We start from the raw sequence: 72,089 nt of genomic DNA, 5'->3' as shown, positions 1-72,089 counted from the left end.
TTCTAAATCTCAAGTTCATCTCTACATGTAATTTGGGGTTGAGTTCTAAGCTTGTTTTTCTTCATGTTGTAAGTCATTTTTACCCGCGCCATTTCGATGTCTTTTCCTCGGAACGCTGGGTTGGGGGTGCCACCCATCTGGTTGCCCCGTGTTGCTGTGACTGAAAGCCCCATCAGCGGGTGGCAGGTCAGAGCTCTCAGTCTGAGAGGTGAGAAGTCTGAACTCGGGTCATCTTGAGAAGGCTCCCTGGGGAGGAAGCCCTTGTCTCTTTCCAACTTCCGTTCCTCTGCTTCCTGAGATCTTCCTGTGGCCGGGCGGCTTCTGTCTTTGCCATCCCTGCTTCCTTGCTGCCCACTTAATTGGTTCTTCCATGTCTCAGAGACAGCCCAAACCTAACTCACCATCAGTGAGCCCCTGCTGAATCCTGGAGACGCTATCAGACAGGGGTTCCAGGGTTCCGGAGACCGTACTCTTTCTGTGAGGAGAAAGATCCAGCTTTCTCCTCGAATGGGGCTGACTTAAGACACACTCTAAGCCAGCAGTTCTCAACCTGTGTGTCGTGACCCCTTGGGGGGGGGGGGATGGTGGTCAAACAACCGTTTCACAGGGGTCACCCTGTTCATAACAGTAGCAAAATGGCAGTGATGAAGTAGCAACGGAAATGTTATAGTTGGGGGTGGGTGGGTCACCTTTCACTGTATGAAAGGGTTGCGGCATAAGGAAGGTTGAGGACCACTGCTCTGGACCAATAGTGACTCAGTAGCAATATCAAGAAAGCCTGTGCTTGGCTTGCTGTGGGATTGACCACACATTTTTTGAGGGAGCTCCACCTTTTTCATGTCAGGGGTCAGTGTATCATGGATTCATTTTTTAGCTTTCTACTGCTCCCAGGGGTTTATAATTTTGTTCTTGCCTCTCTATCTTGCTTTTTTATTTACATAGTGTGGGTGGAGCCAGCCTTCACAGCCGAATGGATCCTAGATTGTGGAATTGAAGGGTAAATTAAAGAAATGCCAGAGAAGGCATGCAAAGGCTCACCTCTTCCCTGGAGACCAGAACCAGCCAGAGAGCTAATGTATTCTCCAACAGGTCCGGGGCATGCAAGCCCATCACACACATACGCAACAGGAAGGGGAGGTACTAGGGGTATTCACATGACAGGAAGGCACATAGGTAACAAGGTGGGCGGGTTCTAGAGTTAAGAAGTGGCTTAACCTTAGTCTTCCCTGGGCTGGCTTGACCTTGGGTGTCCCTGAGCTCTTCTCCAGGGGAACAATCTACGATCCCTATCAGAAGGGATGGACCGGAGGACTTAGGGTGGGGTGGACCATAGGGTCTTATTGCTCTTGATGGCAGGTAGCCTCTGGGCGGACTAGAGAGCAACCAAGTGCCTAAAAGAAACATCTTCAGCCTACTGTGGGGAGATTTTTAGTCAGGAGAATGTGACTGGGCTTCATCTCCAACTCAGGAATGTGAAGGCCTTCCTCCACCAGAGTCTGCCTCCCGGACTCTCAATAATGAAGACAGAGAATCTGACTGCATCCACTCTTCTGTTTGGAGCTGGCTGCCAGCCACAAGGTCAACAGCACAAAACGACCAACTGCTTTGAAAGACTAGGGTCTCTACTGCCTTAGAGAATTAGTCTCAGAAACCCGCAGGAGCAGTTCCAGCGTCCCCGATGAGTTGGCACACAATGACAATGAGTTTATTCGAGATACATTTTAGATAGACCTTGTCCCACTAACACCCCCCACCTTTCTCCCTTCTAAAAAAAAGTGCCAGTGAGCCTTTTTAATTCTTAAGGTGGTCAGTGGCTAATTCCTCCAAAGTGGACCACCTTTTTTGCTTGCTACGATTGCATAAGCAGGAATCATTTCAGGATTTATGCAGATATTTTAAAGCATGAGGTAGGTTTAGGCTCATATTTGTCTTTGAGTGTCTAGAGGCACAATAAAGTGAACCAGGAATTTAGACTCTGGAAATGGCCTTAATCGGTGAGGCGGTGAGGAAGGCTATTCTTCCACTTTGGGGGAGTGTTCTGTACTGTGTCCAGCTGCACTTTGCGATGGCTGCATATGCAATGTTAAGTGCCTGTAATTCACCTGAGAAGAGAACATATTTATGATGCACAGTTGGAAAAACATCCTTTGTAAAATTGGTTATCAAAAATTGAAGGCAAAACCAGATTGAAATTGGATTATGAACTGTAAGTTATTTTTTTTCTATCAATCAAGGTTAATTTAAAATGATTTTTTTCTTCCAAAATGTGATTTTTATAAAATATAAAATGGAAATGTTTTGGTATACTTTGAAAGCAATCTCTTTTCCCTTGAGCAAACTGACCGAAGCACATTTCTTTTATGTCCATAGGTCAATGAGAGATTGCGATCTTGATTTGGGGATTCTGTTTGAATTCTGTATAGACATGAGATCATTTACTATGTGAAGAAAGAGTTACCTATAGTCCTTATGAAGTTCTTTTTATTTTAAATAAGAAAGTGATTTCAAAGAATTCTTCCTTAATGCTGAGGTTTCAAAGAATCCAATTTTTACCATATTTCATTTGTAGTTTGCATGTTTATTGCCATCTCCTTGAGGCGAATGCTTACAATTAAGTAATCATTTATATGTAGTGACACTTTTCTTGAATCTTAAACCTCATTTTAAAATGCAAACAATACATGTAAACTTTTCATCAATAAATCAACTATTTCATCGTAAAAAAAAAAAGTGAACCACCTTTTCTTCTCTATGTCTGTCTGTCCTCTGCTGACACCCGCTCACCCTGGGTGACCCTGCTGGTATTTGACATACTGGTGACATAGCTTCCAGCATCACAGCAACACACAAGCCGCCACAGTAGGACAGACTCACAGACAAATGGTGGAAGAAGGGTAATTGGCTAACCAACGGGAAGAGATCCGTATTTCTACCCACTCCAAAGAAAGGTGACCTGACAGAATGGGCAAATTATAGAACTAGATCATCACTATCACACGTAAGTAAAATTCTGCTGAAGATTGTTCAACAATGGTCGCAGAAGCACATCGACAGGGAGCTGCTAGAAATGCAGGCTGGATTGAGAAGAGGACATGCAACCAAAGATATTTTGCTGATGTCAGATGAATCTTGGCTGAAAGCAGAGAACCAGAAAGCTGTTTACTTGTATTTTATTGACGATGCTTAGGCATTTAGCATTGTGGTTCATAACAAATTATGAATTGCATTGAGAAGAATGGGAATTCCAGAACACTTAATTGTGCTCATATGGAACCTGTTTATGGGTCAAGAGGCAGTCACTGAAACAGCATGAGGGAATATCATATGTTTAAAATCAAGAAAGCTGTGTGACAGGGTTCTATCCTTTCACAATACTTATTTAATCTGTATGCTGAGCAAAATTATCAGACAAGCTGGACAACATGAAGAAGGTGGCATCAAGGTTGGAGGAAGGCTTATTAACAATCATGGTATGCGGATGAGACAACCCTGCATGCTGAAATTAAAGAGGACTTGAAGCACTTACTGATGAAGATCAAGGATTGCAGCCTTCAGTATGGACTACAACTTAATGTAAAAAAAGGAAAATTCTCACAACCCAACAAATAGATAACATCATGATCAAATGGGAAAAGACTGAAGTTTTCAATGATTTAATCTTGCTTGGCTCCACGATCAGTACTCACGAAAACAGCAGGCAAGAACTAACGTGATGTGTTGCATTGAGAAAATCTGCTGCACAAGACCTTTTTTTTTTTTTAATCGTTGTATTGGGAGCTCTTACAGATACCACAACATTCCATAGTTGAATTGCATCAAGCAGTACTGTACAATTGCTACCACAATTAGCTTCAAAACATTTTCTTCTTGAACTCCTTGATATCAGCTTCCCATCCTCCCTCCTCCACTCTACATCCCCCCCCCCCCGGAATTTTTTTCCTATCATAGTTTTATTTTTTCCATATTTTACGCAATCCAATAGATCCATCCACATACAATTTCTGTTGATTGATCCCATCCAGTGGGGTTAAAAGTCCTCAGTGCAATCTGCTCCCCTCTTGTCATACCCTCGGAACCATTACTCCTGTTACTGTTTCTGAAGGGTTATCTCTCTTGGCTTTCATGTACCGAGCAATCTTAAATCTCAAATGAACATATGAAAAATGTAACATGATTAATGAGGTAAAACAAATAAAAACCATAATAGTAAGGGGAGGAAATATTAAAGAACTAGAAGATAGTTATGTGGTTCATCAGTGCCCTATCACACCCTGGATTGATTATCCCTTCTGAGTGGCCTGAGAGGATCTGTTCGATTGTCTTACAGGTGGGTCTTGGGTCTCCACTACATCCATGCCCCTTCACATTGATTTGGTTGCTTGTTTTTGAACTTCTGATACCTCTTCTCGACACCTTACAATTGCACAGGCTGGTGTGCTTCTTCCTCGTGGACTTTGTTGCTTTCCTGCTAGGTGGCTGCTTGTTTAACTACAAGCCTTTAAAACCTCGGACACTATAGCTTCTAATAGCCGGCACCATCAGCTTTCTTCACCATACTAACTTATGCACCCGTTTTGTCTTCAGCGATTGTGTCAGAGAGGTGAGTATCATGCAATGGTACATTATTAGAACAAACTGTTCTTGTACTGAGGTAAGATTTAAGTAGAGGCCCAAAGTCCATCTGCTTCCTTGTTGCATATATATACACACATATATTTGCATATATACATATATTTCCCCTTCGTTCCTCTTTTTCTTTTATTCCTCGTGCTCCACTATGTTTACCTATCATTCACTTCTCATTTATTTCTGTCCAATACAATTTGCTTGACCAAACACAACCAGAAAAGCTCCATCCTCCTCGTCATCAATTTTAGAACACTTATTAGTCCCTGTACCTGTCCTTATTGGCTCACTGCTCACCCCCCTTCTTCTCTCCCAATGCCCCCCAGGAACCATTGGTCCAATCACTGTCTCCATAAGATTGCCTATCTTGCCTATCCTGTATAGATAAACGCCACAAAAAGAAAGAGGAACATATAGTCACAAGTCTACCAGGGATCCTGACATAGAGCAGATGAGTATCTCTGTTAAATAGAGAGGACACGTTACGAACCATCAGTCCAGCCCCCTTTCTTCCAGAGCTGCACATCCCAGTCCCACTTACCTAACAACTCACACACCCTTTTAGTCTTCAGCATTCGTGACCTCTGAAAGGCGCGCATCCTAAAAGTCCCCATTGCTATCCCTGCAGTCAGTGGTGGAGTGGTCTAGTACACACGTTATACCTTTAGACTTTCAGTGTGGCGCCCTTTTGGAAAACACCAAGTTTCAGAAGAGATGCCCAGCCAGAAGTCGGCAATCAGGATTCCTTGTGGACTTTGTCCTGTCACTGGTCTGTTGCACTCCCCTCTTGGATTGTCCCCAAGTGGGTGGGTTAGATGGGCCGCTCTCCCAGAACTGTATCTTCAGGGCCAGTCCTCTGCAGAGCTGCCAACTAGGGAAATGACTACACATCTCGAGCTGAGGCCGTCCCTGCAGTCCTTCTCTGGGAACGAGCTGTTCTGAGCAGAAAAATTGACCTCAAGGATTGGCACACCGTAATGAGATCTACTCTTGCTTTCTCTTTCCTGGGAGATATAAACAATATCCTCCCCTTGAGTGGGTCAGTGCCCTGACTACCCCCCTCCATTGCTGTCCCTTTTCTTCCCCCGCCCCTCTGTGGTCCTTAAAGGCATATGAGGGTGGCAGTGGGGGGATGCCTTTCCACACAGGTGGTATCTGCATGTTTTTGATGATGTATGAATCACTGACTTTGGCTCATGCCAGAATATCTGGTCCTCCGCCGGGGAATTGTGTGTTGTGTGCATTTTCCCTTGTGCCCATTCTGATCTCTTTTAAGTGTTGAAGAACAAGGCTATTAGCTTGAAGAGCAAGGTCCCCTGACCCGAATCATGGTATTTCCAGTCACCTTATAGGTATGTGAAAGTTGAATATTGAATAAGGGAGACCGGGGATTTGCTGCATTGAATTATGGCATTGGTGGAGAACAAGGAAAGTACCACAATCTATCAAAAGAACAAAGTGTCTCGGAAGTACTGCCAGATGCCCCCTAGGAGGGAGCATGCTGAGATTGTGTCTAAGTACTTTGGACATGTTGTCAGAAGAGACCAGTTCCTGGAAAAGGCCATGAGGCTGGTGACGTAGAGGGACAGCCCCAGAGAGGAAGCTCCTCGATGCGAGGGTTTGATACAATGGCTGAGGCACTGCGCTCAAACGCAGCAATATGAGGGTGGCCCAGGACTGGGCAGTGTTCTGTTCTGTTGTACTCACGTTCACTCTGAGTCAGAACCAATTTCACGGCACCTAACAAAATTCTTCGCAAGATCGAGTTGAGCTTGTTAAGATGAATTCAACATCCTTACCAAAATAGTCTTATTCAAGCATGTAGTTTTCTTTTTCAGATTCTGTCGTGTGTCCCTTAGTAGACTTGGAAAGTTTAAGATAAAGATACTACGCCATTCTGTTGGACTCATTGCTAGCTATTTTATAGTTTTTGGGTGCTATTGAGAATGGTAGCTTGCCATTTTTGGTTCATTATTGCTAGTATAGAGAAATAGTGTTTCTGTTACTCTGAAGTACTTTTAACATAAGTACTTGTTTATCAGATGTTTTATTCTGCAACTCTTGAAATAATCACATTGTTTTCCTCTTTAATCCCTAGTTATAGTCAGTTATATTATTAAACCAGTCTTGTATGCCTGCAATAAAACTTCCATGATTGTTCAATTCAGTTAGACAATTTTTTCACCGGTGTTTTAAAAGGTTATTTTTCATCAGCCATATAGATTTATTTTCTCATCCAAACTTCTAACAGGATGATCTGTTCCTTGGAGAACTGTGTCTTGGAAGAAGTACAAGCAGAATGCTCCTTAGAGGAATTCTTGCGGGGAGCTTTGTCTCTCAGACCTTGGACATCATTTGTGATAAAGCAGAGGGGCAATGGAAAGAGGAAGACCCTCCAGCAGACAAACTGACACAGTGGCTGCAGCAGTGGGCATCTAGCAACCGTTGTGAAGATGGCGTGGGCAAGGGCAGTGCTTCCTTTGTAGCGCGCAGGGTCGCCATGACTGGAAATGGACGCTCCAGCACTCACATGTGCGCACGTACACACACACACTCTCTCTCACACACACTCACTCACTCACACATCTGTTTCTTGAAGGGTTCGTGAAACTCCCTGCAAAACCATAGAAGCTGAAGGCTTCTCACCCCTCTGGGATGACATTTTTAATTTCTATTCCATTTATTAATAAACATTTAGTTCATTTTTTTCATTTGATCTACTTTGGCATTTTATAATTTTTCAAAATGGATCTATTATTAATTAGTTTAAAATTGACCATAATTGTAGTTTCTCTATTGTATCTGTAGCTAATTCCTCTGACTTAATGCTGTGATTGGATCCCAGGCAGTCCCCAAGTCCAACAGCCAACCAACCCTTGGGTTAGGAACCATCCCCTCCAAGCCTCCCCCTTGCTCCTGGCTCTCCGGGGTGGGGCCTGGTCAGTCTCAGCCTCTCTTACTCATTGGCCCGGTGCTCTGCAGCCAAGTCCCGCCTTCCAGCTTCTGGAACTGCTCTGATGAGACCTCCTCCCTAAGGAGCCCTGGGGGGTGCAGTTGTGTAAGCATTGGGCTCTTGGTGCAAGGTCAGAAACCCTGTATCAATTGCTCAGGTCAGAATCGACTGGATGCCAGTGGATTCCGGTGGGTGACATTTCTGCCAGTGAGGCCCCCGCCACCCGTCTGCCCCATCCAGGCTGGTCCTCCTCTCCACCGAGGGCTTTGGGCCTGGGGAAATCTAGGCCTAACGATTGTTGGCATCTTTTCTGAGGGTCACATTGAGCTGCCGGCGTTTTCAGGGGGCTCCTTTCAGAGTCACTCCCACAGCAGAGGCCATCAGAACCCGAACCACGAGCTACCGAACTGCCCTTCTGGGCAGTCGCTTCCCCATCTAGAACCAAACCAGGAACTGCTGGCAGAACTACCTGGACTTTCACCTCCATGAGAAGACAGTGACCCCCAAATGGGGTGAGGTCGCTGCGTGTCAGAGGGATCAGCGTGTGTACAAGTCCCTGTGCCCCACCTCCTGGGAAGATCTGCTGGCCCTCCCCACTTCTCTCCTGGGATCCTGACTCATGACTTAATGCATAATAGCACTTCACTGGAGAGGTGAAAAATAAAGCAAAAAGAACAGATATTTTCCCCACTGTCTTTATCACTTCATCCTCTTGCTCATCCTCCTCTTCAAACCGCCACCCCCCTTTTCCCCTAAGGGGATGCTGCTCCTTGGCCAGCCTTGGGAAAGGTTTGCTGCACCATCTGGGTATAGCCAGACCACCAAAGAGTCCCCACCTCCTTCCTGCTCTGCCCAGTGACTAGCTGTTGGCTCTGGGCTCCCCCTCCCCACAGCCCACCAGCAATGTGCATCAAAACATTATTAATGTACTAATATGCTTTGGTGTATGTTTAAATTTACTGTATTAAAGACGCTTAGTGTGCCTGGAACTGGTTTTATGCATAGAAAAGTTCCCTGTAGAAGACAAATACTTGACTCATACCTGTTTGGCTTTCATAGATATAAAGACAACTTAAAAGACAGATTTAGGAGTGAAGCTTGTTCGGAACTGCCTACATTTGCATCTTCTGTTTTTCTTATTCTATCTTATTAGAGATGTGTCCGTGTTAATTCATGTTTATAAGCTAACAAAGATAAGTCATCCTCGGTATAACTAAAATTGCACTAAGTGCAAATTAGATAAACACACCAGTGATAAGGTGTCTAGATACTCAGCTTGGCTCTCAGGGTGAACTTAAAAAATAAGTTCCAGAAGTATATTATCTATGAGACACAATAAAAATGAAAGAGCATGGACAAGATTAAAGTAAAAGAATATAAATCAATATTTCAGGCTGATAGTCTTCTCAACAAAAACACCAACCTTTCCTCCAGAAGAAAACAAAACACAAAAGTAAACCTGGTATCAATTTCATATCAGACAAATTCAAAGCTGAAATTCAAGACAAATGTATCACTGGGGACAAAATATACAAGTAAGGTTGGCATGAACCATCAGGAGGTCAGCCAGGTGGAGATAAAGGAGTAGTTAATTAGGGATATGAGACTAGACTTCAGGGCAAAGTTCAGAGGCAAAGCCAAAGCTAGAGATATAAAATGGTAACCATCAGCATATATGTGGTATATAAAGCCAGGACACTGAGAAGATTAAGGGAGGGGTAGACCACAGAGAGAAGTTCAAAGAATAAACGCAGGTCATGCCAACATCCTGAGGTCAGGCGAATTAGGAGGAATCCGTAAAGATGTACAAGAAGTGACCAGAAAGATTGGAGGCAAGTCATCAGGAGAGCATGAGGTCTTAAAAGCCCTGTGGAGAAACGGTTTCATAGGGTAATTAGCAATTTCAAATAAGTAAAACTGAAAGCAGAAAACTGGCCGTTGGATGTTGAGCTTTAGGGATCTTGTTAGGAACCAATTCAATGGTGGATGAGGGGCAAAGACCTCATCAGGGAAGATCAGGAGAGAAGCACATTTTCAAGGCATCGTTCAGCGATGCAGAGAAGGAAAGAAAAGGGGCAGTGGTTCTAAGAGGAAGCAGGGTCCAAGAGAGAGCTGTAATTTCATTTTTAGTGGAGAAAAATACTATCATGCTAGAGAGGAAACGTTTGACAAAACAGAGAGAGGAGAGGGAATTGCGGCAACCATGGCCTTGAATAGATGAGAGGAGAGGAGAGGAGATTCAGAGTCCAAGAAAAGAGCCAGTCCGTCCGCCCGTCCGTCCCTGGGGGTTGAGAGAGAAGGTCGACTCTGTGGGACTAGATCGTGCTGGGAGCGTGTGGCGTTCGAGAACGGCTGCTCCCGCCTCCCAGCGCAGACAGGAGCTCCGCCATCAGTCCAGGAGGAAGGAAGAGTACTTCTCAGAGATTTGAGGAGTCGGGGGAAAGTGCAAAATTGTCAGCCAGGAAAATTAAAGTGAATGGATTGGGGAACTTGAAGTTAATAATTATTTACAGTAAGACGAGTCAGCAAGTTCAAATGTTTCTCTGAAACCATATTCCGCTACCAGTGTGTGGGCATGGCGTTGGCAGAGATGAGTGTGCTTTACTGACTTCTGGTTAGCCAGCGAGTCCACAGCACGAGAGGAGCAGGTGGGGTGGAGTGGAGAGGCTATGCGGGGGCTTGATTTTAATTATCCACCATGACATTTGAGCTACATGAGAAAGGGTGCAAGGACATGGAGGGCGGGGGACAGTAAGAAGGCCCTAGAATCAAGGCTATAAACTCCTCAAGGCAATCAAATATGGTTGACATTGGGATACAAGAGGGAGAGGGCTGAGGCGCCATGCTTGGAGAAGGAGATATTTGAAACTGAGACTAGGAAGGAGCTGTATACGCATATTTATTAAAGCTGAAATCGACTCCATTGTTGTCCAGTCCCTTCAGATCGCTGGCAGCCTCCTGTGACAGAGCAGGATTGCTCCCGAGGATTCCTACGGTTTTATTGGAAGCAAATCACCAGGCCGTTTTTCCATGGCACCCCTGTACTTATTTTTTGGGAAGGACAAGGTTTAGGTTTTTGATAGTTAAGGTTTATTGTCCCAACCTGGCCCATAAACAAATGTGGGGTTAATTGAAAGGCCTCACCCTTCTGGTTCTCTGGTCTCTTGCTTTCTGATTGTAGGACCAGGGTGCAGCTGCCTTAACCAGTTCCCTGCTTCAGCTTGCAGGGCTCACTTCCTGCGAGACATCCCTGAGGAGAAGCCACATGGACCTACCCTGATGCAGCCCTGGGTGCTGGAGCAGCTGTGTGGAGACCCCTGAGATGCTTACACACTCAGTGATTCAGCTTTCCTCCTGCCTTTGGCGTTATTGGGTGTATTTTGTGAGTTTGAGGAGGGCTCTATAAATCAATGTCAGACATCTGGGCTAATGTGGGACTTGTGGACTTGGACTGGACTGGGTTGGATGCTTTTTTAATGTACACTTACCCTTTATATAAAACACTCTCTTATATACATGAGTTTCTGTGGACTTGTTTCTCTACGCTACTCAGACTAACACAGGTTATGACCAGGTTTCCAGAGGACTAAGTCACTGCAAGAGAGAGATTTTTTTAAAATGGGAAAGCCAGGTATTAACAAAGACCATTTACATGAATATTAAAATTGCAGGGATTATGACAAAAGTAGTAGATAGGGTGGCGGCGTGCAAGGAAGAGGTGGAATATGAAGTGGGTCGTACATCTTCTAGGAGCCCTAGCAGAAGGTATAGTGGTTAAAGCCCTCCACTGCAAATGGAAAGCTAACATTTGGAACTCACTGGCAGCTGTGGGAGAAAGTTACGATGAATCTGAGTGATGGAGTGATCGACAGCCTTGGAAAGCCTCTGTGAGGTTCTTCTCTTTCCTGGGGTATCAGTGAGGGTAGGACTACATTCAGCAATGGGCTTTCGTGTTAACATACATTTGAACGACAGGAGATTTAAACTTGGGAAGCAGGAACAAATAATCTAACAATAGCATAAAGGAGTGAAGAGGCTGTCCCCAATGTCTAGGCTAAAGGGGGAGGTGGAAGTTCAAAGAGGCGTCCTTTGAGAGGACAGAGCAGCTGGGGGCCACAGTGGCTTAAGTATTGGGTTATTAACTGCAACCCAATGGTGCAAACCCACCAGCAGCTCCGCGAGAGAAAGGTTATTTGCTCCCTCCCGTAAAGATAGTCTTGGAAACCCAGGGGAGCGGTTCTGTCCTGTTCTACAGTCATTGCATGGACTCACGGGCAGTGAGTGAGGGGCTGCAGGTAAGACCAGATTATCAGGGTCAGGAGTCAGTTATTGCTTTATGTACTTGAGATTATATTGTCACAAGCATCTATACAGGTGATTGCTGCAGGGCTCCAGGGGGTGCTTCTATTCCTAGTCTGGAAACGGAGGTGTTCAACCTGAAGCACTACAGGCAGAAGAGAAAAGCAATGGACAGACCGACTCATCAATAGATGCACATGGAAATGAGAAAAATAGACAATTTTCTGAGACATCTTGAAATGTACTTTCAACATGCATGTGTTTAATCTTACAGTCACTTGGGGATCTTCTTAAACCTGAAAACAAGACAAGAAAATTATTCCTTTAGTGCAAATGACTTTTAAACACATTTGTGAGACTAGAGGTGATTCATGTGGAAAACAAGGGGTCCCCTAGAACTCAAAATATGAACTAGGAAAGTCCGTATGTAACCAACAAAAGTCTCCTGAAAGAGGTGCAATGTTTCCCAGGAATTCGCAGTGTTCATGGACTTAAAGTCAGAACAAATGTGGCTTCGATCCGGACTCATTTCTGGGGATGAATTTACCTGAATTTTTCGAGTTCTCTGCAGCAAATACACATTACCTTTGCCATGGAAGAAAGCTACACATCACTTGAATGGAACTTTTCACAGGAAAATAATTGCATAAACCTCTGCAGAGTGCAGGGAGACTTCAAAGAGTTAAAAAAAATCTGTTGTCTTTGATCCCATTTTTCTTCTTCTTTTTTAGGGGGTTGTTCTTTTTTTTCTTTTTAATCATTTTGGTGGGGGCTTGTACAGCTCATAACAATCCATCCTTTCATTGTGTTTAGCAAATTTGTGCATATGTTGCCATCATCATTTTTTTTTACTGATCTCCATGATCATTTTCAAAACATTTTCTTTCTACGTGAGCTCTTGGTATCAGTTCCTCATTTCGCCCCCTCGTAATGTATAAATTATTGTTTTTCATGTTTACACTGACTGATGTCTCCTTTCACCCACTTTTCTGTTGCCCGTTGGTCCCATTTTTCTGTGAGCCTTTGAATCCCCTCACATGTGATGCAGTATTATTTGCAATGTTGAAGACTATCCCTGCTTCTTTTTTAAAAAACATTTTAATCGTTTTATTAGGGGCTCATACAACTCTTATCACAATCCATACATACATCAATTGTGTAAAACACATCTGTACATCCATTGCCCTCATCATTCTCAAAACATTTGCTCTCCACTTAAGCCCTTGGCATCAGGTCCTCTTATTTTTCCCCTCCCTCTCCACTCTCCCCTTCCTCATGGACCCTTGATAATTTATAAATCATTATTTTGTCATATCTTGCCCTTGTCTGACTTCTCCCTTCACCCCTTTTTCTGTTGTCCATTTCCCAGGGAGGAGGTCACATGTAGATCCTTGTAATCAGTTCCCTCTTTCCATCCCACTCACCCTCTACCCTCCCAGTATCGCCACTCACACCACTGGTCCTGAAGGGATCATCTGTCCTGGATTCCCTGTGTTTCCAGTTCCTATCTGTACCAGTGTACATCCTCTGGTCTAGCCAGACTTGCAAGGTAGAATTCGGATCATGATAGTGCAGGGGGAGGAAGCATTTAGGAACTGGAGGAAAGTTGTATTTTTCATCGTTGCTATATGTATAAATTGCTGCATGGAAAACAGATGGTCTGCTCTGTAAATGTTCATCAAAATCACAAAAAAAGTAGATGCCAAAAAGTTAGTAGTGTTCTTCTCCCAGAAAGTTATGGGTCAGAAATGCTTGCTTCAGTTGTCTGACCACCCTTTGCCTGTCGTTTGTAGTCCTGTGGTGCTGTGATGCTGGAGGCTCTGTCCCTGGTATTTCAAAAGAGCAGCAGGGTCACCCACGGTCAACAGGCTTCAGCAGAGCTTACAGGCGAAGGACAGACTACAGACTGACAGGCTATTCACTTCAGAGGAATCAGCCACTGAAAACCCTATGAATAGCATTAAGACATTGATCTGAATAGCAGCAAACCTAATGGGAGGAAGCAGAACATTGCCTGAGGTAGTGCCGGAAGACAGAAGGCTCTCAAGATAGGGCGGGAAAAGAGCTACTCTCACCAAGTCGAGCTGACCATAATGGCTCAGATGGAGTGAGGCCGGCTGGACCTTCATTTGCTGATGAGTCACAACTCAACAGGCGAAGAAACAGCTGCAAGCATCTTTGATAACTGGAAGTTGAAATGCACAAAGTATGAATCTAGGAAAATTGGAAGACATTTTTAGAAATGGAAAAATATCAATATTCTAGGCATCAGTGATGTGAAATGGACTGATATTGGCCATTTTGAATTAAAAAAATCATATAGTTTACTATGCCGGGAATGACAGTCAAGAGGAATGGCTTTGCATCCACTGTCAAAAGGAACATTTTAGGATCTAACTCGAAGTACAATGCTGTTTGTGATAGGAGAATGTCTATCCTTGTACAAGGAAACCCAGTTTATACAACTATTATTTAAATTTTTACACCAACCACCAGAGGTAGTGATAAAGAAGTTCTTCGGTTCGAAGTTGATCAAGCATGCAACCAAGATGCATTGATAATTATTGGCAATGGAATGCAAAAGTCAGAGACAGAGGAAGGGACAGTGACTGTGGTCTTGGTGACGGAAACAAAGGTGATTTCAGTTAGAATTTCAAAACCAACACCTTCTCCATCCCAAACACCTTTAATCAACAATATGAAATAGAAACAGTAGTCAAGAGATCAAATGATGAATTGCATGAGGTCAATCTGCCGCACAAAACCTCCCTGGATTATTGAAAGGCAAGGATGTTACTTTGAGGACTAAGGTGCATGTGATCCGAACCGTGGTATTTTCTGCCGTCTCATGCATGTGAAAGTTGAACATTGAATAAGGAAGCTCAAAGAAAACTTGATGCATTTGAGCTATTGTGTTGGTGAGGAATGTTGAAAGTGCATGGACAAACAAAAAGAACAAACAGATCTGTCTTGGAAAAAGTAAGGCCATAGTGCTCTGTAGAGGTAATGATGGTGAGTACTTCGGACATCTTATCAGGAGAGACCAGTCCCTGCAGAGGGACATCATGCTTGGTAAAGTGGAGGGGCAACGAAAAAGAGGAAGGCCCTCGTGTTAGTCTGGGTAGACTAGAGAAACAAAATTCATAGAGACACTCATGTGTATAAGAAAGAGATTTAGGACACTTCCCAAGTGCGGCGGCTGGGCCGGGTCTGGCCACTCGGGCAACAGCCATGGCGTACAGCGGTCTCACGGTGCCTCTCATTGTGATGAGCGTGTTCTGGGGCTTCGTGGGCTTCGTGGTGCCCTGGTTTATCCCCAAGGGCCCTAACCGAGGAGTCATCATTACCATGTTGGTGACCTGTTCGGTTTGCTGCTACCTCTTTTGGCTGATTGCCATTCTGGCCCAACTCAACCCTCTCTTTGGACCACAGCTGAAAAACGAGACCATCTGGTATCTCAACTACCATTGGTCCTGAGGACGACAACGACAATCTGGTCTACAGTGCCTGTCTGTCTTTGAGGTCACAAAGAGAATTCCTCTTGATGCAAAATCACCTCTGAACCCAGACCACCTTCCTTGGTCTGCCTATTTGAGCATCAGCTGCCTTACAAAAGACATTCACCTCACCTTGAAGGTCTTATGTGGAAGCGCAGTATTTTCTTCCTGCCACCTTTTTAACACTTGGATGAATTTTGTGCCTACTTCACCTACATTGTGCCGATTTCGCAAATTATGTATGCGCTTTTCTGAAATAGGTGCTCTTCTTGGGGCAAAGACCTTGCCCTCTCTTTGGAACCTGTGGATTTGAAGATGGCCCTCTGCCCATTCACAACAATAAGGGCAGCAAAGAGTTCAAGACCCACCCAGAAATGGCTTTGAGGCAGAAGCAACTCCACCGGGGCAACAGGAAACCATGCTCAGAGGGAAGACCTGCCCACACTGTGATAGAACCACCCCAAATTCTGTTTTTGGAATGAATTTCTTATTTCTGCCATCTTCTGGAATAAATGATTTTTCTGTCCTCTTAAAAAAAAGAGATTTACACACAAGAGCAATTGAACATTCAGAAAACATCCCAGCCCGGTGCAGATCAAGTCCATAAGTCCAATATTAGCCCATATCTGATATCAAGTTATAAAGTCCACTTCAGACTCATAAACACAAGCAATGTATGCCTAATGTAGATCACAGGCCATTGGCAGAAAGTCTTTGGATCCGGTGTCATTGGAAACATCTCAGCGCTGGCAGGGGTCTCTGCATCAGGATGGATCCAAGCGTCTTGTCAGCTGCAATGTCTCCCAGGTGTGAGCTGAGAATCTCCCACCTCCAAGGAGGAAAATCCAGGATCTCCCAGAATTCTCAGGAGAAGGCTATGCCCACACAGAGGCCTCATTGGCTATGATCTGATTGACAAGCTAGACTCCACCCCTACACTCTTAATCCTCAAATTGACAAACTATTCTATATCTACCACAGCCCTGGAAGAGATAGATAGACTCGGTGGCTGTGCCGATGGGCTCAAACATCAGGACAGGTTCAGGATGGCGCGGGACTGGGTGGTGTTGCCATCTGTTGTACATAGGGTCGTCACCATGAGTCAGAACTGACTTGACACCACCTAACAACGACATGCTGTCTGAAAATGTTATCATAAGAATATTTGCTCTGGCTTTCCCTCGGCCTCCGAGCAGGCGGCGGCAGGATTCTAAAGCTCAGCCATGGCCAAGATTAAAGCCCGGGACCTTCGCGGCAAGAGGAAGGAGGAGCTGCTCAAACAGCTCCACGACCTGAAGGTGGAGTCGTCGCAGCTGCGCGTTGCCAAAGCGACAGGCGGCTCGCGTCCAAGCTCTCCAAAATCCGAGTTGTCCGCAAATCCATTGCTCGAGTTCTCACCGTCATCAACCAGACTCAGAAGGAGAACCTCAGGAAGTTCTACAAGGGTAAGAAGCGCAAGCCCCTGGATCTGCGGCCCCAACAAGCACGAGGAGAGCCTGAAGACCAGCAAGCAGCCGCGGAAGGAGCGCTGTACCCACTGCGCAAGTACGCAGTCGAGGCCTCAGCCGTGCGCATCAATAAAACAAACTGGCTGGAAAAAAAGAAAAGAATATTTGCTCTGAAAGTCAATTTCTCTCTCTTTTTAATTTCCTTTTAAAATGATTTACTTATTTTTTAAAACGTGAATGAATGGTGACAGAATGAATGGAATGGAAGGTGGCCAGCATGGAAACAAGAAACAGGGGCAAAGAAACAAGAAGGTTGGCGCAGAGCCAATTTCCAGCATGTTTTGCAGCCGGCAAACTGTCCAAAGAACATCTAACCTGTCTTTAGAAGGGAGAAAAATCCAAATTATAATCTTATGTCACAAACATGAAAACACATAAATAACTTCTATCCTGAGTCAAGATTTACTAGGCAATTTTCTGAGCCACATGTGTGTCCTATGAGAGAACGTGCTCTGATTAGACGATGCAAACATCTGAACATTCAGTCTTCACTTACTTGTTTTCAATCCCGTTGGGAAGTGAAGGACCGTGACATATCTCAAGACACGCTCGCTTTCTCTACTAGTGTTTTAAACAAAGATTGCAATGGTGACAAGCCAAAAGGACAGTATGCACACAAAGAACTTCAAGAAATCATTGGGAAAATTAAATTATCTTTTCATTCCATGTTCCCACGGACTTTAGAATCACCTGAATGTGTGTGTGTGTGTGTGTGTGTGTGTGTGTGTGTGTGTGAGAGAGAGAGAGAGAGAGAGAGAGAGAGAGAGAGAGAGAGAGAGAGAGAGAGAGAGCGAGAGAGAGATGAAAAAGGGCTGATCCAATCATCTTGACCTAAGGAGAGAGCAGTGATAGACATTGAGAAAACATGTGGTCAATCAAATGGGAGAATAATCTGTTTAGGTTATCAAGGGAGTCTCTAGCCGTGTTTCCCAAGTGGCCCTGGAGCGATCCCAGGGCCAGGGAGAGGGGTGTGCAAAAGCAGAGACCTACATTTTATCCTGCCTGTGGACTACAGTCCAAAAATTTGTAATGGCCAGTAGGGTGTTTGTGGGGGGAGGTCAGACGCTTACAGACATCCTCCCCAAGGGCAGTTAGTCACCAGACTGCAGGGTAGGCCTCTAGGGCAGTTAGTCACCAGACTATATGGCAGGCCTCGCTCCCTGCTACTGGGGACAATAAACTATTCCTCCCTGAGGCCTGCGACCAAGCATTCTCACCCTACTAATAATGGTCTCTGTCAGTTGAGTCAGGGAACAGGCCAAATTGACTCTGTGACATCCAAAGGACTCTAGGATCCGCCCATCTTGTCACATGTAAACCCCCAATCCCTCCTCTCCCTATTGCTTGTATGTCCCTAGACCACCCCCTCTCATTACTCTATTACCTATAGCACAACCCCTTCCTGTGACGTATGTCCTCACCTGTAGTTGGGGGGCTTGCATGTCCCCAGAGAATATAAAAAGCCTGGGCTAGCATTAAACCTCTCTCTCTCCCTCCACGTGGACCATCGAGTGGGGCTGAGGTGAGCATGCTACCATGAATCGTGTCTGACTCCATTTATTTCAATACTTGTCTTCTCTCTCTCATGCTTTCTATAACTTTAGTATGATCTTTACTTATTATCGCTGTACAATTGCACCTACCAGACCCGTAATGATGTGTTAGGGGCTGGCTTCCCCTGACAGGTGCTGAATACAATTTTTTTTTTTTTCAGAAAAGGGAATGGTAGGCCACAGATGTTTGGGAACCTATGGTCTATAAACATGGCATTTACGGGCAACCAGGAAGAGGAAAGGCTTTCTTGAGAGAAAAGAGTACAAACTGAGGAAATCAGTTAGTAACAGAGCAATATTTTTGAGCACAGGTGACAGACTCTTCGACTATTGCTCACTTAACACAAAGCCCAGAGGCAGGTGTCCCAGTGTTGTTCCAACAACTCAGTCATCTGGGAGCCGGGTTCTTTGGTCTTTCTGTTCCTAAGTCTTTGCGTATCGGCTTCTTGTCTCCTGGTTGTCACCCCAAGGTTGCAAAAGTAAGCTGTTAGTCCAAGCATCCCGAACACATCAAGGCAGCAAGAGGGGAGAAAAATGTCAGTCTTCATCTCACAAAGTTTCAGTCACAGCTCTTGGGAACAGGAAGAAAAGAGAACTGCAGGGGCACGAGGTGGCAGAGCAGGGTGTGTGTGTGTTGGGGGGGGGGGTGGATTTGCAGGAAAGTTTTTCAGTGTTTGTGTTCCAGAAGATAACACAGAATCTTTTCCCATGATGATGGCATGTGCCGGATCCCAGGGCTTCGTCGCAGCACCTGGCACATGGTCAATCATCAAAAAATATTTATGACGGGAGCGAAAGTAGAGCCAGGTGAACACAACAGGTGCCTGCTGTCCCCAATACATATAAGAGGTCCTTCAAAATGTTCATGGAAAAATAGCAAGGATAATGGAATTTTCCCAAGAACTCTCTGAGGGCCCCTTGTATTGCTGAAAAGGAGGGTCGGGGAGAGTTACACAATGAAGCAGTTGGTCTAGGGCTAGGAGAGTATCCATCACAAGATGCGAAGGAAGTACAGAGGCCGGGTCAGAAAAAGGTGTCTTGGGAGAAGAGAACGCTAAGCTGAGACCTAGGTGATCGTAGAAAAAAACTAAACCCAGGGGGAGACCAAGACTCTCGGCTTACACGTGACCCACCACAACGTAAAATAAACAGGACCCTTTGTCCGGGACTGAGGAGCATCGGTGACAGAGTGGGCTACGGGTGGGACTGGGAACCAGCTGCTCCCAGAGAGAAAGAGGAGGCTGTCTGCTCCCATCCTTGCCCCCAGGGTCCCGTAGGGTTGGAATTGGCAGGATGGCAGTGAATCTGGTTGTCATTTTGGAGTCACGGATTGAATCGCGCTCCCAAATGTGTGTCCATTGAATTGGGCTATGAGTCTCAGTGGACCGGCAGTAACGTAATGACATAATACGATGTCATGGCATAATGCGATGTCATGGTGTAATGCGATGTAATGGCAAAGTGTGATGTCATGGCGTAATGTGACGATCCCCATGAAGTGAACACATGCTGCCACAGGGAAAGGATGGAAGGTGGGCCGCCACACCTTAAGCTTGAAACAGCCCTCATCTAATTTAAGAGGCATTTCCCTGCACGGTGACCGTAGACACCTTTAATCTTACAAGAACTCAGAGGAGAGAGAAGGGAGCCCAAAAGACGCTCTACTTCGACCTAGAAAGAAGAGCTGAGAGTGGAGTGTATCCCTTGGATTGGGGGTCCTTGCAATGGAATCTTCCTACTATGGATGCAAGACACATGAGAGAGAGAGAGCGAGAGAGAGAGAGAGAGAGAGAGAGAGAGAGAGAGAGAGATCCTTCTCCTACAGAATACACTTTTGTTCGTTAAAGCCATCTACTTGTGGCATTCTTGTTATAACAACACTAGATAACTCAGACACTCTGAGAAAAAAAGTGAATATTTTCCATTGGCAAAACAAAAAACCTCCTCTGGGGGGTGGGGGAGAACATTTAATAGTAACTGAGCATATGGTGCCCATTATTATCAATTAAGATAGCTTAAAATTGATATGGTTTGTGTTTACTGTATTGACTGTTTTAATCACCTACATCTGGCCATCTTAAAAAAAAAGCCAAATTCCAAAGAGAAGTGCTAAATCAGATTTGCAAAGTAATTAATTGACACAGAGCCAGCTATAAAACTCTTTCCACTCATTTCCCCTGCACGCGCAGGCCATAAAATGGTCAATAAGAGGATTTTGAAGGAGCCCTTACCCTTCCTTCACCCAAAGAATTTAATATGTGCCCCTGCTGGCTGCGGCTCGATGGCCGAATTCCGCCCCTGAAGGGCCGCTAAAGGCCGACTAGACATTCTCACTCCACACTGATGCAGAGAGAGGCAGCTGCTAGCCTGGGCTAACGCTGCTGTCTCAAAATGTGTCCAAAGAAAACTTTAACTCTGCCCATAGACTAGATGTGGGACACACACACACACACACACACACACACACACACACACACACACACAGAGTCTTCTTGGGCCAAGGAGGTTAATCCAAGAGCATTTCCTAAATCTGCAAACACACCTTGGTAGAGAGATGTCGGAGCCATCCCAGGATTCCGAGAGGCTGAGAAAGGAGAAAGTGCAAATGCCCCCTTGGAATGTACATGCATTTGCTAACCAGGCGTCCTCAAACTACGGCCGGCCCACTGAGGACATTTATCCGGCCCGCCAGGTGTTTTTGCCCCATTTGGTTTTTACTTCACAATAAGATATGTGCAATGTGCATAGGAAATTGCTCATAGTTTGTTTTTTTGTTTTTTTTTTAAACTATAGTCCGGCCCTCTGAGGGACAGTGAACTGGCCTCCTGTTTAAAAAGTTTGAGGACCTCTGGCTTAGATCAAGAAGGCTGTGGGTGAGAGATCTCCAGTGATGCATCTCTCCAGTGATGCATCTCCATAGAATTCACCAAAGTATTCTATAAAAGTATATCGAGAAAGAAACAAAAGTAGGAAATGGCCCCTCAGGACCAATAATGAGAGTAGCGATATCAGGAAGGGAAGGGGAAGGTGGGGGTAGAAAGGGGGAACCGATCACAATGATCTACATATAATCCCCTCCCAGGGGGACGGACAACAGAAAAGTGGGTGAAAGGAGACATCAGTTAGTGTAAGACATGAAAAAATAATTTATAAATTATCAAGAGTTCATGAGGGAGGGATGGTGGGGAAGGGAGGGGAAAAAATGAGAAGCTGATACCAAGGGCTCAAGTAGAAAGAAAATGTTTTCAGAATGATGATGGCAGCAAATGTGCTTGACACAATGGATGGATGTATGGATTGTGATAAGAGCTGCATGAGCCCTAAATAAAATGTTTTAAAAAAAGTAGGAAGTGGAATGATAGTGACAGTCAACACAACTTTCTCTTTCTCCTCTCCTCTCCACCCACCTCCAGTCCTCCAATCCATGGGAGTCACTAATCACAGCAAGCTAATAAAGTAGAAACAGAGGCTCTAGGCCAGGAAGAGAAAAGAAGTTCTCCATAGCTTCCTAACCTGGAAGACGCTAAACTGCCAGCGTTCGCACAGGGGGGGGCAGGACAAAGGTTTTAATCATACATGGTTCTGGATATTTGTGTGACTTATCAGAGAAGCTTGTGTGATGGAAAAGCTTACAGAAATGTCACGGGGATGAAAGGACCTGGTTTCCTCTGCGGCAGGCTGTGATTGAGCCACACTGAATCAATGCAGAAGGATCAACAGCCACTTGGGAAACAGGCAGACGCGTTTCTCACACCAGCAGTCCTACTCTAACATGTGGAGCTGAGATAAATGACAACCTATGTCCACCTCCCAAGCCTCCCATTTTTATAACAGCTTTATTCACAGCTCCTCCAAACTGCAAACACTTCGAAAGTCCCTCACCTGGAAACAGATACACACATATAATACGGCCATAAAATAGAATAGGGCTAGTCAGTAATACAAAGAGAAGAATGGACACACAATAACATGGATGAATTCCATATGAATTATGCTAGATGTGGGGAGGGAAAGACAGAGTCAAAAAGCTGTATGCTGAGTGCTCCCATTGATAGGACATTCTAGAAATAGTACAACTCTAAGGACAGAAAATAGATTAGTAGTTGCTACAACTTTAAGTACTTGTTAAAACTCGGAACTGTACAGTACAGAGGGTGAACTTGAGACATGCACATTGTGTCTTCTAAGGCTCAGTGACTCAAAGGAGAAGTCTATTGAAGGAGTCAGATCTCCTTGGATCTGCGTCTTTCTGCAGAGTAAACGGCAAGTCAGTATCTACTACGAGCAGGCACTGGGCAGTTAGGTCAGGAGGCCGCCTCATTAAGTTAAAAGAAGGTCTGGAAGGGAAGTTGAGGGAATATTATTCACAGAAAATTGTATAATCCAAAAAATAGTCTATAATCCTATACCAAGGACTAATATCAATGCACTTCCTCCCTTCCCGGCCACCTTGGTGGCTGCTCTTGGTTGGGGGCCACAAAGAAGACAAAAAGGCACTGGAGTCCACCAACTCGAGGCTCCAACTCGTTATGAAAAGTGGGAAATACGTGCCGGGCGACAAGCAGACGCTGAAGATGATCAGGTCAGGCTAAGCGAAACTGGTCACCCCGGCCAAGCACTGCCCGGCCTTGAGGAAACCGGAAATCGAGGACTACGCCATGTTGGCCCAAACCGGTGTCCATCACTGCAGTGGCCCCATCGAGTTGGGCATGTGTGCGGCAAGTCCTACAGGGTATACAGGCTGGCCATCATGACCTGTGATTCTGCTAACATGAGAAGCATGAGAGAAATGACAGGTGAAAAATAAATTCTGCAGTATTTTTCTTGCATAAACTGGCCAGAGCTTGTTTAAAAAAATATTGGTGGCTGGCCCCACTATGAGACATGATGCCCCTCAGTGACCAAGGGCACTACAGGGGACAGCACTGGAGACACAGTGTGGGAGTTGCACCTGACCTGATCGCACCACACCGAGGCAAAGCACTGGGGGAGTGCAGCAGAACAGCAAGGGAATGGAGTGGCAAGGTCCCCAGAGAATGCTGAAAGTGGACTTTGGGGCCAGGGCGTGGTGCCCCAACAGACTGGACTGGAAAACACTCCTAAGGGCCAACAAACAATCCTTGAACTAACTACAAGCTTTTCTTTCATGATGTATTTTGTTTTGTTCTTTGTCAGTGGTTTGTTGTTGTTTTGTTGTCCGGTTGTATAGTGTTGCTTTGTTTTCCTCTGTCTTGTTTTCGTGCATGTTAGTGTCTCCACAGGTCTGTCTGAATAGGACAGGCTGGATGAACTATCTGGAGGAAAAACAACAGGACCGACAGTTCCGGGGGGACTTGGGGTGGGGGGAGGTGGGGGGGTAAGGAAGTGGTGTTAACAAACACAGGGACAAGGGAACAACATGGGACCCAAAGTGGTAGAGAGGGGGGAGTGGCAGGCCTGGTGGGGAATGATCAAGGGTAAGGTTGCATAGAGAAGAGGTATAGCTGTAACCCAGGTGGGGACGGAGCATGGTAGTGGGGCAGGAGGAAAGTCAAGGGAGATGGAGGAAGGAGCTGGGAGTCAAGGGGTTATTTATGGAGGTCTAGACAAAGACATGTACATGCAAATATATATATGAGGATGGGGAAATAGATCTATGTGTCTATATTTATAGGTTTAGTATTAAGGTGGCAGAAGGACCTTGGGCCTCTACTCAAGCACTCCTTCAATGCATGAATATTTTCTTTTATTAACTTGGCATTCTACAATGCTCACCCTCCCGACACAACTGCTGAAATCAAAGCGGGTGAACAAGTAAATGTGGTGAAGAAAGCTGATGGTGCCCGGCTATCAAAAGAGATAGTGTCTGGGGTCTTAAAGACTTGAAGATAAACAAGCGGCCATCTAGCTCAGAAGCAACAAAGCCCACATGGAAGAACACACAGCCTGTGTGATTGCGTGGTCCCGAAGGGATCAGTTATCAGACATCAAAGAACAAAAAATCAAATCATTGGCTGCACACCTCCATGATACGATTGCCGAAGATAAACGGGTGCATAAGCAAATGTGGCGAAGAAAGTTGATGGTGCCCAGCTATCAAAAGAGATAGTGTGATCACGAGGTGCCAAAGGCAATATATATATACCATAGTGAATGAAGGGGGAAGTGCAAAGTGGAGACCCAAGGCCCATTTGTCGGCCACTGTAGATCCCCTGATAGAGGGGTTTAGGAGAGGAGATGGGTCAGTCAGGGTGCGATGTAGTACCGATGAAAAACACAGCTTTCCCCCAGCTCCTGGATGCTTCCTCCCCCCAACTACCATGATCCGAATTCTACCTTGCAGGACTGGATAGGGCAGAGGTTGTACACTGGTGCATATGGGAGCTGGAGGCACAGGGAATCCAGGGTGGATGATACCTTCAGGACCAGGAGTGTGAGGGGCGATACTGGGAGAGTAGAGGGTGAGTGGGTTGGAAAGGGGGAACTGATTACAAGGATCCACATGTGACCTCCTCCCTGGGAGATGGACGGCAGAGAAGGGGGGGAAGGGAGACTCCGGATAGGGCAAGATATGACAAAATAACAATCTATAAATTATCAAGGGCTTATGAGGGAAGGGGGAGCAGGGAGGGAGGGAAAAAAAAAGACCTGATGCCAAGGGCTTAAGTGGAGAGCAAATGCTTTGAAAATGATTAGGGCAAAGAATGTATGGATGTGCTTTATACTTGTATGAGTTCCTAATAAAATGTAAAAAAAAAAAAAGAAAATGATCAGGACAAAGAATGTACAGATGTGCTTTATACAATTGATGTATGTATATGTATGGATTGTGATAAGAGTTGTATGAGTCCCTAATAAAATGTTTAAAAAATATTGGAGTCAGGGAGGCGAAAGAAGAAAAAAAATATATATATATGATATAGCAAGGATGAAAAATATAACTTTCCTCTAGTTCCTAAATGCTTCCTCCCCATCCACTATCATAATCCCAATTCTACCTTGCAAATCTGGCTAGCAGAGGATGGACACTGGTACAGATAGGAACTGGAAACACAGGGAATCCAGGGTGGATGATCCCTTCAGGACCAGTACTGTGAGTGGCGATACTGGGAGGTTAGAGGGTGAGTGGTTTGGAAAGAGGGAACCAATTACAAGGATCTACATGTGACCTCCTCCCTGGGGGACGGAAAACAGAAAAGTGGGTGAAGGGAGACGTCGGACAGGGCAAGATATGACAAAATAATAATTTATAAATTATCAAGGACTCATGAGGGAGGGGGAAGTGGGGAGGGAGGGAAAAAAATGAGGACCTGATGCCAAGGGCTTAAGTGGAGAGCAAATGTTTTGAGAATTATGAGGGCAATGAATGTGCAAATATGTTTTACACAATTGATGTATGTATGGATTGTGATAAGAGTTGTATGAGCCCCTAAAAAAAAGAGTTGTATGAGCCCCTAATAAAATGATTAAAAATATATGTATATATCAATGTAATTCCTCCAAATATCATAAAAAATTAATTCAATCACTCCACAACAATGAAAAAGAAAATGAGAGACCAAAGTAGCTTTCTGATCATAACCTATAAATGATCATGCTTATTCAATTTAGTGGCTATGCTTGATTTGACTTTTTTCATAGATACCTGTGTTCGCTGCTTGATATTTTTTCATAATCATCTGTGCTCATAGTATGACTTTACACTGTATACATTAGACAGTTTTTTTTTTGCTATTACCTGACATATTATAGAACTTTATGTTATCTCATGTTATCTGCCACCAAAGAAAAAACTGTGAGTTAACACAACTTCTTAGCTCAGGACTTGGAAATTCCTAAGAGTCCTCCAGGAAAAAAAAAAATCAGAGTGCTCCTATAAGCTCTTTCAGGAAAAGGGAGTTCAATTTTTAAAATTCTCGGTTAAGATCATTAAAGGATTTCCTTCCCTGAAAGTAGCAGCACAGACTTCATAGCTCACCACTTCTAACAGGAAGAATCCCAGTGGCTTAAGAGAGAATCTAGCCCAACAGAATTTTGAAATGTGCAACTATATGAGTGCCTTACTTATTTTCCCCAAACCTCCTTAGTGCATCCTGGGAGATAAGAAGTCAGTGAACTTCAAATTGGGCCTAGATAGGACGCCTGCATGTAAGGTCATGCCACTTGCTGAATCAGGATGTGGATAAAAACGCCTTCTCAGATGGTCCTTCCGATGACAGGATCCTGAGTAGAATTCCCAGTGGACCTCTCTAGCATTACTTTGGGCTCAATGTATTATAATTAGTTCTGTTGTCATTGTTTGGTTTGCGTTCTTCATTAGAGACATATGCAGACTTAGGAGGAGAGGAAACAACAACAACAACAAGTTGAAGTTGCTTATAGTGCTTTCTGACCTCAGAAGAAAGGCCTGGCACCCTACTTCGAAAACCAGTCATGACCAGAGGATGTGCGCTGGTGCAGATAGGACCGGAAACACGGAATCCAGGTCGGAGGATCCCTGCAGGACCAGTGCTGAGAGGGGCGATACCGGGAGGGTGGGGGAGAGAGGGGAAACCGATGATAAGGCTCTACATGTGACCTCCTCCCCTGGGGGACAGACAACAGAAAAGTGGGTAAAGGGAGACATAGGACAGTGTAAGATATGACAAAATAGTAATTTATAAATTATCAAAGTTTCATGAGGGAGGGGGGAGCAGGGAGGGAACGGGAAAAATGAGGAGCTGATGCCAGGGGCTTGGGTGGAGAGCAAATGTTTCAAGAATGATGAGGGCAATGAATGGACAGATGTGCTTCACACAATGGATGCATGTATTGATTGTGATAAGAGTTGTATGTGCCCCTAATAAAATGATTGAAACGAAAACAAGAAAAGCAGTCCTGGAAAGCCTCTACGGTGCGCAGCCCTGCTCTAGCACGGGCGGAGCTGCCTGGAGAGGGAACCAACTTGCTGGCAACTCTTTTGTTGTTGCTTATGTTTTGGTTTGTTTTAGACCAGAGTGGGCGTAATATCTTTCCAAGAACTTTCAAGCTGCAGGAAAAAGCTAAGTGGGAGAAATCAAAAATCCCTTTCGTTTGGCCAAAGGCCCAATTACCAATGCGGCCCCCGCCTTAACTTACTGTGACTGGATGGATGCAAGAGATTTTCTGAAGGTAGATTGAATGTCCAACTGGAGCAGCCTAGGGATATCTGGGTATCCACCCAGCTGGGCCCAGAGTGAATGCAGGGATTTCTTCTCTGTGATTGGGTAGCTGGAAGAGGACAGCTCAGTGTTCCAGATGGCCTCCATCTGGTCCTTTTGTGATCTAGAGAAATCAGAGAACATTAACTGGAAGTACCAAATGGTCCCGGGCACCACATCGAAAATACATGAAATATACTCAAGTATGTGAATTTTATTTCCTTCTTTTCTTTTTCCACCACCTTTTTCTAAAACAAGAACTCTGGTGGCATAGTCTTAAGGACAATCTCAGCAGTTCCAACCAACCAGTTGCCCCCTAAAGATCTACAGCCCTGGAAACCCTCTGGGAACAATTCTATGTGTCCTGCTGGGTTGCTATGAATCGGACTGGACTCCACGGCCACAGATTTGGATTTGGTTTTGGACCTACAACGATCTTGCCTGGCATCACGCAGGACCATTCAGCGGTGCCAATTTCAGAGAGAGATGAAAGAGCAGGATCTGCTGAAACAGTTCCCAAAGCTGCAGTTCCTTGACTTCACCAAGTAATTCATTTAAACTCTACCTTCCTAACTGCCTGAGACATGCCCTTACAGACTAGATGCAGGTTAACGCCCTCCCGCAATAATCACTTTCCTCTCTGTCCCAAAGTTTCTGCTTTCTTAAAAGAGGAACAAGAAAAGTTAGGGGGAGGGTATAATGCGTCTTGATTTCCTTATTTAATATTAATATAATGTGTTTCTTAAGAATCAGCTTCATTTAAAAAAAGTACTCAAGGGGAGGGAGGGAAAAAAAAAAAGAGGACCTGATGCAAAGGGCTTAAGTGGAGAGCAAATGCTTTGAGAATGATTGGGGCAGGGAATGTATGGATGTGCTTTATACAATTGATGTATGTATATGTATGGATGGCGATAAGAGTTGTATGAGTCCCTAATAAAATGTAAAAAAAGAAAAGAGGAGAAAAAAAATGATTAGGGCAAAGAATGTACAGATGTGCTTTATACAATTGATGTATGTATATGTATGGACTGTGATAAGAGTTGTATGAGCCCCTAATAAATTGTTTTAAAAAAAAGTACTCAAAATCCAATGTTGAATATATAAATAGAAATATATGTAAATAAGCCTCTTGCTAAACTAGCTAAGGAAATGATAATTCTCAGAATCCACTTGGCTATCCTCAGTGGCTATAACTGTTGGGCAGTGGAGAGAAATCAGGTCCCATCTATCATCTAAAGGAACGTCAATGTCAATCTTTTTATTGCATACCTAAGTTTCCTGAATGTGTCAGATGGTCTGTTCTCTTCGACTAGCAGGTCCAGTATTGGGTGATGAATGAACTCAGTAGAGGCAGGTATCTGTTTTTCACTGATGATTGCTCGAGGTTGACTGAGATTCAAGTGATATGTCCTTTGGAGCTAAAAACAAAAACAAAATCAAACCAGAAAAGGGAAGCCATAAAATAAAAGACTGGAATCTTGGAAGAGTCATATGGGTTGGCCCTGGACTATATTATAAATCCTCCTTTCCCATGGAATCGCACATTCTTTCCCGCCAGTCTCTGTAAGGTCCAGCCTCACAGCCGAATGGGTTCTGCAGAGCGATTGTGCGAATAAAAGAAAAGAATAAAGGACGAGAAACAGCGTGCAAGGGCTTGCCTCTTCCATGAAGCTAGGAACGAGAGAGAGAATGTATTCTCCAAGAGGCTTATGTAATCTTGGGGCTGGCAAGCCTCATCTATCACAGTCAATCTATACGTAAGGAGGTAGGCAGTGTCTTATCCTAGACCAGCAGTTCTCAACCTGTGGGTCAAGACCCCTTTGGGGGTCGAACGACCTTTTCACAGGGGTCACCTAAGATCATCGGGAAACACATTCAGATACGCCTACATACGAGACCCCGGCGTGAAGACTGTTACCCATGCTACACTAGGCTTCAAGACACAATTTCATTGATTTATCATTAGAAATAAATATTTCGCTACATATAATTACATAGTTTTTGTGATTCATCCCTCTCCTTTAATTATATTCAATTTGTAACAATGAAAATACATCCTGCGTATCAGATATTTACATTACCATTCATAACAGTAGCAAGATTACAGTGATGAAGTAGCAACGACAATAATGTTATGGTTGGGGGTCCCCACCACATGAGGAGCTGTGTGAAAGGGTGGCGGCCTGAGGAAGGCTGAGAACCACTGCCCTACATGTTCCAGGGCTCACTGGGGAGAGACCCAACACCAGTACTGGCAGCAGGGAGAAGAGAGTTACTGTCCCCTGAGTGGGGAGAACAATAGAAACACGTTTGCTCCGGTAGAGCAGGGCTGCTGGCCACACAGCGATCAGCCGTGTGCCTGTAAGAAATATTTTTATTGTAGCACTATGATGGGGTGATATCGTGGGAATGCTCTTTAGTTAGGAGAATGTGACTGAGACTATTCTCCAGCTCACAAATGTGAAGGCCTTCCTCCACCAGAGCCGTGGCCTTCCAGACTACCATGAGCCTAGAGAAGCTGTCTGCACACAGTCTCTTCCTGGTCCTCCGTTTCTCACCGTCTCTTTCCTCCTTCCTCTTCCACCCCCCACCCCCCGCCCGGCTGCAGGCAGCCACACACAGGCGCTTTGGGAGGTGGCACCTTGAGTGATGATGCATGAAAACCTTGTTCTGCTCCAGCCCTCGCCCCGTCATTTCTTGGCGGTGTGACTGGGTTTGTCACTCCGCTCCTCTGTCCCTTTCTCTCCACATTTCTAAAATGGGGATGATAACACGCACAAGGGTGTTGTAAAAGTTGTGTAAGTGCTTTGGAAGCTATGAATCATTAGTTGGTCATAATGATAGAGTCAACATTTACTGAATATTAATTAACATTAGGTACCATGAATAACTTTCTTTCTTTTTTTCCGGCATTACGGGATTATATATACATTTACTCCCAACTAATGCCACCCTCTGTCATAAATGCTTACATAAAAGAAATTGCGCTAATGCTGGATTCTTTTTTTTTTTTAAGTTTTATCGGCACTTCATCCCCATGTCATGAAATCCAATAATTCAGTCATATCAAGGAGAGTTGATCATTACCACATTTAATCATTATCACAATCAATCACAATCATTACCACAATCAATTTTAGAACATTTTCTTCTTCTTTGTACTCCTTGTTATTCATGTAATTAGTTTTTTACTTGTGGCCAAAAAATACACAACAAACCTGTCTCCAATCCAACAACTTCTTTAAGTATACTGCAGTGTCATTGATGATCGATACCCTTTGTGTCACACAATCAGTACTGATATCCTTTGCCAAATTAGTCCACTGCTGTTAGCATAAACTCAATGCTCCCTCAGGCAAAAACTCTTCCTCAAAAAACAAACAAACAAAACTCTTCCTCCTTCATCCCTGGTAGCCATTGGTCAAGTTTTAAAAAAATTTTCTAGTAATTTTTGACATAATATTCACATATACACTTACTTCCAGAGTGAAATGGCTTCTTAAAAGAATTTTATAGGGGGAGCGGGGAGGGAGGGGAAAAAAGAGGACTTGATGCAAAGTGCCTAAGTGGAGAGCAAATGCTTTGAAAATGATGAGGGCAAAGCAAGTACAGATGTGATTTATACAATTGATGTATGTTGGATTGTGATAAGAATCTTATGAGTCCCTAATAAAATGTTAAAAAAAAAAAAAAAAGAATTGTGTATACATCATCACAATCGGTTCTAATGCTCTCTCCTCCCCTCCCATTTTCATTGTTTGATCATCCAATACCCTCCCCCTCCCCACCCTCCCCTCCCTCCCCATTCCAGACAAATCATTGCATCCCTTATTGTCTCGGTGCATCTACTCCTTCTGTGCTTCCTAAACTGAGAAACTTAACAGAAAGAAGAAAATAATAATATAAAGATAAACACAAAAATAAAGAGTAAGGAAATCAATATTAAAAAGCCAGAGGAGAAATTTCTGTCATGGAACAAGCAAGAAATATTTTAGCCTAGAGCAAATTCAGGATGGGTCAACAGGGAGGTCAACTGACCAAGGTGGCTGGATCCACCATCATCAAGTTTTCAGTCACCTCTGTCTGGTAGCAAAGCTGTTCCAGACCCTTGCCTGTGGCTGGAGGGATCTGCCAGAGGCTTAGTCTGAGAAGATCACTAACTCTGCACATGGACTTTGAGCTCCCCACTGTCCTCCACAGCCCTCTACACATTGAGTCTTCACAATTTAACCTCTGATACTTTTCCCTTCATCATATTTGGATGTTGTTATGGTCATTTTGGGATCACACAGGCTGGTGTGCTTCTTCCATGTTGACGTCGTTGATCCCTCACTTAGGTGGCTGCTTGTTTGAGTACAAGTCTTTAAGACCCCAGACACTATTCCAGTTGGTAGCCGGGCACCATCTGCTTTCTTCACCACACTTTGTTGTAGCACCCTTATCTTCAGCGATCATTTCATGAAGGTGAGTATGGAGCAGGGCCATGTCATCAGTTCTAACTGTTCTTGGATCGGGGCTAGAGTTAAGTGGGAGCCCAGAATCCATCTGCTTGTCCCCCGGGGTATAAAGGACTCTGGTTTACTTTGGCGGTCACGTTATGAGAAAAATGAAAATCAACAAGGACAAAACAAATAAACAAAAGGACTTCTCTTGAGTCCTTGCTTCTGAGATGACAAAGAAAAGACGAAACAACGGCCGTGCTCAGTGTGAACAGAAAAAACAGAAATTGATCTGGAACAGTCACTGTGATTTGATGCCCACAAAGAACCGGATTGCTATCGACGAACTTCTTTTCAAGGAGGGGATCATGGTGGCCAAAAGGATGTCCACATGCCAAAGCAACCCAAACTAGTGCACAAGAATGTGGCCAACCTTCATGTCATGAAGGGCACGCAGTCTCTCAAGTCACGATCCTGAGGGAAGGAACGGTTTGCCTGGAGCGTGGGGGTTAGTGCTAGGGGAACATTTCCTGTATCGTTTCTTACAAGGGCAGATCCTTGCCCATCAGATTCAAGCCTGTCATATTAATGTAAGGGGAGCTATTGAAGAGACCAGATTTTAACATTGGTAAAGTGGGACACCATTGACAAAACTCATATCCTGGCGAAATAGCCACACGGCAGCCAAAAACCGTGTACCCTAGCTTGTCGTGCATTCTTTCCAAAAAGTGGGACTTTTTAAAATGTCGCGGGACGTGGGAAAAAATTGTTAGGTATCAGGACTGTCCCGCCAAAAGCGGGACGTCTGGTCACCTTAGAATATAGGGTGGTTTTGGGTCCCCTTTCATTGTAAACCCACTAAGCCAGGGGTGCCATCCAAGGTCCAACAACTGCCATTTCCAGTCTTGGGGCGGCCACTCTTTGCTTCCTCTGCCATGGGGGAATTTCAGTCCTGAGTCCAAGGGCACAGGTGGTTTTGAGGTGAGGCCCAGTTTGTTCAATTGGGCTTCCACATCGAGTCCTTCTGGTGTGGCCCTTGGGGGATGCTACAAGGCCATTCTAGTGCTTAGTCCATGGTGTGGTTCACAGAGGCTTGGGTAGAAACAGATTTGTAGTGTCTACCCAGGAACATAGAATCGGGTTTATTGTCCCCTTAAGATTCCCTACAATTATTGTTCAACAACTTTTTTCCCAATGTGAAGTTGCCCCTCCCCATTTATCCACCAGACCCCCAACAGAAATAGCAGTGCCTCTGGAATGTAGAGGCCCCCTCCCCTGGTCTCAACCTGACTTTGCAGTGAGGTTCTGCTCTCACGGCTGTGAAGGGCCTGTTGATCTGTCGTAGCCTTGTCTCACTGTTGGGTGGCATCAAGTGGATGGTCTTCTACTTTTCCCCCTTTTTGAAAGAGTGACCCCAACCGATGTGAGGTCTCCTCTTTTGAGGTTCATGGCCAGTAGGCAGATTTTCTACCCCTTTGTTTTGGAATGAATTTCTAAGATTTATTTAATTAGTGTTTCTCCTTATAGTAGTGGACTCATACGGTATTTAGCCTTTTGTGATTGACTAACTTCACGCAGCATTACGGTTTACAGGTCCTTCCGTGTTGTGTGGTGTTTCATCATTTTTTAGTGTTGTATAGTATTCCATTGTGTGTATGTACCACTGTTTCTTTAGCCAATCTTCTGCTGTTGGGGAGTTTCTTGCTATTTCAAACTGTTAAGCCCTTTTCATATGTTCGCTCATTTCATATTTACAATAATCTTATGAAGTAAATACAATTGCCATGGGACTCCGAGGCTCAGAAAACTCAAGGAGCTTGCCCAAGATCATGTAACTAGTATGTGGCAGAGCTGATTTGAATACAGACAACCTTGTAATAGAGCCAAGCTTCTTCACCACGCTAGCCCAGTACAAGGCAGTTATTCGGGTCTCTCCACTTCTCTCTCTGGCTTTTTATTATTCCTTCTTCATGCCTGGAGATCATCCAACCCCTGCTGCTTTTTGACTCCGACTCAGGGCATTCATTAGCCTAACAACATAATCTCAGAACAAATAACTCTGACTTCAGCTTCATAACCCCCCAGAAGGTCACTCTGATTCCCAAGTAGGAGCCCTGGTGGTGTCGTGCACTAAGCATTGAGTTGCTGGCTGAACTCACTAACCACTCCATGGGATAAAGAGGAGGATGTCCACTCCCAGAAAGGGTGACAGCATTAGCAACCCTATCAAGGAGGTCTACTCTGCCCTGTGAGGCCCCTATGAGTTGGAATGGACTCAACAGCAGTGGCTTATCACTCCCCCAAACAAGTTGTGATTGTTGCTGGGTGTTATCAAGTCTGTTCCGACTCATAGCGACCCTACACTCAGCAGAATGAAACCCTGCCTCGTCCTCACCCTTGTTGCTATGTTTGAGCCTGTCGTTGCAGCCACTGTGTCAATGCAGCTCATCCCCAAGCAGGAGGTCCTCCGTCAGGGATGTCCTCATAACCGGCCCAAACTATATGCCTTTTGTTTTTTTTTAAGTATTTGCTTTTAAGGAGCATTCTGGATGTGCTTCCTCAAGATAGATTAGCCTGGAAGTCCATGCAATTATATTGAGTATCCTTTTGCCAGTAATTCAAAGGCACCGATTCTTTTTTGGTCGTTCTTACGTATTCTGCAGCTTTCACATGCTTCTGCAGCTTTCATATGGTTTTGGGGGAAAATTATATATACAAATATACACATGCCCACACATCTATATTGTGTATGTATATATGTGTGTGTGTGTGTGTATATATATATGCACGTATAAATAAATAAATAATTATCTGAGTTGGGCCAAGCACATCTTAGTCCTCAAAATGACATCTTGCTTTTTAAAATGTTGAGGAGGTTTTTTTTCTGCCACCCCAAAGCATATTAATGACCAATTTGATGATCATCTGGGAGATAATAAAAAGCAGTAGGTGTTTGATGGCCTCTCCTGGGCCCAGTGCTATGTAAGCAAGTTAAACCCTATTTTCTTTCTGTAAGCTATGACATTAAAAGTTGCCACCTGGTTGATTTGAGGAGAAAACTAACCATCAGTAATCATTTGGAGAGCAATGACTTCAAGAAGCTGCCTAGAGAGAGGCTGGCGGATGTGGGATTATTAGGAAGAAGTTGAATGTTTCTAGAAGTCTCTTCTCTGCCAGGACTCCTGCTCTGTGTCAACTGAGGAATGTCTCAGGCAATGCTTTGTCCAGAGGCTTTTGGCTTCTCTTACATCACCTGGGGTGAGAGAAGGGCACGCACCTGCATAAACAAGGCCGTCATCTTCCTCAGGCACTGAGTCCGTTTCTGCACCAGAGACTTCTGCTTCTCTGTCCAGATTTGCATCACCTTTTTCTGGTAGTCATCGATTCGACTCAGCATGATGTAGAGGTTCCGGGTCTCATAGCCTTTCCCGGTGTTTTGGATGGCTTGCAATCGTTTGAGTATGTTGTTTCTTGAAGAAGAAGAAAAGAAGAGGGAGAATGAGACTAGTAATGATATAGACAGCAAACCTGGGCTCCATTACTTTCGATTCTCACCCCATCTCTAGTCAGTAGAAGGGGAGTGGATTAGGGTGGGAGGCCTGCTTAACTGGGCGTTAATCTAGTTTGCTACATGATTAAAATTTCAAAAATCTACCTATCAAAGTTTCACCAACTCTTCATGGGGTTTGTTGCTATTTCAGTAATGTTGCTTTATGTTATTGCAATATATTACAATTTTCAATGTGCCTATTTGAAATAAAAAAATATCATAGGGGACAAAATAATGAAAATTGCCCCATTACCAGACTAAGAAGGAGGACAAGTGTTATTTACAGAGCCTTTACGGTTAGACTTTATAAGTAATCTAGAGACGATTTCAAGTATATGGGAGAATGTACGCAGGTTAGATGCATATACTCTGCCATTTAATACATCAGTGTCCTCTAATTTGGGGGAACCATAGTGAGTCCTGGAACTAATCTCCTGCAGACACAGAGGCATGACTGTGTTAGAAAGCATTTACCATTTTTCCCATTTTAAAGTTATAAATCAGTGATATTAATTACATTCACCATATTGTGCAACCATTATTTATGTCAAATGATTTTCATCATCCTACACAGAAATTCCATATCCTTGAGGAATAACTTGCCACTTTCCCTGTCTCCTCACCCCCTGGTAACTAATAATAAATGTTGGTTTTTTCTGTGAAAAAACAAATTAAAAAAATTAAAATGATGTATTGTACAATACTGCTTCATGTGATTAACTGTGGAATGATAACATAGTTGTTTTAGCTCCCAATAAAACTGTTTTGAAAATGAAAAAAAAATTACCCCATTACCAGGGAATCAATTCTGACTGATGGCTGTTCTATATGAGATGGAGTAGAACTATAGAGCTGCTCCTTAGCATTTCCAGATTGTAGCTCTTTATGGAAGCAGACAGCTCCATTGTTCTTCTGCAGTGCAGTTGGTGGACTTGAACCATGAACTTTGTGGTTAGTAACCCAATGCTTAGCCCAGAAGACACATTAAAACCAAGCAAACAAACAAAAACCTCACAGCCATTGAGTCCATTAGACTCACAGTGACCTTAGAGGTCAAAGAAGAACTGCCCCTCTGGGTTTTTCAATTGTTTTGCTGACATGTAATTTATCTTTACAATTCAATAGTTCAATCGCATCAAGAAGAGCTATACAATCATCACCACCGTTAGTTTTAGAGCATTTTCTTCATTTTTGTCCTCATTAGCTCCCCACTTCCCCACAACCTCTCCTGCCATGCTCCTAAGGTACCGTGAATCCAGTTCCTGTCATTATAGGTTCATCTATCCTGGATTTCTTATGCAGAAAAAAACATTTAAAAACTAGCAAGAATAATAAGGTAAAACATAAAAAACGTTGATCAAAACAGAGACATAAAATATTAAAAATTGGAATAAATCTAATTAGATTATAAGGGAAATCAAATGGAAGGGTGCTAAATTGTAACCTAACTGCATCTGCAACATCCCCTTTCCAATGCACTCTGCATGATAGCCAAGCTATTGATACCCTGGGTCCAGGGTCCGAGGGGATTCTCCAAGGTAAAACAGCTTTGAAATTGGTCCAAATGGAGATCAAATGATAAGATGTAGCACGCTGACCTCACTGTGTCTACCACAATCTCTCTTTACAGTGCTCTCTGTCATCTGCTAACAAGGCTGCTCACATCCCTGAGCCAGGACTGGCGGGAATGTGCTGGAGGCTTCATCCATGGGTAGATCCTGCAAATGGATTCTGGGCTTCCACTGTTATTCATAGCCTTCTCAAAACCAGGTGCTCACAATTTAAGAACTAATGCAATTCCCTCCTTTAGATTTGGATTCTATTGCTTACAATCCTTGGATCACACAGGCTGGTATGCTTCTTCCACATGGACTTAATTGACTCCTTTCTTAGCTGGCTGCTTATTTCGAAGGAAGTCTTTAAGACCCCCAGACATTCTTTCTGATGGTTGGACCATCACCAAACTGCCATAGCACCATATCTTCAGTGATCTCTTCATTAGGTGGAGCATCAAGCAGGACCATGTTAATAAGAACTAACTGTTCTTAGATTGGAGCTAGAATTAAGTGCAATCCCCCAATTCATTCATATTTCTATGGTTTATAGATGTCTAGTTCACGTTAGAAACATTATTGTCATTTTATGTTAGAGAACATTATCGATCATCCCCTTGGGGCATCACTTCCACAGTCATCAAATCAATGCTGACTCATAACCCTATAGGGCAGGGCAGAAATGTTCTCTCAAGAGCAGTTGAATTTTTAAGAGTTGAGAGCCTCCCTTAGGGAAGTTGGTGGGTTGGAACTCCTGATCTTCTGGTTAGCAGCCCAATACATAATCCACTAAGCCACCAGGGTTTCTCAAATGGAGAGAGGGAGAGGGAGAGGAAAAGAGGGAGAGGGAAAGAGAGAAAGAGGAGAGAGAGGAGAGAGAATGATTTTGGCTTCTTTCATGAGTTAGAATCAATAGCTTAAAACCTGCTGTATATATGCATTATTTAGTACTCACTTATATTAATTTACTGAATTTTCTAGACGTCCTAACAAGCTTCATTTTTTTCACATAAAATCTTCCCTGATGTTGTTTTTCTGTCTATTCACATAGTCTTTTGGAATTTCCCCCACATCTTTCACTACTTTGAGAAGTTTTTCATTTTGTTTCAAACTTAGGGATTTTATTGTTAATATATGTATTACATTTGTTTCTCAGAGGTTAAATTAAATTTTGGTAAGTCTGGATTTTGGAATGCTATGCAGTCATAAAATAAAGTTCCTGAAACTCTTAAAAAATCTACCTGAAGCGCTTTACATATCAAGACCTAAATGATCTACTAGAGGATATGCAAGTTACACTATGGAAACACCCAAGTCAAACCTGGTTAAAATCTGCTCAGAGGAGATGAACGACCATATACACTCTCCTGTTTATGCAGAAAATATTTCTGGCCATACACATTGGTAGCCTTATATGGAGGGTCTGGATAACTGGGGTTAGGGTTTGTTGGTGAAACTTTTCATTCTAATATATAGATAGTTCTGATATTAGACTATGTGATTGTACTGCTTTAAAAATATTTAAATATAGGCCAGGTTGAAAAAGGATATGAGGCCATGTTGATACACTGTGAAAATTGAAACTAATATCAATAACAAGATGGTGTACATAGTCAAATTAGAACCTAATTTGCCACATAAACTTTCACTGAACACACAAGAATATATTGATAATAACTTTTAAAAAGCTATAAGGGAACTGGAGGATGTCCTGAAATATGGTATTTAAAATTCTTCAGAGGATGAAAGTGTTTGTATGTGCCAGCAGGCTTGAAAGAATGGGACTAGTCAGTGTGGAAAGAGAAAGTTAAAGACTAGTATAGAGGAAACACATTTTCCAACAAATTCCAGAGGAAAAGAGAAGTTCTGACTGTAACTTGAAAAAGGCTCTTTTGCACCATGTTGTGATTCCAATTTCTAATTCCCTAGTCAATTCAGGGTACCAACAGGAATTTTTCAGGAAAACAGGGAGATTTGCCTATTTTCTTTTATTAAAAATGTTTTTCTAATTAGTTCCTAAGAGATGTTTATTATCTATAAGCAGGCAGTATTCAAAGGAACGATATGTACGGCATCCATAGAAATACCAGGTTTCACACGCGGTGCCAGATACTGAATTTCAATGGCATTGTCTGGATGCAGATGCCACGCAGCGCGGGCCTATTTGCTTCACTGCTGTACCTCTCGCACCTAGAACCATTGTTGGTTCATAATGGACATCCAATAAACATGTGTGGCATGAATGACCTAAGGTTTTTTTTAACTAGAATTAGCAATAGCCTTTTCTATCCATACATTTTAATTGGCCAGCCGTAATTTGTTGGGTTTTTTTTTTTAAGTCTCCTAGAGAATAGATTGGTAACCTCAAGCACAAATGCTAAGGATGGCAGGCCAATAGTTACTTGTCCTGATGCTTTTTGGATGGTTGAATTAAAAGAAAACAAAATCAGGAGCGGGCCCTGCTGCCAGCAGCTCACCTCCCCAGCAAAGTTTTCACGGCACCACCTTACCATAATCCACCATCGCCCATTCCAAGAAACCATCCATCTTTGGATGGACCCATGAAGATAAGAGGACATTCAGAATAACTGGCAAGGGGATCTACATTTTTGAAGCTGATTTTTTTTTTAAGACCAGCCAGGATCTACAAAATAAACCTTGGCATCTCTGCTAAAGACAGAAACAGATTAAAAGGATCAAGCATATGGCCTTGCTCATTTGCTGAACTTGTTACCTTCGACTGCTTCTATCCACAGATCTTCTGTAAGAAAATCTTTAAAAACAGATGATCCAACAAGAATGAATCTAGCTAAAGAGCCACACTTGAAATCAACACTATCCCAGGAAACTGCATACAAAATCATCACATCTACCTGGCGCGTTGGATCAGTCTGTAGGCAATGTATTTGCGAAACAGGTATCCCAGTCGAACCGTGTCCGTATGAAGTGTCTCAATTATGAGCATCTTCGCTGTTGTATACAACCGGGAAGGGAGTCTAGACATTTTTGTGGCCTGACTTAAGAGTACCAGGTTCTGCCTCTGAGCCTTCACATCAACAAAATACTTCTCCTCTTCCAGGTCTTGGGGAGAGGAAGGAGGCACGGTTATCTTGGGTTTCTTGAGAGCTGACACCGAGGTCAGGATCCAGGACTTATCGATAGGAGGGAATCTGGATTCCTGGTCCCATTCAGAAAGTGAGGTCTGAGACGGTTTGGGAGGTTGAGGAGCGAGAGGCAGCGGCTTCACCAGAGTGGGAAGGGCCCCTTTGCCGATGGAAGGGGTTTGTGATGGTGGCATCCTCCAGTAATCAGCGAGCTGCGACTGAGCTAATCTCAATTGTTCTGAGGCTAAAGGATCTTGGAGTCGCGGGGGTTTTGCAAATGTGTCAGAGACTTCTGACTTTGTGGTAAAAGGGGCTCGTGGTGTCTCGGACGTCGGAGGACTGAGAGGGCCCACGGCTGATTTAGAATGCAGAGAAATCATTTCCAATCCTTCCTGACTTTTCCCGGAGACAGGTAAAGTGAAGTCTTTGGGGGGTTTTTCAGGAGTTGGAGTCATCCATCCTAGGGGAGGAATGTGTGGTGTGGAAGGTTGCCCTAGATGGCGCTGCTCGAGGCGGCTAGGGGGTCTAGGTTTCTTGAGATCCTCGGGGACGGAAAAGCCCCCAGCCATCAAATGCTGCCCAGGAGGCAGACTGGGGATCTGTCCAGAGGTGGATGGGACTCTGGGTGTAAGAGCAGTCTTGAACATCGGGGGAGGCTGGGGTGTGAGAAGGCCCTGGGATGGGACCAGCTCTGGTGTCAGGAAATGCGTAGTGGCAGGAAGAGTCGGTGGTCCCAGGAACTTCTTAGGGGCTGAGCCCCTCCCCATTACTAAGTCAGCTCCAGGGCCATCGTGGGACTTACTGAGAGACTTAGCTATCTGCAGAGAAGAGACCTCAAGTGTCAAGGATATCTCAGAACCAGCAGATGATTCCGGGAACGGGCCCAGGCCCCTAGAAGACTTTGATGCCAAGGAGGCTGGTTCTTGAAATAGCTTGCGAATAGAAGGAGTCAGGTTGGGTGGCTGCTTAGAAATGTGAGGAGCACCCGGTGGGAAGACTTGCGCAGTACTTGGAAAGGTCCTGGCTTTCGGGGTAAGTTCTCGAGGAAGGCCAGTCCAGTGTTGGGAAAGCTGCTCACCAGGGAAAGCTGTTTTTGACGGTAGGTCCTCCCCAGGCCTACTAGTGGTATCCCCTGGCTGGGCCTGGCCTGGGGCAATGGGGACCCTCGAAGGTTGGGGAGCTCTCAAGTCATGGGCTTTATGTAATTCCTTGATCTGTTCTGGGGTAAGAGGAACCCCCAGTGCTTGGGTTTGTCCTAAGGGAGTGGTAGCTGATACCCAGGCATTTTTAGGGGTGAGGGGTACTCCTGATTCCTGGACGTGTTCCAAAGTGAGAGGAACTTCTGGAGCTAACGAGGTCCGTACCTGACTGATCTTCACAGCGTGGGGCTGCTGAAGAGGTTTGGGTTCTTCTTGAACTCTATCCAGAGTGATAGGGACTCCTAATGTTTGGGCCTGCTCTTTAGTGAGAAAGGTCACTACTGCTTGGGCCTGCTGGGACCTAAGAGGGACCCCTAGTGTCTGAGCCTGTTCAGGAGTGAGGGGAACCCCCAGTGCCTGGGCCTGCTCTGGTGTAAGAGAAACCCTCGGTGCTTGGACCTGTCTTTGCAATCCTTGGGCTGCTGCTTCAGGCGGAGGCGTCTGCATTGCACGGGGCTGTTCGGGAAAGAAAGGCGCCTGCGCCTGTGTAAGGGCCAAAGCAGGCCTCTCTATGTGGTCTCGTTCCTGAGGGAGGGGGGGCCAGAAGCCGTGTGCCTGTTTGTGGGTGAATGGCACCTCTACTCTTGGGACCCGTTTAAGATCGTGAAGATTCCTCAGTGCCTGAGCCTCCCCAGGTGTGAGAGTGACCCCCAAATCCCAGGACTTCTCAGGGGGTGGGGAGATCCCCATCGTTGGTTTATGCTTAGTAGTAAGAGGGAACCTCTTTTTCTGGACCGCTTGAGGGAGTAAAGTAACCCTCTGTTCAGAAGCCACCTCAGGGGTAACAGGGATCCCTGGTCCTTGGAACTCCTGAAGTCTAACAGAAATTTCTGGTTTGTCCTTGGAGGATAATGTGATGGATGGAGCCCTCATTTCCCTAGGGGCCTGCTGGGGGGTGAGGGCATTCCCCAGTGCCTGAGCCTGCTGAGGGGTGAGGGTGATCCCTTGTGCCTGAGCCTGCTCGGGAGTGAGTATGATCCCCTGTGCTTGGGCCTGCTCAGGGGTGAGGGGGATTTCTTGTACCTGAGCCTGCTGGTGAGTGAGGGGGATCCCTTGTGCCTGCACCTGCTCTTGGGTGAGGGAGATCTCTTGTGCCTGAGCCTGCTGGGGGCTGAGGGGGATCCCAAGGGCTAGGGCTTGCTGGGGAGTGAGAGTGATCCCCAGTGCCTGAGCCTGCTCAGGGGTGATGGTGATCCTTTGTGTTTGGGCTTGTTCAGGAGGGAGGGCCATCCCTTGTACCTGATCCTGCTGGGGAGTGAGGGTGTTCTCTAGAACTTGGGCTTGCTGGGGAGTGAGAATGATCCCTTGTGCCTGCACCTGCTCATGGGTGAGGGTGATCCCCAGTGCCTGAGCCTGCTGATGGGTGATAGTGATCCCTTGTGCACGCACCTGCTGAGGAGTGAGGGTGATCCCCAGCGCCTCAGCCTGCTGCGGAGTAAGGGTGATCCATTGTGCCTGAGCCTGCTCAGGGGTGAGAGTGATCCCTTGTGCCTGAGCCTGCTCATGGGTAAGGGTGATCCCCAGTGCCTGAGCCTGCTGAGGGGTGATGGTGATCGCTTGTGCCTGTTCCTGCTCAGGGGTGAGGGTGATCCCCAGTGCCTGAGCCTGCTGAGGAGTGAGGATAATTCCGTCTGCCTGAGTCTGCTGAGGGGTGAGAGTGATCCCTTGTGGCTCAGCTTGTTCAGGGGGGAGAGTGATCCCCAGTGCCTGAGCCTGCTGAGGGGTGATGGTGATCCCTTGTGCCCATGCCTGTTCAGGGGTGAGTGTGATACCCAGTGCCTGAGTCTGCTGGGGGGTGTCGGCAATCCCCACGAATTGGACTTGCTGGGGAGTGAGAGTGATCCCTTCTGCCTGCTCCTGCTCAAGAGTGAGGGTGATCCCCAGTGCCTCAGCCTGCTGGGATGTGAAGGTGATCCCTTGTGCCCCTGCCTGCTGAGGGGTGAGAGTGATACCTTGTTCCTGAGCCTGCTCATTGGTGAGAGTGATCCCCAGTGCCTGAGCCTGCTGAGGGGTGAGAGTGATCCCTTGTGCCTGAGCCTGCTGAGGGGTGAGAGTGATCCCTTGTGCCTGAGCCTGCTGAGGGGTGAGAGTGATCCCCAGTGCCTGAGCCTGCTCAGGGGTGAGAGTGATCCCTTGTGCCTGAGCCTGCTGAGGGGTGAGAGTGATCCCCTGTGCCTGAGCCTGCTCAGGGGTGAGAGTGATCCCCTGTGCCTGAGCCTGCTCAGGGGTGAGAGTGATCCCTTGTGCCTGAGCCTGCTGAGGGGTGAGAGTGATCCCTTGTGCCTGAGCCTGCTGAGGGGTGAGAGTGATCCCTTGTGCCTGAGCCTGCTCAGGGGTGAGAGTGATCCCTTGTGCCTGAGCCTGCTCAGGGGTGAGAGTGATCCCCAGTGCCTGAGCCTGCTGAGGGGTGAGAGTGATCCCTTGTGCCTGAGCCTGCTGAGGGGTGAGAGTGATCCCTTGTGCCTGAGCCTGCTCAGGGTTGATAGTGATCCCTTGTGCCTGAGCCTGCTGAGGGGTGAGAGTGATCCCTTGTGCCTGAGCCTGCTGAGGGGTGAGAGTGATCCCTTGTGCCTGAGCCTGCTGAGGGGTGAGAGTGATCCCTTGTGCCTGAGCCTGCTGAGGGGTGAGAGTGATCCCTTGTGCCTGAGCCTGCTGAGGGGTGAGAGTGATCCCTTGTGCCTGAGCCTGCTGAGGGGTGAGAGTGATCCCTTGTGCCTGAGCCTGCTGAGGGGTGAGAGTGATCCCTTGTGCCTGAGCCTGCTGAGGGGTGAGAGTGATCCCCAGTGCCTGAGCCTGCTGAGGGATGAGAGTGATCCCTTGTGCCTGAGCCTGCTGAGGGGTGAGAGTGATCCCTTGTGCCTGAGCCTGCTCAGGGGTGAGAGTGATCCCTTGTGCCTGAGCCTGCTGAGGGGTGAGAGTGATCCCCAGTGCCTGAGCCTGCTCAGGGGTGAGAGTGATCCCTTGTGCCTGAGCCTGTTGAGGGGTGAGAGTGATCCCTTGTGCCTGAGCCTGCTCAGGGGTGAGAGTGATCCCCTGTGCCTGAGCCTGCTGAGGGGTGAGAGTGATCCCTTGTGCCTGAGCCTGCTCAGGGGTGAGAGTGATCCCTTGTGCCTGAGCCTGCTGAGGGGTGAGAGTGATCCCTTTTGCCTGAGCCTGCTGAGGGGTGAGAGTGATCCCTTGTGCCTGAGCCTGCTGAGGGGTGAGAGTGATCCCTTGTGCCTGAGCCTGCTCAGGGGTGAGAGTGATCCCTTGTGCCTGAGCCTGTTGAGGGGTGAGAGTGATCCCCTGTGCCTGAGCCTGCTGAGGGGTGAGAGTGATCCCTTGTGCCTGAGCCTGCTGAGGGGTGAGAGTGATCCCTTGTGCCTGAGCCTGCTGAGGGGTGAGAGTGATCCCTTGTGCCTGAGCCTGCTCATGGGTGAGGGTGATCCCCAGTGCCTGAGCCTGCTGAGGAGTGATGGTGATCCCTTGTGTCTGAACCTGCTCAGGGGTAAGGGTGATCCCTTGTGCCCCTGCCTGCTGAGGAGTGAGAGTGATCCCTTGTGGGCGAGCCTGCTCATGGGGGAGGGTGATCCCCAGTGCCTGGGCCTGCTCAGGGGTGAGGGTGATCCCCAGTGCCTGAGCCTGCTGAGGAGTGATGGTGATCCCTTGTGTCTGAACCTGCTCAGGGGTAAGGGTGATCCCTTGTGCCCCTGCCTGCTGAGGAGTGAGAGTGATCCCTTGTGGGTGAGCCTGCTCATGGGGGAGGGTGATCCCCAGTGCCTGGGCCTGCTCAGGGGTGAGGGTGATCCCCAGTGCCTGAGTCTGCTGGGGGCTGTCGGCGATCCCCAGGGCTTGGGCTTGCTGGGGAGTGAGAGTGATCCCTTCTGCCTGCTCCTGCTCAGGAGTGAGGGTGATCCCCAGTGCCTCAGCCTGCTGTGGGATGATGGCGAACCCTTGTGCCTGAGCCTGTTCAGGGGTGAGGGTGATACCTTGTGCCCCTGCCTGCTGAGGGGTGAGAGTGATCCCTTGTGCCTGAGCCTGTTCAAGGGTGAGGGTGATCCCCAGTGCCTGAACCTGCTCAGGGGTGACAGTGATCCCCTGTGCCCCTGCTTGCTGAGGAGTGAGAGTGATCCCTTGTGCCTGATCCTGTTCAGGGGTGAGGGTGATCCCCAGTGCATGAGCCTGCTGAGCGGTGATAGTGATCCCTTGTGCCTGAGCCTGCTGAGGAGTGAGATTGATCCCTTGTGCCTGTGCCTGCTGAGGAGTGAGAGTGATTCCATGTGCCTGAGCCTGCTGAGGGGTGATCCCTTGTACCTGTGCCTGCTCAGGGGTGAGAGTGATCCCCAGTGCCTGAGCCTGCTGGGGTGTGAAAGTGATCCCTTGTGCCTGAACCTGCTCATGGGTGATGGAGATCCCTTGTGCCTGTGCCTGCTCATGGGTGAGGGTGATCCCCAGTGCATGAGCCTGCTGAGGGGTGATGGTGATCCTTTGTGTCCATGCCTGTTGAGGAGTGAGAGTCATCCCCAGTGCCTGAGCCTGCTGGGGGGTGTAGGCGATCCCCAGGACTTGTGCTTGCTGGGGAGTGAGAGTGAGCCCTTGTGTCTGAGCCTGCTCAGCGGTGAGAGTGATCGCTTCTGCCGGAGTCTGCTGCCAGGTGGGAGTGATCCCTTGTGCCTGGGCCTGTTCAGGGGTGAGGATGATCTCCAGTGCCTGAGTCTGCTCAGGGGTAAGGGTGATCCCTTGGGCCTCAGCCTGCTCAGGGGTGAGGGTGATCCTTTGTGCCTGAGCCTGCTGAGGGGTGAGAATGATCCCTTCTGCCTGCTCCTGCTCAGGGGTGAGCGTGATCCCCAGTGCTTGGGCCTGCTCAGGGGTGAGGGTGATCCCTTGTGCCTGAGTATGCTGAGGAGTGAGGATGATCCCTTCTGCCAGAGTCTGCTGCCCGGTGGGAGTGATCCCTTGTGCCTGGGCCTGCTCAGGGGTGAGAGTGATCCCCAGTGCTTGAGGCTGCTCAGGGGTGAGGGTGATCCCTTGGGCCTGAGCCTGTCCAGGGCTGATGATGATCCCCACTGCCTCAGCCTGCTCAGGGGTGAGGGTGATCCTTTGTGCCTGTGCCTGCTGAGGGGTGATGGTGATCCCCACTGCCTCGGCCTGCTCATGGGTGAGGGTGATCCCTTGTGCCTGAGCTTGCTGAGGGGTGATAGTGATTCCCAGTGCCTGTGTCTGCTGGGGGGTGTCGGCGATCCCCAGGGCTTGGGCTTGTTGGGGAGTGAGAGTGATCCCCAGTGCCTCAGCCTGCTCAGGGGTGAGAGTGATCCCTTCTGCCTGCTCCTGCTCAGGTGTGAGGGTGATCCCCAGGGCTTGAGCCTGCTCAAGGGTGAGGGTGATCCCTTGTGCCTGAGTATGTTGAGGAGTGAGGATGATCCCTTCTGCCTGAGTCCAGGTGGGAGTGATCCCTTCTGCCTGTGCCTGCTGAGTGGTGATGGTGATCCCCAGTGCCTGTGCCTGCTCAGGGGTGACGGTGAAAACTTGTGCCTGGGCCTGTTCAGGGGTGAGGGCAATCCCCAGTGCTTTAACCTGCTGAGGGGTGATAGTGATCCCTTGTGCCCATGCCTGCTCATGGGTGAGTGTGATCCCCAGTTCCTGAGCCCTCTGGGGGGTGTCAGTGATCCCCAGGGCTTGGGCTTGCTGGGGAGTGAGAGTGATCCCCAGTGCCTGAGTCTGCTCAGGGGTGATGGTGATCTCTTGTGCCTGGGTCTTTTCAGGGGTGAGGATGATCCCCAGAGCCTGAGCCTGCTGGGGTGTGAGGGTGATCCTTTGTGCCTGAACTTGTTCAGGGGTGAGGGTGCTCCCCAGGGTTTGAGTTTGCTGGGGAGGGAGAGTGATCCCCAGAGTCTGAGCCTGCTCAGGGGTGAGAGTGATCCCTTCTACCTGGGCCTGTTCATGACTGAGGGTGATCCCCAGTTCCTGAGGTTGCTGAGGGGTGATGATGATCCCTTGTGCCTGGGCCTGCTCAGGGGTGAGGGTGATCCCCAGTTCCTGAGCCTGCTGAAGAGTGAGGCTGATCCCTTCTGCCTGTGCCTGCTGAGGAGTGAGAGTGATCCCCAGTGCCAGAGCCTGCTCAGGAGTGAGGCTGATCCCTTCTGCCTGTGCCTGCTGGGGAGTGAGGGTGATCCCCAGTGCCTGAGCCTGCTCTGGAGTAAGGCTGATCCCTTCTGCCTGAGCCTGCTGAAGAGTAAGGCTGATCCCTTGTGCCTGAGCCTGCTGGGGTGTGAGGGTGATCCCTTTTGGCTGAGCTTGTTCAGGGGTGAGGGTGATCCCCAGGGTTTGGGCTTGCTGGGGAGTGAGTGTGATCCCCAGAGCCTGAGCCTGCTCAGGGGTAAGGGTGATCCCTTGTGCCTGGGCCTGTTCAGGGGTGAGGGTGATCCCCAGTGCCTGAGCCTGCTGAGGGGTGATGGAGATCCCTTGTGCCTGGGCCTGCTCAGGGGTGAGGGTGATCCCCAGTGCCTGAGCCTGCTGAGGAGTAAGGCTGATCCCTTCTGCCTGTGCCTGCTGAGGAGTGAGGGTGATCCCCAGTGCCTGCGCCTGTTGAGGGGTGATGGTGATCCTGTCTGCCTGAGCCTGCTTAGGAGTAAGGCTGATCCCTTCAGCCTGTGCCTGCTGAGCAGTGAGGTTAATCCCTTGTGCCTGAGCCTGCTGGGGTGTGAGGGTGATCCCTTTTGGCTGAGCTTGTTCAGGGGTGAGGGTGATCCCCAGGGCATGGGCTTGCTGGGGAGTGAGAGTGATCCCCAGAGCCTGAGCCTGCTCAGGGGTGAGGGTTATCGCTTGTGCCTGGGCCTGTTCAGGGGTGAGGGTGATCCCCAGTGCCTGAGCCTGCTGAGGGGTGATGGTGATCCCTTGTGCCTGAGCCTGCTGAGGAGTGAGAGTGATCCCCAGTGCCAGAGCCTGCTCAGGAGTGAGGCTGATCCCTTCTGCCTGTGCCTGCTGAGGAGTGAGGTTAATCCCTTGTGCCTGAGCCTGCTGGGGTGTGAGGGTGATCCCTTGTGGCTGAGCTTGTTCAGGGGTGAGGGTGGTTCCCAGTGCCAGAGCCTGCTCTGGAGTGAGGCTGATCCCTTCTGTCTGTGCCTGCTGGGGAGTGAGGGTGATCCCGTCTGCCTGAGCCTGCTCTGGAGTAAGGCTGATCCCTTCTGCCTGTGCTTGCTGAGGAGTGAGGTTGATCCCTTGTGCCTGAGCCTGCTGGGATGTGAGGGTGATCCCTTTTGGCTGAGCTTGCTCAGGGGTGAGGGTGATCCCTAGGGTTTGGGCTTGCTGGGGAGTGAGAGTGATCCCCAGAGCCTGAGCCTGCTCAGGGGTAAGGGTGATCCCTTGTGCCTGGGCCTGTTCAGGGGTGAGGGTGATCCCCAGTGCCTGAGCCTGCTGAGGGGTAATGGTGATCCCTTGTGCCTGGGCCTGCTCAGGGGTGAGGGTGATCCCCAATGCCAGAGCCTGCTGAGGAGTGAGGCTGATCCCTTCTGCCTGTGCCTGCTGAGGAGTGAGGGTGATCCCCAGTGCCTGAGCCTGTTGAGGGGTGATGGTGATCCCGTCTGCCTGAGCCTGTTGAGGAGTGAGGCTGATCCCTTCTGCCTGTGCCTGCTGGGGAGTGAGGGTGATCCCCAGTGCCTGAGCCTGTTGAGGGGTGATGGTGATCCTGTCTGCCTGAGCCTGCTCTGGAGTAAGGCTGATCCCTTCTGCCTGTGCCTGCTGGGCAGTGAGGTTGATCCCTTGTGCCTGAGTCTGCTGGGGTGTGAGGGTGATCCCTTTTGGCTGAGCTTGTTCAGGGGTGAGGGTGATCCCCAGGGCTTGGGCTTGCTGGGGAGTGAGAGTGATCCCCAGAGCCTGAGCCTGCTCAGGGGTAAGGGTGATCCCTTGTGCCTGGGCCTGTTCAGGGGTGAGGGTGATCCCCAGTGCCTGAGCCTGCTGAGGGGTGATGGTGATCCCTTGTGCCTGGGCCTGCTCAGGGGTGAGGGTGATCCCCAGTGCCTGAGCCTGCTGAGGAGTGAGGCTGATCCCTTCTGCCTGTGCCTGCTGGGGAGTGAGGGTGATCCCCTGTGCCTGAGCCTGTTGAGGGGTGATGGTGATCCTGTCTGCCTGAGCCTGCTCTGGAGTAAGGCTGATCCCTTCTGCCTGTGCCTGCTGAGCAGTGAGGTTGATCCCTTGTGCCTGAGCCTGCTGGGGTGTGAGGGTGATCCCTTTTGGCTGAGCTTGTTCAGGGGTGAGGGTGATCCCCAGGGTTTGGGCTTGCTGGGGAGTGAGAGTGATCCCCAGAGCCTGAGCCTGCTCAGGGGTAAGGGTGATCCCTTGTGCCTGGGCCTGTTCAGGGGTGAGGGTGATCCCCAGTGCTTGAGCCTGCTGAGGGGTGATGGTGATCCCTTGTGCCTGGGCCTGCTCAGGGGTGAGGGTGATCCCCAGTGCCTGAGCCTGCTGAGGAGTGAGGCTGATCCCTTCTGCCTGTGCCTGCTGGGGAGTGAGGGTGATCCCCAGTGCCTGAGCCTGTTGAGGGGTGATGGTGATCCTGTCTGCCTGAGCCTGCTCTGGAGTAAGGCTGATCCCTTCTGCCTGTGCCTGCTGGGCAGTGAGGTTGATCCCTTGTGCCTGAGTCTGCTGGGGTGTGAGGGTGATCCCTTTTGGCTGAGCTTGTTCAGGGGTGAGGGTGATCCCCAGGGCTTGGGCTTGCTGGGGAGTGAGAGTGATCCCCAGAGCCTGAGCCTGCTCAGGGGTAAGGGTGATCCCTTGTGCCTGGGCCTGTTCAGGGGTGAGGGTGATCCCCAGTGCCTGAGCCTGCTGAGGGGTGATGGTGATCCCTTGTGCCTGGGCCTGTTCAGGGGTGAGGGTGATCCCCAATGCCAGAGCCTGCTGAGGAGTGAGGCTGATCCCTTCTGCCTGTGCCTGCTGAGGAGTAAGGGTGATCCCCAGTGCCTGAGCCTGTTGAGGGGTTATGGTGATCCTGTCTGCCTGGGCCTGCTCAGGGGCCAGGGTCATCCCCAATGCCTGAGAAGGCTGAGGGGTGAGGTTGATCCCTTGTGCCTGAGTCTGCTCAGTGCTGAGGGCAATCCCCAGGGCTTGGGCTTGCTGGGGAGTAAGGGTGATCCCCAGTGCCTGAGCCTGCTCAGGGGTGAGGGTGATCCCTTGTGCCTGGGCCTGTTCAGGGGTGAGGGCGATCCCCAGTGCCTGAGCCTGCTGAGGGGTGATGGTGATCCCCTGTGCCCGTGCCTGCTGAGGAGTGAGTGTCTTCCCCTGTGCCTGAGTCTGCTTAGGCCTGAGAGTCATCCCTTGTGCCTGAGCCTGCTGGGGGGTGAGGGTGAATCCCTGGTCTTGGGCCTCCTCTGGGGTGTGGGTGATCTCTTTTGCCTGGTCAGAAGTCAGAGTGGTCCACCTTGTCAGAGAGTCTCCAAGAACAGAACCCTCCGTTGAGGAGGATTTCGTGGAACCGGGAGGTGTGGTGGGTACGCGGAGCATTTCGTAAGGAAGGCCCTCGGATGACTGAAGGCTCCGCCTGCTCTTTCTTCTCAGGGATGACTGTGAGGCGTCTGTGAGCATGCTCGCCCTCCTGGAAGCACTGCGGCTCTCTGCTGGTAGCTCTGGCTTCTGTGAGGCCGGTTCTTCTAGGTCTGCAGATTTCCTTTCTTCAGTCACCACCTGCCCCGCTGATGGTCTTTGCCTCTGCCTCTCCTGGTCCCCTCTCTTTCCCTTCCGTTGTTCGGTGCTTTCCGCTTGCTCCCATGGTCTCGTCTCCAGCTGCCTCACTTCCTCCTGGGTGTCTCTCCGGGGCTCCTCCTTGTCCCTGGGTGCCCCTTTATCTTTCAGCGTGGGACTCCATATTTCCAGCACCTGCTGCAGTTTCTCCCTCGGCTTTTGCTTCTCGCCTTTCTGTTCCTTCTCTGCCTCTTTTTTCTCTGAGCGCTTGCGCCTCTGTGGCCAGTGTTTCCCCTCTTTCTTCTCCAAATTCTTGTCTCGGGTATCATCGCTCTCCTGGGAGATGTCCTTTTCTCCGGTAAACTGATATTTGAGACTCAAACTTAGGGATTTTTGATTGCTTTGTTCTTCCGTTTCCTCGTCTTTCCCTGATGTTGCCTGTCCTGGAAAATCTCTCTCGTTTTCTATTTCGGCCAAGATCACTTGTAGTATGTTTTTAATTTCGGGATCCAGGTTCTCCTGGGAGAGGAAGGTGTTGATTTCCGTTTTTGTACTGGCTGACAGCTTGTGCGTGGAGGAGACCTTTTTGGGTGGCTTAACTTTCTCTCCGGGTGGTCTGGCCCTTTTTAAATCTCTATATTTCTTCAGGTTTTTAAGAATGACTTCAGCCACTTTTTGGAAATACTCCCCCAATTTTGTCTTTATGATGGCTAATTTTTTGGCTTCTGCTTTTTTTAATAACAACTCCTCCACCAGCAGCGTCTTTTTATCTACAGGCTTCCCGACGTTATCGATTCGCTCTTTTAGGAACGCCATTATCGCCCTCTGAAATTCTTCTAGCTTACTGTCCTCGCTTTTGCCACTGCTCCATTCGGAAGTGTCTTTGGGCAAGGCGGCCATCTTTTTCTCCTCAGTGTCTTCTTCTGGAGAGACATGGGGTGTCTTTCCTTTCCCTTTCTCGGAATGGGCTCGCCTGAGTGGCCCTGCATGGTCACTTTTGCTTGCTTTGTCCTTCCTGGGTTCTTCAGTGACCGATTCCTTCTTGCTCTCTGAAGAAACGGATTTCCTATCAGACTGAGAATCAGATCTGATGCTGCCTTTGTCCAACAGACCACTTGCCTTCCCTTTGGCACTTGATCGCTTCGTTTCAGTAAAGGAGAAGTCCACAGAGCTCACTTGGCTTCTTGATTCCAGAGCTGTCTTGGATTTGGATTTCCTTCCCAGGGCTTGTGTGTCCAGGGAGTGACTCTGTTTGGCTTTAGCAGCTTTCTGCTCATCACTCAACTTCCGTCCCAAGGATCCATCGATGGATATTTTCTCCGAGTGCTTTTTTTTGGGTGACTGACTCTGCTCAGTCTCCTTCTGAAGGAAACCAGCTTTATCTCCAAGAGACCTTTTCTGTTGTTGGTCAGCTAGAGCGCGTTCTTGTTCACCTGGGTCCGAAGTGTCTTCACCTTGGAGTGTGGGTGCACGAGCTGGCTCCCATTTGACCCCCGAGCTTCTGGTCCCTTTTCGTTGGGCCTCGTCTCCAACACTTTCTAATTCCTTGCCCAAAACGCCATCCACACTGCCCTCTTTATCGTCATCTTTGACAGCGGGCACAGATGTCTGTGGAGAGAGTTTAGGAAGCGCTTTCATGGTTGATGATAACACGTGTAATTGTTGTTCTAGAAAAGCTTTGGATCGAATAAGTTGTTCACATTTTTGTTCTGCGCTCTGAAGCTGCTGCTGAAGCATTTCGTTTTGGTCACTCAGATCTTGTATTATCTCCTTGGTGGGGTCCTCTCTTTCCTGCTCACCTCCTTTATCTGTAAGGATATTGGCATTTCGGAGGCCACCTTTTAACTCTCCTCTGACTGAACTCAAAGCTTTTGAAAGGTTGATGATTGTGGAGGATATATATTTAATGGCGTTGTTCTCCATTTTACTGAACATTGAAGCGCCCACGAGTTCGTGGAGCATGTCTTGGATTTCCGAAACCTTCGTGTTTGTGGCAAATTCATCGATAACCATCTGGTCTGGTTTGAGAGCATTGGCTGTGGCGGGTCGCTTTGTAACTCTTTCTTTCCAAGATTTCCACAGAGTACCTCGATATGCTAGGAGAAGAAAGCAAGACATCAGATTGATCTCTCCCTGCCTCTCCTGCTCTCCCTGTGTTTAAGCCCATGTCATTTAGACTAAACTAGGGGAGAACTGTCAGATAGAGATTCGGTAATAAACCTTAACTTCACAACTATGCACTATACTATGTTTTGTTTAAGGAAGGATTTCCCCCCACACTCACTCAGTACCTCTGCTTCTGGAGTTTAGAAAACAATGCAGCTTAATGTTCAGTTCCACACTTGGGATGAAACATAATGTAAGCCCCAGTTTTTCTTGGGGTTTGATTAAGTTTGATGTTATTTTCTTTCTCAGATTCCTGCCTCTCCACTCTATCTTTTCTGAATCAAAGTTGACCTTGAACCTCTAAAAAAATTTTTTTAAGACTCCCCAATTTTTTTTTAAGGATCACAAATGAACAGACAAAAGTCAAAAACAATTAACAATTTTGGAGGATTTCGGGAATGACTGGAAAGAAAACTTCAGCAAATTTTTCTCCTCAAAAGGCAACAATAAGTCTATAGACATGTCAAAAACAAACATGCTGGAATTAAGCAGAGCTATCAGCGTTAACAATGTGGGAGAGAAAGACACCACAAAATTAACCCAGGCAAGTCCACTCAGCTTGCAAGCAACAAGAACCAACCCCCAGAGAGGGAGGGGTGGGGATATGAGTCTAAAGCAGGGAATAGGGATTACTTACTGTCGGGCTTTCAACCCAAAGGATACCAGGATGCATGCAAAGTGGTACAGTGACTTGACAGGAAACTCTGGCAGTGTCTTACAAAGGTAACACACAAACTCAACTCTTTGCCATCAAAGTTGATTCGGACTCATAGCGACCCTATAGGACAGGGTAGAACTGCTGCCGTGGATTGCCAAGGCTATAACTCTTTATGGAAGCAGACAGCCTCATCCCGCCAGCTGCTAAGTCGTAAAAGTGAACATAGACTTCATGATATGATCCAGAAATTGTGCTCCTAGGTATTTATCCAAATGAGTTGAAAACATATGTCCACGAGAAAACAAACAAACAATCAAAACTTTACATAAATGCTGATAGTTGCCAAACATTGGAAGCCAAAGTATATCCTACCAGAGGTGAATGAATAAATGGTGGCACCTCCATCAAAGAGAATGGCATTGAGCAATAAAAAAGAAATAAAGCTATGAAGCCACCAAAAGAATGCAGAAACCTTAAATGCACATGGTTAAGTGAAAGTAGTCAATTTGAGAAGTGCGTGTCTTCTCTGATTCCAATTATCGGACAATCTGGAAAAGTGCCAATCAGGAGAGACTGATAAATGATCAGTGATTGCCAGGGGGTGGGGAGGGTAGAGGGGTAAAGCACAGAGGGGTTTGAGAACCGCGGGACTATTCTGCATGGCCCTGTGATGGTGGGTACATGACATTTTACTCTTGTCAAAGCACACAACACCAAGAGCAAACCTTAATACATGCAAATTTAAAAAGAAGCCAAAACTTGGTCTCGGGATTGTGGCAAGGGCTGCCCACTGTGACAAGAGCCCTGAATGTCTGTGTCTGCGCAGCCTTCCTGAAGGCGCCTGAGGTAAACGGTTCTGACCTAGGTAACTTTGAAGCGAATGGAGTTTGGGAAACCGAAGACAAAGGAATAGCACATATGTGCTATGCTTTGTTTGATAAAGATTTACCCAGAGAACCCAGGCTAGTAATTCCGATCCTGCTCCACACGAATATTGGAATCGAACAATGTGCCGACGTCTCACTGTTAAGGTGGAATTGACAAGTGAGCAAGGAGAGGAAACTAGAATTATCCATGGGGACATCTTTAAGAACGGATGCCATGTACCATTCCAACTGTAGTAGCTGAAATGGTGACATTGAAATATTTCTAGATTTGTGTATATGCACATGGCTTGGTGTACACAGAGGAGGGGCTTCCAAAAGTTCAAGGAATTGAAAAGAACAGAATTCTCCCACAAGTTTTTTTTCCCCAAAAGTTTTTTGAGTCTCCTTGGATATGCTTCTTTGCTCTGTAAGCTGAGAGGACCTGAGAGAGATGACCCCCCCCCCCCCCCGTAGCAATGAGCACAAGGATGTACTTAGGATATATGTTAACACTGGCATATCGCCTCTGGGTTCTTCCTTCCAAACCCCATAACTTCATTCCAAAGAGAAAAATATTGAGTTCTAATAGAAGGACATCATCGTACAATCTACCTGACAGTGCTTCTCAAAATTGTCAAGAAGATTTAAAAAAAGGAAAAATCTAAGAAACCGTCAGATCTGAGAGGACTCCAGGAAAGCATGACAACTAATTAGAATGTGGTATCTACATAGGTTCCCGAAAAAGAAAAAGCACATTAGATTTAAAAAACAAAAACAAAAAAACCACAAAGGGGTGCTGAATGAATGATGGAATTTAGCTAACAAGAATGGCCAATACTGATTTCTCACTTGTAACAAATTTATCATAGATTGTAAGATTTTAATAGGGGAGCTGTGTGTGGAGGCATAATAGAAACTCTATTTCTAAAGAAATCTAAAGTTTCTCTTAAAAATGAGTGCTAAATAAAGGTATCCCCAAGGAGACCGAGGCCAAGCATGTTAGCTTGAAGCACATTTACCTTAAAGAAATAGTTTAACAGTCTTTCAAGTTGAAGGACATGACCTGAGAGGGTAACTCAAACCCACAGACTATCCGTAGAGGTAATTCTGAAGGCAAATGTGAAAGACAGGAAAAACAATATTTTTGCTGAGAGAAATAAGTGAAGCATCATTCCATGTTCATTGGAGAGCCATTAATATTAGGATGATGTTTCTCCACACTGATTTATAAATTCACTGCAGTCCAACTCAGTCCCAGCTGGTACCTTTGCAGAAATTGACAGAATCACCCCAAGTGCATATGGTAATTCAGAGGACCCACCATATCCAAAGGTAATCTTGGGGAAAAAAGATACAATGAAAGGAGTTACAACTCTGGATTTCAAAAGTTACCATAGAATTAAAAGTCAAGAGGGTATGATCTGGCATAAAGATTGACAGAGACACGAGTGTGTGTGTGTGTGTGTGTGTGTGTGTGTGTGTGTGTGTGTGCACGCACGCAGGAAGAGAATTGAGATCCCAGAGTTAAAATGATTAACTTTATAGTCAGCTGATTTCAACGAAGTTGCTAACATGATTCAATGTGGGAAAGAATAGTCTTTTAAATAAATGTTGTTACATAACTGAGTACTCTCATGCAAAATATGTTAGGCCCTTAATGTAGATTGAAAGGCCACTACATCTTATAAGATTCCATATGAAATACTGTATATACTCGTGTGCGAAGGATGTGGCATGAATGGATGTTATGTGGTCAAGCCCGACTAACAAAAGGAGGAAATCTCATGAAGCCTGACATAGAGTTAATAGCAAAGTGGGTTCCAGATACATGGGAAGACATTCCAGAAGACATGGTGTGACGTGCCTTCCAGAAATGTAGTATTAGTAATGCTATGGATGGCAGTGAAGACTGTGCTTTGTATGAAAATGACAGCAGTGATGGTGATGACGGCGATCTCAGTGAGGACAGGGTCTATGATGACCTCACACCAGCTGAAGCTCTGCACTGGAATATGGATGATGATGAGGAATCCAGTTTTGAAGGATTTTAACTCTTTACATTTTAGCTTGGTTGCTGATTGAGCTCAGGGAATAGTACTCTTAAGGTATCATTGTTGATACCTTATTGTTTTTGTTGAACCTATTTTCCACTTACTGTGCTGGTTTACTAATGTTAAATGACTTGTTGTCCTTTTATTTAAAATAAATATTTAAATACATTACCCCACGGATGTCTCAATTTTTAGTAATATTATTTTTGTTTGTTTTGATTATTGAAACTCACCAATAGCTTCTGTATTTTCTACCCTAGGCTTCTACTCGAGTCAATCAGTTTTTCTGGTTTCCCAGGTAATAACTAGGTACCTCGGCTTATACTCAGGTCGGCTTATATTCGAGTATATATGGTAGCTAGAAAAGGCAAAACTATGGGGACAGAAAATAGGGGTTGCCTGGGTCTGGAATATGAAAGGAAGATTAATGGCAAATGGGCACAAGACATTTTTTTTGAATGATGGAAATTTCTAAAATTGAACTATGGTGATTGTTGTACAGTTATGTAAATATAATTGACATCAACAAATGGTACACTGAAGATAGGTGAATTCATAGGTGAATTTCATGATTTTTACATCATGAAGGTTTTTTTAAGTCAAACTATTTCAATGCCTTAAATCACTCTTACTTAATTTTTTCTTGTGTATCTTCTTGTCTTCAAGCAAAGACGTAGCAATTCTAGTCAGTAGCTTGATATTGCTTTCAATTGCTTTGAATGTCGCTGGTAAGATCTCCATTTGTGCTATCCAGTGGCTGCGTTCTTCCGTTTCAGACCCAGTGATATCAGACAAAATGATATCTTGAAGAGAATTTTAAAAAATTAAGAAAAATAAAGATAGAGATTTATAATACCGGTTAACTATTCAATACACTCTACTGCCATCAGATCAGTTCTGACTCATAGCAACCCTTTGGCATTCAGAGACTAAGGTTTTACAGAAGCCGACAGCTTCATCTTGCTCTCCTGGAGAGATTGATGGGTTCAAACGGCTTAATTGTGGTTAGCAGTTCAATGTGTAAAGTCTCATACCACCACGATTCCTTTCAATATTCTCAAACTTGGACCCAAGTTCACGGCCAGCAAGTTGAATCCTACTCATAGTGACCTCATAGGACAGAGTAGACCTGCCCTTTTGGGGTTTCAGAGACCGTAAATCTTTCCAGGCATAGAAAATGTCATCTTTCTCCCAAGGATTGTGGGGTAGCTATGTAATTTCATGTCAACTTGAAGACAGATAAAAGTGGAGGGGTGGTATTCAATCTGTCAATCAGGTTGCAGCCTGATGGTGCCTCCTTGTGGGCGTGGCCTTCTCCTAAGGAGGGCCCTGGGCACCCCCCCCTCCAACTCTCTGCCTTCACCTTCCTGCTGGTGGACCCTGGTGGCTGCCAGAGCTCTGGAGATGTTACTGCCGCCATTGGATCCACATGACGGCACCCACCAGCCTGTGATCTTCCTGCAATCTGAATCACTGCATGTGGCTGCATGAGTCTGGAGAGGGACTTATAAATTAGAATGGGACTTGGGGACTTGAGTTTAATTGAGCTGAGATGTTTTGTTTTCTCTCTCCCTCTTTTTTATTTTATTTTATTTATTTTTTTTCGCTCTTTTTTAATAAATCATTTTATTGGGGGTTCTTACAGCTCTTATAACAATCCATACATCAATTGTATCAAGCACATTTGTACATGTGCTGCCATCAACATTTTCAAAACATTTTCTTTCTACTTGAGCTCTTGGTATCAGCTCTTCTTTTTTCCCTCCTTCCCCAACCCTCCCACCCTCATGAACCCATGATAAATTATAAGTTATTACTATTTTCATATCTTACACTATCCACTGTCGCCCTTCACCCATGTTTCTGTTGTTGGTCCCCCTGTGTGGGAGGCATTATACATTGGTCACTGTTATTGGTTCTCCTTTTCTCCCCCTTCCCCGCCTACCCTCTGTCCTCATGGTATATCTACTCCCACTATTGTTCCTCAAGGATTCATCTGTCCTGGATTCCATGTGTTGAGAGTTCTTTTCTTTACTAGTGTACATACTCCAACCTAACCAGATTTGTAAGGTAGAACTGGGGTCATGATAGTGGGGGAAGGAAGAAGCATTAAAGAACTAGAAAATGTGTGTTTTGTTGGTGCTATACTGCATCCTGGCTGACTCGTCCCTTCCTTGGCTAGGATGTTTTCTTGTGAAACAATTACTTCTTGATATAAAGTTCTTTCTTACACATATATTAGTGTCACTGGATTTGCTTCTCTAGTCAACCCAGCCTAAAACAGAGTCACTGGTGGTTTTGAACTGCTGACCTTGCACTTTGCAGCCCAACTCAACCCACTATACCATAGGCACTCCTACTGAGGATACATTAATAAGCAAAAGTTCCTACGTTCAAACTTGGGCAGAACATACTAACTTAGGCAAGATGTAACTCTAAGCATGATGCCCTGCTTATTCAATATACCCAGCCCAAGTGACATGCCCTGACTTCACACTCTTTACATTCTGCTGAACAGAGACAGAAATTTTAAATAAGCACATTAAATACAGCAACAGTGAATTCTATGGGCAAAATAAAGAAGGGCAAATAATAATAATGCCCCCCAAAAAGAAGAAGAATGCCAATGGGTGTGAAATGAAGGTAATCAGAAAATACCTCATTTTAAGGTGACATTTAATCAGGGAAAGAGCCAAGTGGTGGAAAATGTTCCTGGCATGGGGAAGGCAAGCATCGAAACCCCAGAGCAAGAACATGGAAGAACAAGCAAAGTGCTGTCATTGAGGTGATTCTGACTTTGATCACCCTCGGGGTAGCAAAACAGGACTGTGCTCTGTAGGATTTTCAAGGACTGATTTTTTTTTTTGGAAGTAGATCACCAGGCCTTTCTTCTGAGGCATATGTGGGCAGATTTAAATCTCTAATTATCCCATTAGCAGCTGAGCACGTCAAGTATTTGCGCCATTCAGGGATTTCAAAGAAAAGTTAGGGGTCAAAGTAGCTAGTGCTGCAAACAAGTCCGTATTTTTTCTCATTATATTTTTAATAGAACAGAGGACAACAGACTGTCATCTTTTGGCTAGGTTTCTGAATAGCCCCCTTCATTGTTTCTTCTTTAGTCTGATTAAGCCTTCCTATTTTACTTATAGAATCTGCTCTCTAGCTTCTTCATTGATGTTGTGACATTCCCCGGGGCTGCTTTTAGAAACTTACTCCATTCTTCCAACCAGGCCAGGATTTGAGCAAGAGTCTTTTCTCTAATGTCCAGGGTTTGAGAAAATGTAGCTATTTTCTCCATAATAGCGGGTCTCCATTTTTTGTTATAGTCTATAATGGAAAGTTTCCTTCCACTGAAAAAATTCTGATCAATAGAATAGCGATTTATTATCCGAGTCACATTGTTCATTATGTCATTCATCTGCATATTAATGTCCTATAAGAATAAGAAGGAGAACATATCAATCAATTCTCAGTTTGACAATAAGCTTCAGTTACCTTTCTGTGTTTAAAAAATTGTGGTAAAATAAAATTTAAAATAGCTATCTAAACCATTTTTATAGTACACCATTCAACAACGTTAGTTATGTTTACAGTGTCGTACTACATCACCTCTGTTCATTACCAAAAGCTCTTCATCTTCCCAAAGAGAAACTCAGGCCCCTTTAAGCAATAACTCCCTATTTCTCTCTCCTTCCTAGACCCTGTAACTGACAATAAACTTTATTTCTGCGCATTTGCCTATTCTATAAATTTCATTTAAGCAGAATCATATATTTTTCCTTTTGTGTTCTGACATTTTCACTCAGTGTGTTTTCAAGGCTCACCCACATTGTGACATGAGTCAAAACATCATTTTCTTTACAGTTGAGTAATATTCTATTGTACTATAGGTGTATCTCATATTTTATTTATCAGCTTGTTAGTGGATGCTTGAAGATTAGCTTTCTCCTTTCTGAAAAATATGTTACAAATTTTACAGGGCTTCTATTCAGTATTGATTACATCCCAATGTAAAAAAAAACCAAAATGTTCACAAATGGACCCACAGACAACATCATGATAAATGGAGAAACAAGTGAAGTTGCCAAGAATTTCAATTTTCTTGGATCCACAATCAATGCTAATGAAAGCAGCAACCAAGAATGAAATTATATATTGCACTGGGCAAACAGGCTGCATGAGTGTTGAAAAGCAAGGCTGTCACTTTGAAGATTAGATCTATGGGTCCTTTCAGTTGCTTCATATACATGTGAACGTTAAGTAATATATAAGGAAGGGAAGCATTCTAAGTAGGGTGTTGATGAGGAATATTGAAAGTACCATGGATGGTCAGAACCACCAAGAAATCTGTCTTGGAAGAACAGCCACAGTGCTCACATGCATTGACGTATCCAGAGAGACCAGTCCCTGGAGAGGGCCATCATGCTTGGTAAAGTCGAAGGGCACTAGAGAAGAGGACTCAGGGGAGGGAGCACCAGAACAGATAGTGATTACACAGCTCATTTGAATAGTGATTTAACCATGGGGACGGGCAGGAGGGAAAGGGGGGGAAAGTATTCTAAAATTGATTGTGGTATGATTGTATAACTCTTGAGACTTGTTTGGAGGTTCTAGCAGGGGAGCGCAGCTACTCGTATACCTTTGACCGAAGGACGATCTTCCTTCTTATCCGGGAAGGTCATCCTTTTCAACCGAGCGCGTAGCTTCGGGAGGGACGCACATGGAGCGGTGAGGGAGGAAGGGGACACCCGCCTAGCCAGCCAGATCAGCCGAATCAACCCTGGCGATCAATGGGGTGACAGATGTCGCAGCCAGATCGCCCTCACATCCGATTGTATAACTCTTATTGTTATGAATGAACTATTGTATTGTGTGATATGTGGATTAAGTGCCAATAAAAACTTTTTTAAAAAGAGAAAGGTGCTTACTAAAAAATAAGATGACCCTTGATTCGATGGATTGACGAAGTGGCTGCGAAAAAAAGGGGAGTGTCTATTAACAAGCAAGAGGATAGCACAGGTCTGGGTGGCATTTTGTTCTGTTCTGCTGCACATAGGTCCCCTGTTTCTGAACCAACCTGAAGGCACCTAGCAGCAACAATGAAGCCTTAGGTAACTTTGGGTAGTATTGATATCTTAACAATGTTAACTATTCCAAATAATAAACATGGAATATCTTTCCTTCAGCTTTTCATTTTTAAGTTTCTTTAAATGTCAAGAATTTCTCTTTCGTGCTTTAAAAAAATCTCATTTTCAGTAGACTCATTTTTTTCTGTTATTTTTTATTTTCTTCTTTTTTTAAAATCATTTTATTGGGGCTCATCAACTCTTATCACAATCCATACATACATCAATCGTGTAAAGCACATTTGTACATTAATTGTCCTAATCATTCTCAAAATATTTGCTCTCCACTTAAGCCCCTGGCATCAGCTCCTCATTTTTTCTTTTTTCCTCCATGTTCCCCCCTCCCTCATGAACCCTTCATAATTTATAAATTATTATTTTGTCATATTTTACACTGTCTGACATCTTCGTTCACCCACTTTTCTGTTGTCCATCCCCCAGGGAGGAGGTTATATGTAGATCCTTGTAACTGGTTCCCTCTTTCTACCCCATCCTCCCTTCACCCTCCCAGTATGGCCGCTCTCACCACTGGTCCTTATAGTCATTTTGATTCATGTTTATTTCTTTAAACCTGGTCAATGCGGGAAGGGAGCATTAGAACTGATTGTGATGATGTATATACAGCTCTTTTAAAAAGAGATTTAACTATGGAAATGTATGGCATATGAATAATTATATCAAGAAAAACAAGAAAACTACTTAATTAAAAAAAAAGAAGAAGAAGCCAAACAACCCATAGTTACTGTGAGTGAAGGAGGAAGGGTTTTTGCTTTGGGCACATTGAGTTTATTTTAACGGTGGTGGAACAATTTGGAGAGAGATATCAATAATGGTTGTACAACAGGAAGCGTATCGTGAATGGCCCTGAATTATACATGTAGAAGTTGTTGAAGTAGAGACTGTTTTGTTGTGTATAGTTTACCACAAGTGAAAAAAATAATTACACGAATAACAGTAAGTACGAGGAAGAAGAAAATACTCTAAAATTGATTGTGGCAATCATTCTCTAGCTCTTCTTGATATGCTTGAACTATTGAATTGTGTGATACTGCAATAAACTGTTAAAAATGGTAAATGAGCTCAAAATTCTACATCTCACCATTAAAATCCCAATATTTATCAATATGATTTCTTAGATTATTGCTTTTGAGAATCTTTGATTATTGTAACCTATTTCCTCTTCCTTATAATTTATTGCTGACTAGATTACAGTTAATTTTTCAACAAAGAGCTGCATTTATGACCATCACCTGTGTGCGCATGTGTACGTCGTACCACTAGGAATCCACCATTTGTCTGTCGGTTTGGTGCTGTGGTGGCTTGTGTGTTGCTCTGCGGCTGAAGGCTCTGTCACTGGTATTTCAAAGACCACCCGGGTCACCCACAGTGAACAGGTGTCAGCAGAGTTTCCAGACTAAAAATAGACTATCGAAGAAGGAATAGGGTATGTTCTTCAGAGGAATTAGCCACGCAAAACTCTATGTACAGCATCAAGCATTGTCTGTTACTGCAAACCTCATGAATATCAAGAGAACATTGTCAGATACAGGCCCAGAAGATGAGCCTCTCAGGTCAAAAGGCTCTCAAAATGTGACTTGAAGAAGAGCGGCCGTCTCAAAGTAGGGTTAACTTTAATGACATAGATGGAATACAGCGTAGGAGACCTTCACTTGCTGATGGGACACAGCTCAACATGAGAAGAAACAGTTGCAAACATTTATTAATAATTAGAACTTGGAATGTACAACGTGTGAACCTTGGAAAATTGGAAAACAAAAAATGGAATGGAAAACATAAGAACATTATCTTAGGCATTAGTGAGCTGAAATGTACTGGTATTAGCCATTTTTGATCAGTCAGTCATGTGGTGTACTAAATTTGAAATATTGAAGTAAAATGAAATATTCAAGAGGGATGGCATCGCATCCATCTTCAAAAAGGACATTTTAAAAAAAATTTTATTAGGGGCTCATACAACTCTTATCACAATCCATACATATACATACATCAATTGTATAAAGCACATCTGTACATTCTTTGCCCTAATCATTCTCAAAGCATTTGCTCTCCACTTAAGCCCTTGGCATCGGGTCTTTTTTTTCCCCCTCCATCCCCGCTCCCTCCTCCCTCATGAGCCCTTGATAGTTTATAGATTATTATTTTGTCATATCTTGCCCTATCTGGCGTCTCCCTTCACCCCATTTTCAGTTGTCTGTCCCCCAGGGAGGAGGTCACATGTAGATCCTTGTGATCAGTTCCCCCTTTCCAACCCACTCACCCTCTACTCTCCTACTATCGCCCCTCACACTCCTGGTCCTGAAGGTATCATCCACCCTGGATTCCCTGTGCCTCCAGCTCCTATATGCACCAGTGTACAACCTCTGCTCTATCCAGACTTGTAAGGTAGAATTCGGATCATGGTAGTTGGGGGAAGAGGGGGAAGCATTTAGGGTCTGGGGGAAAGCTGTATTCTTCATCGGTGCTACATTGCACCCTGACTGACTCATCTCCTCCCCTAGACCCCTCTTTGAGGGGATCTCCAGTGGCTGACAAATGGGCTTTGGGTCTCCACTCTGCACTTCCCCTTTCATTCACTATGGTAAGATTTTGGGGGGGGGGGGATGATGCCTTACACCTGATCCCTTTGGCACCTCGTGATCGCACAGGCTGGTGTGCTTCATGTGGGCTTTATTGCTTCTGAGCTAGATGGCCGCTTGTTCACCTTCAAGCCTTTAAGACTCCAGACACTATCTCTTTCGATAGCCGGGCACCATCAGCTTTCTTCACATTTGCTTATGCACCCGTTTGTCTTCGGCGATCGTATCATGGAGGTGTGCAGCCAATGATATGACTTTTTGTTCTTTGATGCCTGATAACTGATCCCTTTGGGACCACCCGATAACACAGGCTGGTGTGTTCTTCCATGTGGGCTTTGTTGCTTCTGAGCTAGATGGCCGCTTGTTTATCTTCAAGCCCAAAAAGGACATTTCAAGGCCCATCTTGATTTACAATGCTGTTTGTAGTAGGATAATATCTTTTCACATATGAGGAAATAGAGTCAACATAACTACTATTCAAATGGAGACTCTCTTGAAGAATTTAACCATCTTCAGTCTGACATTGATCAAACATGCAATCAAGAGGCATTCATAATTTTTGGTGATTGGAAAGCAAAAGTTGAGAACCAAGAAGAAAGAACAGGAGTTGGAAAATATGGCCTTGGTGATAGAAATGTAATTGGAGAATCAAATGATAGAATTGTGCAGGGCAAATGACTTCTTCATCACAAATTCCATTTTTCTTTCTTTTTTTACACATCATTTTATTGGGGGCTCATACAACTCTTATCACAATCCATACATACGTCAGTTGTATAAAGCACATTTGTGCATTCATTGCCCTCATCATTCTCAAAACATTTGATCTCCACTTAAGCCCTTGGCATCAGCTCCTCATTTTTCCGCCTCCCTCTTGAACCCTTGATAATTTATAAATTTTTCATATCTTACACTGTTCAATGTCTCCCCTTACCTACTTTTCTATTGTCCATCTTCCAAGGAGGAGGTTATATGTAGATCCTTGTAATTGGTTCCCCCTTTTCACCCCACTCTCTTTCCACCCTCCTGGTATTGCCACTCTTGGCACTGGTCCTGAAGGGATCATCTGTCCTGGATTCCCTGTTTCCAGTTCCTATCTGTACCAGTGTGCATCTTCTGGTCTAGCCAGATTTGAAAGGTAGAATTGGGATTATGATAGTGGGGTGGGGGAACATTTAGGAACTAGAGGAAAGTTGTGCTGTTTCATCATTGCTACACTGCCACCTGACTGGCTGATCTCCTCCCCGCAATCTTTCCGTAAGGGGATGTCCAGTTGCCTAAAGATGGGTCTTGGGTCCCCAATCTGCACTCCCCCTCATTCACAATGATTTTATTTTTTGTTCTTTGATGCCTGATACTGGATCACTTCGATACCTCGTAATCACACAGTCTGGTGTGCTTCTTCCATGTGGGCTTTGTTGCTTCTCAGCTAGATGGCCACTTGTTTACCTTCAAGCCTTTAAGACCCCAGATGCTATATCTTTTGATAGCTAAGCACCATCAGCTTTCTTCACCATATTTGCTTATGCACCCATTTGTCTTCAGTGATCACGTCGAGAAGGTAAGCATCATGGAATGCCAGTTTAATAGAACAAGCTATTCTTGCATTGAGGGAGTACTTGAGTGGAGGCCCAATGTCCATCTGCTGCTACCTTAATACTAACCCTATAAATATAAGCACATAGCTCTATTTCCCCATCCTCATATGTAAATATATTTACACAGGCACATGCCTGTATTTATACCTCTCTAAATGCCCTTTGCCTCCTAGTTCTTTCCTCTATTTTCTTTTACTTTCCTCTTGTGCTCAGTCTTCATTTGGGTTTCAGTAATTCCTCTCAGTTTCATTATCCTTGATCGCCCCTCACCCTAGAAGAATTTACTTGAGAGGATGGAACTGAAGCTGCAGCTAGGGGAGAGGGCCATGTTCGATCAGAGCAAATAGGAGCAAAGGATGGGGAGGAAGAGAGAGTGGAGTACAACCTGGCCCATCAGGCCTGGAGGATTATATCCCCGCTCTGAACAGCCAATGGACAGAGTGGGCAATATGGCTGATCCCACTACAAGACACACAGTCCCTTGATGGCCCAGGGCCCTAAGGGGGAACAACACTGGAGAGTCAGGGCTGGGATTGGTCCAGACTGACCCTGTGACACTGAGGCAAACCACTGAAAGCATGCAGCAGAGCAACCGTGGGAGCAGAGCAGGGAGCCCCTGAGGGAGTACAAAGGATAGACTCTGGGGCCAAAGCATGATACCCCATTGGACCTGACTGAAGGACATGCCTAGAGATAAAAAATCAGACCTTGATCTATTTACAGGTTTTTCTTTCTTTTAAAAATTTTTTTCTTTTAATTAATTTATTCTTCTATGGGTAATTGGTTTCCCTTTTTCTTGTCATAGCTGTGTTCTCACTCATCGCCTCTCTTGTTATAACTTGATTTTTGGTGCATATCATTATCTCTATAGATCTATCTAGATAAGATAGCTGGATGAATAGTCTGGAGGAGAAAACAATGGGACCAGTGGTTCCAGGGGGACACAGGAGAGGGGACAAGGAAGTTGTGCTGACTAACCCAGGGACAGGGCAGCAACAAGTGATCCAAAATCAGTAGCAAGGAGAGTGTGAGTGGCCTGGTAGGGATTCAGCAAAGGGCAAGGTAACCGAGAGAAATTACTGAAAACAAAATGAAAGCTGAGCATGATAGTGGGACAAGAGGAAAGTCAAAGGAAATAGAGGAAAGAACTAGGTGACAACAGGTATTTATAGAGGTCTAAAGACTGAAATGTACATATGTCAATATTTATATGAGTGTAGGGAAACATCTATATTTACAGGTTTAGTACTAAGGCAGTAGATGGACATTGGGCCTCCACTCAAGCACTTACTCAATGCAAGAACACTTTGTACTATTAAATTGGCATTCCAGATGCACACCTTCCCGACACGATTGCTGAAGAAAAATGTGTTCATAAGCAAATGTGGTGAAGAAAGCTGTTGGTGCTTAGCTATCAAAAGATATAGCGTCTGGGGTCTTAAAGGCTTGAAGATAAATAAGTGGCCATGTAGCTGAGAAGCATCAAAGCTCACATGGAAGAAGCACACCAGCCTGTCTGACCACAAGGTGCAGATGGGACAAGTTATCCGACATCAAAGAACTAAAAATCATATCAATGGGTGCCCACCTCCCTGATATGATCAATGAAGACAAACAAGTGCATAAGCAAATGTGGTGAAGAAAGCTGATGGTGTCTAGCTATCAAAAGATATAGTGTCTGGGGTCTTAAAGGCTCGAAGACATTACCCTTGATCATGCCCTACCAGACCTCCTACATCCTCCTCACCACTGATTTGGATCACTTGTTGTTCCCTTGTCCCTGGGTTTGTTAACACCACTTCCTTTCCCCCCACCTTCCCCTCTACTATGTCCCACCAGGAACTGCCAGTCTCATGATTTTCTCCTCCAACCTATCTTACTTAGACAGACCTGACAAATACCATTTTTCAACAATACAAAAGGCAACAATATACACATGGAATTCTCCAGATGGAGTACATGGAAATCAAATTGACTACATTAGTGGAAAGAGATGGAGAAACTTAGTATCAGCAGCTAAAATGAGGTCAGAGACTGAATGTGGGAAGACCGTGCATCAATTGCCGATATGTAAGTTCATATTGAAGTTGAAGAAAATTAAAACAAGTCCACAAGAGCCAAATATGACCTTGAGTACATCCCACCTGAATTTCAAGAACATCTCAAGAACAGATTTAACACATTGAATACAATGACAGAAGACCCAACCAACGAACTGTTGAGTCGCATTAAAAACATAATACATGAAGAAAGCCAAAGATCATTAAAAAGACAAGAAAGTAAAGAAAGATCAAAGTGAATGTCAGAAGAGACTCTAAAACATTCTCTTGGTCATAGAGTGGCTAAGGTAAATGGAAAAAATGATGACGTCAAAGAGCTGGGCAGATCAAAAAGACAACGTACTACCCCCACCCCCCGCCCCCCGAAGGGAACTAATAACACAAATATGGGTGAAGGGAGACAATGGCCAGTGTAAGACACGAAATAGCAATCATAATATATAATTGATCAAGGATTCACGAGGGTGGGGTGGTGGGGGAGAGAGGGGGAAAAAGGAGGAACTAATACCAAGGGCTTGAGTAAGAGAAATTGTTTTGGAAATGTTGATGGCAACAAATGTACAAGTGTGCGTAATACTACCTGAATAATGGGTTGTTATAAGATGTGTTAGAGACCCCCAATAAAATGATTAATTTTGAAAATGGCCCCCCAAAAGACAAAGTATTATAATGAAATGTGCAATAGAACACCTAAAAGGAATAATGCACTCAGCATATCTTAAACTAAATAACTCAAGGAAAAAAATCAAGATTCAAGTGCCGGTATTGAAAGATTCTCTGGGAAAAATACTGAACGATGCAGGAAGCAACAAAAGATGGGAAGACTCCACAGAGTCACTATGCCCAAGATAACTAGGCACTATTCCACCATTTCAGGAGGTAGCAGATGAGCAAGAACCTTAGTCTAGCAAAATGGTTCTGTTGGAAGAAGTCCACGCTGCACTGAAAAGAGTAGCCAAAAGCAAGGCTCCAGGAATTGATGGAGTACCAGCTGAAATGCTTTAACAAGCTGATGAAGCACTCCCTTTTCTATATCAAGAAATTTGGAAACAACTACATAACCAATTGACTGGGAAAGATCCATATTTGTACCTATTCCAAAGAAAAGTGACCTAACAAAATGTGGAAATCATTGAACACTATCATTAATAACATATGTAAGCAAATTTTTGCTGAAGATCATCCAATTGCAGCAGTGCATTTCCAGGGAGTGGCTAGAATTGCAAGACAGATTCAGAAGAGGAAATGGAAAAGGGCTAACTAGAGGGAGCGCTAGAACTGATTGTGATGATGTACATATAACTCCTTCAAAAAGCAATTTAAATATGCACATGTATGATATGTGAATAGTTTATCAAGAAAACTACTAAAATATAAGTAAAGGGAACAAAACTTGATCAGTGGTTATCATGGGTGCAGGAGGAAGAGTTGTTGCTTAGGGGCATTGAATTTATAGTAATGGTGGTGGAATAATTTAGAGAAGGGTATCAAAAATGCTTGTACAACACAAAGAGTATAATCAATGGCACTGAAATATACATTAGAAGTTGGGGAACTGGAGAATTTATTGTTGCGTATATTTTTGCCACAATTAAAAAGTAATTACATGAATTTAAAAAAGAAAGAAAAGAGAGCTAATAGCTGATGGACCTTGGCTACAAGTAAAGCATACCAGAAAGAGGTTGACTTGTGTTTTATTGACTATGCAAAGGCCTTGACCGTAAAGATCCTAACAAGCTCTGAATAGTCGTGAGGAGAATGGGAAGTCCAGAACACTTACTCGTGCTCATGGAGAACTTACCAACGCATCAAGAAGCAGTCATCTGACCGGAACAAGGAAATACTGCATGGTTTAAAATCAAGAAAGGTGTGCCTCCAGTTTGCATCTTATCACCATTCTTTTCAAATCTGTGTGCTAAACAAATCATCAGAGAGGTTGGCCTATAAGAAGAACTCAGCGTCAGGACTGAAGGAAGATTTATTAACATCCTGCAATATGTAGATGACACAGCTTGCTGGCTGAAAATGAGGAAGACTTGAAGCACTTGCTCACGAAGATCACGGGTTTGCAGCCTTGAGCATGGATTTCAAGTGAGCGTAAAGAAAACCAAAATCTTCATAACTGGACAATAGTTAACATCATGATAAATGCAGAAAAGATTAAAGTTGTCCGGGATTTCCTTGTGCTTGGATCCATAATCAATGCTCATGGAAGTAGCAGCTAGGAGATCAAATGGCACATTGCACTGGGTAGATCTACTACACAAGATCTCTTTAAAGTGTGAAAATGAAGGATGTCACTTTGAGGACTAGGGTGCACCCGACCCGAGCCCCGGCATTTTCAGTGGCTTCATATGTGTGTGAGATTTGGTTATTAAATGCATGAAGAACTGATGCGTTTGAAATAGAGTGCTGATGAAGAATCTTGAAACTCTCTTGAACAGCCAAAGAACAAAGAAAACTATCTTGGAAAAAGTGCAACCTTAGAAGTAAAGATGGCAAAACTTCCATCTCATGTACTTGGGACATGGTTTTAGGAGAGACTAGTCCCTGGAAAAGGACATCATGCTTGTGAAAGTAGAGGGGTCGTGAAAAGAGAGGCAGACCCCTGACAAGATGGATTGGTATAGTGGCTGCAACAGTGGGCTCGAACATAATAGTAATTACGAAGATGAAGCAGACCCATCTTGTTTTAGAGTCTCTTTTGTGCACAGAGTTGCTATGAGCTAGAGCAGACTGACAGCAACTAACAACAATATCATTAGTAATATGTATTGCACTCAATGTTGCAACATCGAATTTGTCCATGCTATAATTCTCTTGCCAACCCTCAAGGACACATAAAGATCAGGTTTATAAAGATAATGATAATAACAAGAACAAAAGACAATAATAATTAAAACTAAATAAGAGAAAAAGAAGAAAAATTCAACTTATGATAGAATGAATTTACAAATGGAGTCTCCAGTAGATAATCTTGTTGTGACTTAGGGATTACCTATACCTAGTATCATTTGTTAAAAGACTATTCTTTCGCCTCCAGCCTCCTGCTCGGTGCTGGAGCCTCATGCCTGGTCTCCGCCCCACCTTGCCTCGGCCCACGCTGTGCGTGGACCTGGCCGGTAAGATCATGGCCATGCAGGAGGTGAGCATGCTACCTTGAAATATGTCCAACTCCACTATTTGACTCTCTATAACTATATTATATATATAACAACCGTACAATTGTGCTTATTGAACCGTGATTTGTGGTGGGGGGCTGGCACCCCCAATTCAACCACATAGAGTATTGGTGCAAAGGCTATAGTTAACCAGCCAATTAAAAATGACTTTCCCTTGCCTTTCTCCTTCCTCTCAACAACTGTGTAGTGGGACTGAGTGATTGATGGTTTGCTTTGACAACTGTAGCCTATAGACCAGCAGTTCTCAACCTGTGGGTCGCGACCCCTTTGGGGGTAGAACGACCCTTTCCCAGGGGTCGCCCAATTCATAACAGTAGTAAAATGACAGTTATATGAAGTAGCAACGAAAATAATTTTGTAGTTGGGGGTCACCACAACATGAGGAACTGTATTAAAGGGTTGCAGCATTAGGAAGGTTGAGAGCCACTGCCCTAGACTATATCAGGTCTAGGACTGTGCCCTTATCAATCAAGTCCTTGGAAAGACTAGCCACTACCATGCTTTAGTACCCTTATAGAGTGAACTGGGAAAAACCCTTTCATATATGCTGGTTGGGGTTCAGATACCAAAGACTTGCCAACAGCAGCAAGACAATGGGTAGATAAAGTTTGAAATCAATCACTTTTAGTTTATAATTACTATTATGTTTTCCTTTTCAACTTGTAGTTAATGATTAAAAGTAAAAAATACAACCAAAC

General features: G+C 45.5%; 3 pseudogenes; 2 read left to right on the top strand and 1 right to left on the bottom strand.

Annotated features, from left to right (window-relative positions):
* Positions 1-15,086: 15,086 nt before the first annotated feature.
* Positions 15,087-15,385, top strand: LOC142451037 (V-type proton ATPase subunit e 1 pseudogene; annotated as a pseudogene).
* Positions 15,386-16,555: 1,170 nt separating this feature from the next.
* LOC142451508 (large ribosomal subunit protein uL29-like) lies at positions 16,556-27,527 on the top strand (annotated as a pseudogene).
* Positions 27,528-39,203: 11,676 nt separating this feature from the next.
* Positions 39,204-39,293, bottom strand: LOC142452162 (small nucleolar RNA SNORA8; annotated as a pseudogene).
* Positions 39,294-72,089: the final 32,796 nt, after the last annotated feature.

This window comes from Tenrec ecaudatus, chromosome 6 (assembly GCF_050624435.1).
Source record: "Tenrec ecaudatus isolate mTenEca1 chromosome 6, mTenEca1.hap1, whole genome shotgun sequence".
Taxonomy (NCBI): Eukaryota; Metazoa; Chordata; class Mammalia; order Afrosoricida; family Tenrecidae; genus Tenrec; species Tenrec ecaudatus.
This window is presented reverse-complemented; position numbering and strand designations above follow the sequence as displayed.